Here is a 72,089-nt window from a genome sequence, read left to right on the forward strand (position 1 = left end):
CAAAAACAAAAACAAACTATTCTCTGTTACGCCCTTCTGGACACACAAAAGTTTATAGCTCTTATGTTTTCAAATGTAGTCATGTGACTATTTCCAGGCAAAGATATCTAAATGACATTTTTTGTCTCTAGGATGAACCAGCAAATACTCTTCTCCTACCATGAAACAACAACCATGGGGACCATATGTGGAGATAACAGAACATTCATTAATCTGGGTTTCTGGCTAACCACATAGAATGCGACCCTAAAATATAGTGTTTTAAGACTCAAGAAACATGTTTGGTCTGTAATGTGTAAAAAGATAAATTGAATGAATGAATGAATGAACCTAATTCTCCTCATCAGCTGAAACTCCAGATGTTATTAACTTTGAAAATTGATATTACAGGCCTCTATAAAACAAAGTAAGCACTTTTTAAGTTCCTCTTCTTCATGATTTACTATACAAAGTGCTTACCAATGGTAAAAACTTAGAAGGATTTTACTCTGGCTACAAGCTAATGACTTAGGCTGCCATAGTTTCATAAATGCTGGCAGGAGATATGAAACTCTCAGATCAGAGACAAAGAATTTGACTCATGAAATAGTAGGCAGCAGGCATTTCATGGTTGCATTCGTTCTCCTTACCCGTCAATTCTGACAGAGCAATGCAGAGGGATTCAGGTAAATACTGCACAAGCAGTGAGTCTGCATTATGGCAAGGAAACACGAGTTAAGAATACCCCACTCCCTTAAACTGCCAGTAAGTAGATTTGCTTGGATGTTATGCTGGTCAGCAAAAAAAAAAGTACACTTTCAGTTACTCATTGAACAATTTTTTATTGAAACACTTTTACAGAACAAGTACAGAGTTTGGCGTTTTGTATATGTTTACCTGTCCAAAGTACATATCTTGTTCATCAATGAGGTCTGCAGGAACATTTTTAAACAATCCAAATATGAATGATTGAGGATAGAGAAGGTTAAGCAAGATTGAGAAAATGATAAAAGCGACAACAAAAGCAGAAATGATACCTAACCCTTTTTTACACCTGTTGTAACTAGATAGTTTTAAATAAATAATGTCTTTTGCTAACAACAGCATAATGAGGGATGCATTCTTATGATTTCTAATTTATGTGTAGAGAGTTTAATGGTTTAACTTAGAGCTAGAATTAGGATAAGATGAATGAGGCAGTCACCAAGTATGATGCCTTATCTATATTAAATGAAATATGACAAACTCCTGTTCATATTGAATTTTTGTCATTAGCCCGACTCTGTCAGATATCAAATAATTCTAAATATATTTTGGTTGAGACTTATAACTGATTATTTCAATACTAATAGAGGAGATGTTTGGTGAACAATTTACTGATATTTATTCTTTTTAACCAAAGCTTGAGTTATGTATAATAATCTTTACATTTCGGGTTTGTGGATGACCCATGAAGCAGAATTGTATATATGGGAATGCTTACTGAATTTAAATTTTTAGTAAATAATAACTTTTCAATGACCTCTCTGTTAACATATAATTTTTATTGTTTTCTTCAAATCAGCCGAGGAGGCTCTCCTTTGCTATACAATGAACTACTGAAGAAAGAAGAAGCTAGGTGGTTAAGAAAGCTACTTGGCAGGCAATAGGTTCATGCTGGTGCTCTGGATTTATTGGACGTCTTATTATATTCTTTTATTTCTATGCAATGCTATAGAAAATTTTCTTAAATATTCTATAGGTTTAATAACCCAACAGCTTCCAGAATAGATCAAAGTGGATACTTCTGTAGATTTAAGGAGATACTTATTTCTACTGGCTACTGATTTCTAGTACGGAAAGTTAATTTTCAGATTTCTGCAACCTCTGAGGCTATGAGAAAAGAAAGCGAAAGAATCTTAGAGTAAGGCTCAAATCATTTTAAATAATCTCTTCTTTTCAAGTCTATTCATTATCCCAGCAAACATTTCTACTCTAATCCAGTTCTTGGTCACTCTATTAAAGACTGGTGGCAGAAGAAAAAAGACATTGTAATGGTTAATTTTATATGCCTATGTGTCAGGTCCGGATATTTGGGGAAATGTTATTCTAGGTGTGTCTCAAGAATGGTTCTAGATGAAATTAACATTTGAATTGATAGACCCAGTAAAGTAGATTGCTCCCTTCCAATGTAAGTAGGCCTCATCTAATCTGTTGTAGGCCTGAAAATAACAAACTGTTGAGTAAAATAAATTCCCTCTCTCTCTACCTGACCTCCATTTGTCAAACTGGTCTTTTCCTGCCTTCAGACTCAGACTAACCTACACTGTCATTGCTCTTTCCGGGTCTCCAGCTTGCCAACTGCAGATTTTTGGACCTCCCAGCACCCATAACTACGTGAGCCAATTTCTTATTGCATATATACATCTATCTAGATAGATTAGATAGATGAGAGAGAGGTGTATGTGTGTGTGTATGTGTACATGTATATATTAATATGCATACAAAATTACATATATGTAATTGACTCTGTTTCTCTCAAGAACCCTGGCCAAAACAGACATACATGAGTAAGAGAAAAGCAAAGCTGGACACTGGAGAGATACTGGAACACAAGCAAAGTTCAGTGCAGAGAAGGTATGAAGGCAAGCGCTAGGGAGCAGAAAGAAGTGTTCTAGGGAAAGTCTGCTATTCACATCCCAACCTGGAGCATTCCAACATGGAAAAAATGCTCATCTGAGAATCAGCCCAACTGGGCCCATCAACCTAGCAAAGGCTACTGTGGAACAACTGCAGCAATAGTGAACCCAAAACTTTGGAGACTATTTCAATTATTCAGTGAATGCTTATTTGGAGAATCATTCATTCTGAAAATCTGTTTTTGTCAAATTTGTTGTGAGTGAATTGATCATTTGCTGAAGAGTGATTCAATGCCTCATAATCTGGTGAATTTCTGCTAATAGGGCAGAACTGAAAGAAAATGAGGATGCTGTTCAGTCAGGTATTAGCTTTGGTGACCTCCGGAGAGAATAAGGTTGGCTCGGTCCATGAAGAAAAAATATGCAATTAGAAAGTCACTAAAATGTATGAGGAAGAAACAAAATTGAAATAAATAGCAAAGAGGTCACTCAAACAGCTACTGTATGACTTTCTTTAAAAGTCAGTTTAACTTTGAACAGAGTAGGTAGGAATAGGCCTGTGGAGAGCAACAGATTGTCTGTCTAAGCAGTCCATGAAGGAAAATTCTGTGCAAAATGTATATTTTTAAACCCACAGGATGATGAAAATAAGAAATGCATAGCTAAAGTTATTTAAATTACAGATCTAAAGATTTGGTTTGTATACTCTTCTGAATGAGAAAGCAGTACATCATTATCATATTTAGCTCCATAATCACTGTAATTCTAAGAAGCATCAAACTAAAATGCACATTGGAGTCATCTGAAATTGAACTGTTTACAAAAGGAAATTCTAAGTGCTCTACTTTTGTCTGTTTTTCTGTTGCTGATATTTTGTGTTTCTGTTTATTTTATTCTTAGCTTGCTGGAAACAAATACTATTCTTTTTAGTCAGATTTAGTTTTGTTCCTACATTTCTTAATGTTCCTTTATGTTTATAAAGACTTGGATTTAGTATGAGATAGATAAAATTCAAAACCTTTTATAATGAATGAAGAAATCTTATTGAGATTTTATTTGGTTGTATGTTTTGTTATAATATGCCTTGTTTTTAAATATGGGACATGGCATATATATTGATCACATAGATTTACTGATACAAAAACTCAGATCATCAAGAAATATGTGCAAATAGATAGCATTTATAAAAAGCCAATTCAGAATATAATTAAATAACATTTTGTCTCCTGTCCTGCCTTGTGTGACTGTAGTGTTTAATATTACTTTTTTTTTTACCCCTCGGTGAAGGTTTTTCACTCAAGTTAATCCCTCTTTTTTAATCAGCAGTTCTCATATGATTTAAAGGCTTTAGGTTGGCTTCACATTATTACTCAGTACCTAGGGACTGTGACACTCTCCCTAAGATAGTGTGCTGAAATTGCTTTACACAGTTTTTTTTTTTAGTATATAATATTAGGTATAAACTTTATTAAAGAAAGGATTTATTGGTCTCAAAACGCCAGCAAACTTACATTTTTTGTGACTCTAGTGTATCATACACCAGTGTCAAAAACTTCATTTTTTCTACCTCCATATCACGTGTTCACTTTCTCTAAATATTTTGTTGTCTTTGTTCCTTGAAAACAAAATGGCATAATCTTGAAGTCAAGAAAAGCTATGGATCCATGGGTGAACTTCAAAGGATGAGCCCATCTCTAAAATTGTACTCATGTTATTGTGTGAGCATATCTGATTGAGAACATTTATTTCTTGGCGAGGGAGGCCATAACTCTTATTAGTTTTCAAGAAGTACATAGTCAAAACACAGTTTTTATAACTCTACAGGTTTAACATTATTTAGGGAATATTTAAATTAATTATTTTTCACAAAATTAAATCACTAATAATTTACCATAGTCTAAAATATGGTGGAAAGTGGATTTTTTAATTGTTTCCCCATTTTGGGAGAATTTTCTTTCTTTAAGTTTTAAAATACATATAAATACCTTAATCCAAATAAATAATCACTAGTTGTATTTACATTCAAGCAAATGTAATTCATAGAAAAATATCAATGAAATCTTCTTGCATCTGGTTGTTCTTTTAGGTAAAATTTTGTTTTATATTATAATGAGCTATCTCTCTTGCCCAGCAGACAGAACTTTTTGTTTTGAATTTCATATGTTTTTGATAGAAGTGTGTAGTGAGTTCTTTTTTGTTTTGTTTTGTTTTGTTTTATACTCATGGCTATGATTTATTATAGTAAAAGAAAATGAGCAAAATTACAAAATTAGCAAAGGAGGCAGGTATAGGAACGAAGTCCAGAGGAAATCAGGGGCAAGCTTTCAGGAGTCTTCCTCCAGTGGAGTCACATAATATACACTTAATTTCCCCAGCAACGAGTTATGACAACACATGTGAAATGTCCACTAGGGAAGCTCATTAAAGACTTTACACCCAGGGTTTTTATTGGAGGCTGGTCACATAAGTAACCTCTCCCTATCATGTATCAAATTCTAGCTCCTGGAAGGAATGCAAATGTACGTCATAAATCACATTGTACAGTTGAGGTATGGTGAGTCACTCTTATCTGTTCTTAGAATGAAGGGAATCCTCCATAAATCCAAGCTCTCATAGACCAGCCTAGGGCTATTTTTGCAATCCGGCATTTCTGAGGGTTAGCCCACCATCTTAGGCCTGCTATATTAACTCTTCTCTGCACAACTAATGAATGTGTTGTTTATCTAAAAATAATTTCAGGCTTTGAAGCCAGAGTCAGTGATACTGGGTTTAAATCTGCCTCAGTCATTTATAAAGTAGGTGTTCTCTACCCAAGGCCTTCACTCCTGCAGAATGGTCTTTTCTGTACCTCTGTCTTCTCCAAGTAAGGGGGACAATCCTTTCTTCTTGCCTTGTCCAGGGTGTCGAGAAAGGATAGAAATTGCTATCCTCTCTGCATCATGGGAGAGGGTAAAGAAAGAATATAAGAAGAGGACACTACAGTTCCTTTTGGATTCCTTAAACCTGCCCTTGCTTTCCTAAATAGCTCTTTTTGTAAATGCTCTTTAATTATCATTTTGAGTGTTCTTAGATGCTTGTGTTGCTACAGCATTCATTTTGGGTACAAGTTTAACTTTCTCATACCGGACAAGAGTCCAATCACTCTTGACACACTTTCCAATTCTCCACCTGAGACGAATGACTCAAGCCAGTGTCCAGAGGTAAAAAGTTAGAACTGCCTCTCTTAGCTAGCAACAAGGATTCCTGCTTTTCCACCATGTCATCTAAAGTGTTATGCAGCACTATTCACAATAGCAAAGACATGAAACCCACCTAGGTATACTTGATGGTGAGCTGGATAAAGAAAAATTGGTACATATACATCATAGAATACAATGCAGCAATAAAAAAGAACAAAATCATGTCCTTTCAGCAATGTGGATGCAGCTGGAGGCCATTATCTTAAGTGAATTAACACAGAAACAAAAAACCAAATACAGTACCTGCATATTCTCACTTATAAGTAGGAGTTAAACACTGGGTACACATGGAAATAAGAATGGGAACAACAGACACCATGGACTTCTACAGTAGGAGAAGGATGGGGGAAAGATGAAAAAAACTACCTATTGAGTACCATGCACACCATTTGGGTGATGAACTCAATGGAAGCCCAGATCTCACTATCATACAATATACCCATGCAACAAATCCACACATGCAAACCCTTGGGCAACTTAGCGAGACCTCTTCTCTACAATAAATCAAAAAATTAGCCAGGTGTGGTCGTGCATGCCTATAGTTCTGGCTACTTGGAAGGCTGCAGTGGAAGGATTGCCTGAGCCCAGCAGGTCAGTGCTGGGGTGGCCGTGAGCGTGTCACTGCATTTTAGCCTAGGCGACAGAGTGAGACTCCAACTCAAAAAAAAAAGAAATCACATAAATTGTATGGTCGTTATTTTGGGCAAATTGTGGCTAAGATATGTAATATATAATATACATAAGATATATAATGTAGAAGCTTATCTATATATATTTATCTGTATAAAAACAGATAACTCAAAAGTCAGGTGCATCTTATTGTCTTTCTTATAAATAGAAACATTTATGTTTTCTTATTTGACTTAGTTAATAATAAAACTGATTAATTTCAAGCATACACTGGACCAGATCTCCCTGCTTCTGGGGAACAGTGGGCTTGCCGGTGAACACTGAATTCTTAATAGGTACTTTTGATATCCAAGTCATAAAAGTGTAATACAAAACTCCAAGTCTAAAGTATTTTCAGTTTTAAAAAACCTTTTTTTTTTTTTTAAAGTCTTGGTCTCATTATGAGGCCCAGGCTACAGTGCAGTGAATTACGGCTCACTGCAGCTTCTGCTTCCTGGGCTCAGGTGATCCTTCCACTGCAGCCTCCAGAGTAGATAGGACTACAGATGCACACCACCATTGCTGACTTTTTTGGGGGGGGGAAAGAGGGGAGTAAAGAGGACTCACTATGTGCCTAGGCTGGTTTCAAATTCCTGAGTTCAAGCTGCTCCCCTGCCTCAGTCTCCCAAAGTGCTGGGATTATAGACATGTGCCACCTCGCTGGACCTAAAAATTTTATGATAATCTGATAGAAGAAAAAGACATGATGCATGGCTATTTGTCTGTAATTTTTGACCACAGTTTAAAACTATTATAGGTCAACAAAGCTGTGACTAATGCACACTTTAATATCAAGTCGCCAATGTGCTTGATTTTACAAAATGACTAGGATCCTATCCTCAGTGAGCATCTTTGCCCAAAGTTAGTTTAGTCTATAAACACAAAGGCATAGCATACTTATAAGGAAAATAAATATTTGATGTTTTCTTTTGGAATGCTAATATCTACCCTGTATATGTTCTAAATTTTAGCAATTATTTGGTATAATATTTTTAAATAACTGTGAAAAAGGAGAAGGAATAGTCACATTCATTTATTCACCTTCGGTTTGCCTATCTCTACCGCGATTTTAAAGAATTTTAGGGACATGAGGAGGAGAGAATTTTCTGTGTGTGGGTTACAGGGGTGGATGTGAGAGGATGTGTCCTAACTGTCTTGAGTTCCATGAGCCAGAACTCACTTCTAGCTATTACAAGAGTCTCGAGAACATGCTGCATGCTGTCCTGAATTTCAGTGCACATACTCCTTATTTTTGGCTGATTATCTATCCCTTTTTGAACTTGCATTTGATTAATAACTCATATTGCCTCAGAACAGAATTAATTGACATAGGAGGCAAAACAGGAAGTTAAAAACAAAATTGTAATCCAAAATAACAAACGCTAAATAAAATAATTTCCTACTTATTAGATGTATGTGATCGATATCAAGACTGTCATATGGTATTACTTACATTAAATTTTTAATGGACATATTTACAGGAGTAAAATGCCTAATACTTGAAGAATTCTGAAGAAAATAACAAGGCATATTAGATTATTTAACTGTGACTATCTTATAAATATTTCTATTTTATGTATCAACTATAATGAATATAATAAAGACTGATGACTATATATAGTAGCTTCAAAAAATTAATTATTGTTTTGTTTTAATATTTGTTACTAAGTGGATAAAGTAATAAACTAATTAAAAGTACATATAAAAAGGTTTTTCAGGATATAACACTGGAATGCAAAAGATCTTGTTGGCAAAATAATAGTAAAAATAAATAATATCTAAGTATTTAAAAATGTGCAGAAATAGTATTCATTATAACCAAAACAATTAAATAAATATCCATGAGTCTATACTGATAACAATTATTAACTATATAAACAAATGGTAAAGAAGGAACAACTCTTTCTTATAGAAAAATTTAAATATATGAATGTATATGTAATGAGACAAATAGAAAAATAAATATTAGAAAATTGCAGTCATAATTACAATAGGCAAGATTCACTGATGACTGCTAAAATTATTTGTTAAAATTTCAAAGAGAAACAATATATTTACGTAACCTAAGGTATCTCTTTCCAAATATTTCTTAATTATACTGGTTCTTTTAACATTAATCCAACATTCTTAGATTATTCTCCTACAAGTGGTAGAGCAGTGGGGTACAATTTTAAAGATGTGGGGTACAATTCAGGGTTACAAACGTTGATTATGCAGGTACCCTTGTTGATGAGGTATGCTCCTCTCTCCCCTGGCAATTTCCCTCAACTGCCAATCCCACCCCCTCCCCTGGCAATTTCCCACTACTGTCACTTCCTTTCTTATAGTATTATGATAATTGTTCAAGATCCGCTTATGAATGAGAACATATAGTACTCTGTTCTTTGTTTCTGTGATAGATCACTGAGTATGATCGACTCAATCCATCCAAGTTGCTGCGAAGTCCATATGTTTGTCCTTTATGTCTGCCTAATATTCCATTGTGTATATGTACCACATTTTTTTAATCCAGTCCAACTTCGATAGGCAACACAGTTAGTTCTATGTTCTTGCTATTGTGAATAGGGCTGCAACAAACATATGTGTGCAGGTATCTTTTTTTGTAGAATAATTTGAGTTCCTTCAGGTATATTTCCAATAGGAGAATTGCTGTGTCATATGGAAGGTCAATTTCTAGTTCCTTCAGAAATTGTTGCATTGTCTTCCAAAGAGGTAGCACTGATTTACGTTCCCACCAACAGTGTAGAAGCGTAAAGCATGCCTATTTCTTCTTCTTGAGTGTGGGTTGGGCATAGGAAGTCACCTCTAGTGAACTGAGTATGAAAAGGGAAAAGAGTTAAATTTACACTGCAGAAGATTGGTACACAGTATCATAATCAAGTGAACAAGATCAGCATACCTGTATTAAGACCAAAAGTTTTCACGTATTCGCAGATATGATGTGAGAAGAAAGGCATATCCTCTCTCTGATATTTTTCCTCTAAATCCATAACTTCAGCACAGTAATGAGTAGTTCCATGAAACCTAGTTTGAGACACTATCTAAACAATATCTCATCAGTAATTGAAAGTGTTTCATCATGAGATGCAAAGACTGAGCAACTCTTACCCATTGAAGGAAACTGAGGATACACGACAACCTAATGCAATGTGGATCCTGGATTAAATCCTAGAAAAGCCTATGAGTGAAAAGCAGTAAAATCTGAATAAATTCTGTAGTCTAACTGTTGCAATATTAATTTCTTCACTTTGCATATTACAGTCTTATATAAGATTTTAACATTAGGAAAAACTGAGTGAAAAATATTTGAAACACTGTTACCATTCAAAACATAAAGAAATGTAGCCAGGCGCAGTGGCTCATGTCTATAATCTCAGCATTTGGGAGGCTGAGGTGAGAGGATTGCATGAGTCCATGGGTTCGAGACCAGCCTGGGTAACCTGGGGAGACCTCAACTCTACAATAAATCAAAAACATTAGCCAGGCATGGTGGTGCGTGCCTGTAGTTCCAGCTACTTGGAAGGCTGAGGCTGAAGGATCACCTGAGCCCAGCAGGTTGAGGCTGTAGTGAATGTGAGCATATCAGTGCATTATAGACTGGGTGACAGAGTGAGACTCCAACTCAAATAAATAAATAAATACAGAAATAAATTTAGAAAAGAATATTCAGAATTATTATTATATTAAATGTTTTCTAAAAGTAAAATTCTATAGTATCACAGACATTCTGATCTCACCTGACTACTAGAAAGATACCCCTACTCTATCTTTCTATGTCTTGCCTGGTATTCTCCATCATGGTGTTTGATGATTGCATTATATGTCCTCTTCATGGAGGTTTATAATGTCTTGTGCAATTCCTTATTCACAAAGGCACTCAATATTTATATTAGAAATATATATATATGCATATATACACATATATATGAGTGTCTGAAATTTATTTCTAAGTATTTACAAAAAGTTCATATTAGGTTTATCACATTTTATGATTTACTCAATATTAAGTTTGTTTTATTGGGTTCAGAGAAATAAGAAGAAAACCATATCAAAATCAAATGTGTTCATTAGTTTACTAAGTTGACTCAGATTAATTCCTTATACCGTATTTCACACAAAAAGTAATTTGAGAAAGAAGGTTTTTGTAATTTCATAAAGTAATATTTTTATTTTTTTACAATCTCAAGTAAATTTTTAAATATAATTTGCTATGCTATAAGCAATGCATTATGAACTTACTATTTCAACAGCATAATAAGCTTTTATACATGTACCATTTTTTCCCAGTTTAAAGAAAACTAATCAAGGTCTTTCAATATCAATCTCTAATCCTCTATGCACTTCTGACAACTCATTATACTGTAACATAAAAATAATACAGTCATTTTAATTATTTCAAAACCTACAGAGAACTATTACAATTAGTTTTTTAAAAGCCACATGACAGTGTACCAAGCGTTCTGAGAAATCCAGGTTCATTAGTTCGAGTGAATGAATTGTTTAACAGTGTACTCATTCTTGCCTCACAGGAAATAACAGAAAAGAGATATGAAAATTTCCACACAGACTTCTGTATTATTAATAAAATATACGTATGCCAAAGATTAAAGTTTATTTCTACAAAAATTAAGAAATAAACTCCAATATTATCTACACTCTGGAAATTTTATTTATGCACTTTAAGTACAAATAATACATAAGTTATTTCTTCTAGAGTTTTATATTTTTAAAAGACTATATCTCATGTATTTAATGTCAATTGGATATATTGTATATAATATGTAGTTATTTGTAATAGAAATAGACTTTCACACAATGTAAATAAGTGGTTTATGAAGTAAATGCAAAAGCCCAAATGTCTATGCCATAAGAGATAAAATAGACAAGTGAGACCTCATCAAATTGAAAAACTTCTGCAAAGCAAAATAAACCATCAAGAGAGCAGAGAGACAACCCACAGAATGGGACAAAAATATTTACCAACTGTGTGTTAGACACAGGACTAACATCTTGGATCCACAAGGAACTCAAACATGCCAAAAAGAAAAGGAAAAACAGCCCTTATTAAAAAGTGGGTAAAATATATAAATAGATCCTTCTCAAAATAAGACATATGAGCAGCCAACAGAAATATGAAAAAAAGCTCAGGCCTGGCTTGGTGGCTCAGCCTGTAATTCCGCGCCTTTGGAAGGCTGAGATGAGTGGATTGCCTGAGCCCGCGGGTTCGAGACCCACCTGGGCAACTTGGCGAGACCTCATCTCTACAATAAATCAAAATGAGCTGGGCATGGTAGTGCACGCCTGTAGTTCCAGCTACTTGGAAGGCTGAGGCGGAAGGATTGCTGGAGCCCAGCAGGTCGAGGCTGTGGTGGCCGGGTGCATGCCACTGCCCTCCAGTCTGGGTGACAGAGTGAGACTCCAAGTCAAAAAAAAAAAAAAAAAAAAAAACTCAGCCTCACTAATTATCAGACCTTGATTAGTTTTCTTTAAACTGGGAAAAAATGGTACATGTATAAAAGCTTATTATGCTGTTGAAATAGTAAGTTCATGATGCATTGCTTATAGCATAGCAAATTATATTTAAATTAAAACCACAGTGAGATACCACCAACTCTAGTCAGGATAGCCATCATCAATAACTCAAAAAACAACAGATACTGGAGAGGATGCAGGAAAAAGAGAACACTTCTCTGCTGTGGTGGGAGTGTGAACTAGTGCAACCTCTGTGGAAAACATTGTGGCAATTCCTAAAAGATCTAAAAATCAACCTTTCATATGACCCAGCAATTCTTCTTCTAGGACTATACCTGAAGGAACTCAAATCACTCTATGAAAAAGATACCTGCATATGCATGTTTATTGCAGAATTATTCACAATAGCAAACCAAGGAACCAACCGTACTGCCTATTAAAAGTGGACTCAGTAAAAGAAAATATGGTACATATGCATGATGGAATATTATGCAGCCATAAAGAAGGACAAAATTATGAAATTCTAAGCAACTTGGATGGATTTAGAGTCTATAGCACTTAGTAATCTATCACAGAAGCAAAGAACTGAGTACCACGTGTTCTCACTCATAGTGGACCCTGAACAATTATAATACTACGAGAAAGGGAGTGGCAGTAGAGGGAAATTGCCAGGGGGGCAGGGGGGACACTGCATCATTAAAGGTACCTGATCTCAAACCAGGTGAAGTGGACCAAAGTGAAGCCCAAACTTTACCTGTACAATGATCATTTGTATACTTCACCTTGAATCGTACCCCACATCTTTAAAATGAAAATTAAAAGACAGTTATACTTTTAAAAAAAAGAAGGAATGTTTCATGCTAATGATGATGATGATAGTTTGGAGGATAATAACAAAGCTAACATTTGACTTCTGCACTGTGAGCTTTATAAATTTATTTGAGCAGAGGGATTGCTTTTATCTCTATTTTGCATATGAGAGAAATAAAAATGCAGTCACTTTTCTGAGTTCAGAACACAGATTCAAGCCTATGTATGCTGAAATTTGATTTCAGAAAAGTTTGCCTTGTGGTTCTAGAATAGTTCCGGCATATGTATTTTGCATGACTGCCTATTTTTATCCTACATAATGCCAACGCATTCCTGCAGCATAGAATATGTATTCAATAAATATTTTCTGTTGAACCATTGATGTAGTGACTATCAGCCAAAGAAAAGCCTCCTTGGCTTTTGGAATTATTGGCTTTATGGCATTATTGATAGTGACAAGTTGAGCAAATCTTAGATGGGATTGTTCAAAGAGGAATTTTTGATGAGATACACAAGGCTCAGTGCTGGGATTTGTTGTTTACGTTGAAGAAAAGGAGTTTAGTTTATCATCTGTGGCAAAGACATCCATTCAGTAACATTTTAAGACTGAAAAATTATCTGTATAACAAATACTCTAAAGATGATAAGAACAAAAGAAAGTTGTAAACTTAAACTAAACCTTTTTATTACTAGTACTAATTACTATCTTATTATAGACATTTTATTTTTTCTGAATAAAAGAAAATGTTAATGAAGTATCTATTTTGTATGAAGAGTCAAATATATTATTTTGCATGTTTTATCAATTTGTAGGAAAAGATTTTACTTAAAGTATGTATGGCTTAGTAAAGTTGTAATGGTGGCACTGTATGAAACCCAAAATTAGCTGCCCTGGTATTTCCGAAAGATATCTAGGCTTTTTGTGCCTTGAAAGACAGACTACTGTCACATATCTTTTAAATGTATGCCCAGTATATGTTCCAGATACTATGATCATATGATCAGCTTATTGAATTTAACTTGCTGTTCCCTTATTCCTGTAATAAGTGTCCCCAGGGCATTTCCCCTTGGACATTCACATAATATATAATATAGCAGCTTACACACACACACACACACACACTCACACACACACACACACACACACAAGAAATAACTTGTGTAACTTTAAACATAAACATGCTAATAAAACAGATTTTAGTAAGTGTAATGAACAATCTCTGTATAGAAAAGGCCAAAGCTGTGAGTACAATAGCAGGAGCTGTTTGTTAGAAAGCAAACCTTAAAAAAAAAAAATTAGGTAGTAGTAAGATTGTAAGACCTAGATCATAAATTCTGACCCATCATTTGGTGTGCTGCATATTATGAACAATTTATCTGCTATAACAGTCTTCTATAATTCTGTTTTCATCTTCTCTTCTCAGGAGTAAAGCCTAGGAGAAGGGCAGAGGAGAAGAAAGTAAGTTCAATTCCCCTCTATCTGATTTCAAAGTGATGAGATAGCATGATTCAGTGGAAAGTGTAAGGCTTTGGAATCAGATATACCACTATCTGAATGCTCAGTGAAGGACTGTTTTGAATAAGATTCACGGTGGTAAGCTTCAGAACAACATTGCAAACCATTCTAATTGCATGAACATATATGCATACTTAAGTTGATGACAAATCTATGATGGGAATACTGGAGTTTTTCAAAGAAATGCAAATAAAAATCACGAAGTGGAGAAAAATGCAGATGAAATTTTATTACTCTCATTTATCTACCTAACATGGATCTAACTTAGTTTGTACTCAGGCTTTGTGTGACTCACACATAGCTGGAAGAGAATATGATTGGTTCCACTTGTATTTATCTATTTACCGGCAGTTAGATAAAATTTGAATTTACTTCATTTCTAATGTGTAAATAACTCCTGGGTTAAAACAGAATGCCTAGCGCATGTAAGCCTTCTAAAAGAAATCCCACTACATTTGATATATCAGCTGCTTAGCAAGTAGGTCTCTTCTTGTGTATACAAAAGTCCAAAGACGATTCCACTTGATATGATCCAACTACTTGAACCATTACATTATTTCTGTAATGACTACCAATGTTAATGCTTTTCTGTATCTATATCTTTTTTTTAATAGTTCATTCAGGCAGCTATAATAGAATATTTTAGACTGAGTGAATTGCAAACAAATGTATTCCTCACATTAATGATGTTTGAGAATTCCAAGATCAAGACACTGGCAGATTTGGAGTCTGATCTGGACAATTTTCTGGTTTACAGATGGCTACCCTTTCTCTGTATCTTCACAGAAAGAAGGGAAAAATGAATTTTCTGGGGTCACTTTCTTAAGGATACTAATCCCATTTATAAGGGCTGCCCTTGTGACCTAATCATCTCCCAAAGACCTCAACATCCTTTCCCATTCCTCTGGGATTAGAGTTCAAAATATGATTTTTGAGAGAACATATTCAGTCTGTAACATTCTTCCACCATATGATTTTGGCTCTTTTTTTTATTAAGGAAGAAATCTGCTTCTTCACAACTTGATTATGAAATTAACTTTTAACTTGATTTTGACAACTGCAGATAGCAAATATGATGCAGAGATTTAAAATGCTCTTTTTCACTAGGACTTGGCTTCTGTTGATGATGGAAACTTTTCTTTCTCCCATGTGAACATGACTGGACTAGAAGAATGGGAGCAATCTTAGACTTCTCAGACATTCCAGCTCAAAACCTCCATAGACACGTGACTAAAGTGTCTTAGAATTTCCAGCCTTAGTTGACCCAGACCGGTTCTAACCTCCCCATACAACAGATAGAATCATGAAGAAATACTAAATATTTGTGCTTTAACTTACTTGTGTTAGAGCATCTTATTATGTAGGATAAGTTAACTGATACTTAGAAGTGGCATGCTGCATAACAAAAATTCTAAAACATATGGCATTTGATTTGCAATGGTGGCTGGCAAAGGCTGAAAAAAATCTTATGGAAGACAAGAAAATGATGGGAACTCTATTAGATGATGTTGAAAAAGTAGTGAGAAAACAAATAAGCAAGCTAAAAGTATGGTGTCTCATATGTAATGGTGAAACACTTGAAAAAAGTGTCCCCTCTTGGTAACATGGAAGATGAAAAAACAATGTAATGGACATGTAGATCTGACTAAGTCTATTTCTAGGTATAATACTGAAAATTTCAGTTGTTTTCTTTCTGATGCATGTGATTAGCCATGGTAAGAGAGAGATGAGCAAAATAATACTGTTTACAAGTAGAATTCACAGGAAATATGGAGGATCTAATGTTTGACTGCTTGGAGAGTAAGGCTTCTTTTTAATCTCCTTTTTAAAAAAAAAACAATATTCTGTAAGTATGAAGTCATGAGATAATGTTCACATCAAGGGAGTGGCTATATGTTTTTAAAAATGTTTTTAAAGATTTATTGGGGTATCTTCTAGACTTTCTAAGCTAGACAGAAGAATTTTCAGGAATGTTAATGACTCTTCCATAGAAACCTGATACACATATCATACTAGAGCAAGGCATGACTTGAAAATAGCTGATCCACATGGTACTTAAGAATCATCTATATATATGCTATTTGGAGAAAAATAAAAGAAATGATAGAAAAGATAGATGATACATAGATGAGAGAGCTACAACATTTCAATTTTAAGAAGGAAATCAGTAAAAATGGATAAATGGTGATTAAATCTCAGGATAATTCTGGAGCAAATCATACCAAAGCAATGTTCCAGTTTGCTACATAACAAATTACGCAAGTTTAGAGGTTTCAAACAGCCATTTTAAATTTTTCATCATTTTTTGGGACAGGGATTTATTAGGTGTTTGACTGGAAGTTCTCCTTTAGAGTCTTTCATGCAATTAAAGTCAGACACTGGCTATGGTGAAAATTCAACAGGCTTGAACATCTAAGATGGCTCTCACACTTACCTGGCTGTTTTGGCTTTCAGCTGAGGGTTGAATTGGCACTATCGACTGAAGCACCTACAATTGGCCTCTCCATCATGACAGTTTCAGGGTCATCAGATTTGTCACGTGGAGATGCCTCATTTCAAATGAGAGTGCTCCAAGTGAACTATAGATGAGATGAATGGTTTTTTTCTGGTCTGTAATTGTAGCAGGAATCCTTACAGAGAGAGATGGGACACCCAGGCTACTTTGACAGGAAATAGCATTGATTCATGGCGACACTGGCTCAGCAGATTTGCATCCAAAGACTGAGCCCCAGGTAGAGGGGCATTGCTTTTTATACATTTCTAGCTTCCTTGTCCTCTTTTAAGGCTTGCTTATTAGTAACATACTGGTTAATTGGGTATTTCATAGTTCAAGTTTAAGCAGAGTTACACTTGCACATTACAGATTGGGGCCACAATTTTTTCTAATATGTATAATCTAAGAAAATTCTTACCTTAAGGTGCTAGAAGAACCGTTTCATTATTCTGGGAAGGCTTTTATCTTATAAGACTTGGGAGATGGGCTCCCTGCCGCATAGTCAGTATAATTTTTTTTTTTTAGCCATCACAGTGTGGGTTCTGGTATAGTGGATTGCTAATCATGGGGCGACAAAAAATAATTGTTCTGATCAGGGATGTGAGTCTTATAAATCCCATGGAAGAAACTGACCACATATTTCTGAGTCTATTTCTGGTCTCCCGATTCATTAGTCTAATCTTTACACAAATACCACTCTGTTTTGATTAACATGGTACTGAAACTAGTTTTTCTTAAAATTAGAAAGAATATGTAATTTAACTTTGTGCTTTGTTTTCTCAGTTGTTTTGATGCAAGAAGAAATCTCTAAGTTTTATATGAATAATTGAATCAGCTTGTGAATTTCTTCAACAAAACCTGCTGAAAATTTAGTTTAAGACTGTGTTTAATCTATTGATCAATTTTCAGATAACTAATTCTTTTTTTTATTAATCAATATTTTTTATTATGGTTTTGTGGGGTACAGTTAAGGGTTAGGTGTACAATTACGTTTCATTCAGGCACCCTGTTGATAAGAGGTGTTTTCCCATCCCCAGACAGATATTTGCTACTGTTAATCCCATCCCCCTCCCCCCCATAGTTTCCCAGTACCGTCAGTCATTTTCTTATAGTATTACATTGGATGTTCAAGGTCCATTATATGAGTGAGAACATGTGATACTCGGATCTTTGTTTCTGTGAGAGGTCACTCAGTATTATAGACTCTAGTTCCATCCAGGTGACTGCGAAATTCATGATTTTGTTCTTTTTTATGGCTGCGTAGTATTCCATCGTGTATATGTACCACATTTTTTAATCCAGTCCTCTTTTGATGGGCAGCATGGTTGTTTCCAGGTTCTTGCTATTGTGAACAATGCTGCAATAAACATACATGTGCAGGTAGAGATAACTAATTCTTAATATTATTGTGTCATCCAAACAATGAACATAGTATCTCTCTCCATTTATTAATATTTTTAAATATTTGTCTCAACACTATTCTGCAAGTTTCTGGGTAGAGATAGTACACATCTTTACTCAGATTTGTCCCCAGGTATTTTGATTCTTTATAATATCATAGTTAAAAAAAATTAGTTTCTGATTGTTTATGGCTAACATATAGAAATAAGTTGACTTTTATATTGATCTAGTTGACTACAACTTTACTAACAGCAAATAATAGTTTTAATAATATTTGATAGATTTCATAGGACTTTCCACATAGATGATAATGAGTATGCCTCTTACAATTTTGAGAACCACAGAAAAGTAGGACTATGTTAGTAAATATCTACATTTTAAAAGTTAATTTTGTTTTAACATCTCACATTTTCTGGTCTTTGACCATTTTTGCTTTTAACTATTTTTCTTTTTTTGATCTTTCCCTTGTTTTTTTGTTCCCTCTTTTAATTTTTATTTAAAATTGTGGGGTACAATTCAGGGCTAGGTATACAAATATTCACCATGCAGTTACCCTTATCGATGAGGTGTGTCCCTCTTTCCCCGGGTAGATATCGACTAGTGATCTCTCACAGAAACAAAGAACTGAGTACTGCATGTTCTCACCCATAAGTGGGCCTTGAACAACTACCATATTACCTCTTTTTAATTTTAAAGATGTGGGTACAATTCAGGGTTAGGTATACAAACATTCACTATGCAGGTACCCTTGTTGATGACATGTGCCCCCTCTCCCCAGGCAGATTCCCACTACTGCCAATCCCACACCCGCCCCCCACACTGGCAGTTTCCCACTACTACCAATCCTTTTCTTACAGTATTATGATAATTATTCAAGGTTCCCTTCTGAGTGAGAACATGTGATACTCAGTTATTTGTTTCTGTGAAAGATCACTCAGTATAATAGACTCTAAGTCCATCCAGGTTGCTGTGAATTTCATGATTTTGTTCTTTATGGCTGCATAATATTCCATTGTGTATATGTACCACATTTTTTAAATCCAATCCTCTTTTGATGTTCAGCACAGTTGGTTCCATGTTCTTGTTACTGTGAACAATTCTGTGATAAACATATGCGTGCAGAATCTTTTTTATAGAGGATTTAAGTACTTCTGGGTATATTCCTGGTAGGGGGATTGTGGGGTCATATGGAAGGTCAATTTTTAGATCTTGTAGGAATTGCCAAACTGTTTTCCACAGAGGCTATACTAGATTACAGTCCCACCAACAGTGTAAAAGTGTTCCATCTTTGCTGCATCCTCTCCAGCATTTGTTGCTTTTTTTAGGTTATTGATGATAGCCTCCTGAATGGAGTTAGATGGTATTTCAGTGTAGTTTTAATTTCCATTTCTTTGATGACTAGTGAGACTGAGCACTTTCTCAGTCCCATTACAAAGTGGGCAAAAGATATAAAAGCACACTTCTCAAAAGAAGACATACGAACAGTCAACAGATACATGAAAAAATGCTCAGCCCAGCTTTTTTTTTAAGCAGGAATTTTTTTTTTTTTTTTGAGTTGGAGTCTCACTCCATCACCCAGGTTGGAGTATAGTGGCACTCCTATGGTCACTCCAGTGTTGACCTGTTGGCTCCAGCCATCCTTACACCTCAGCTTTCCAAGTAGCCAGAACTACAGGTGCACGCTAACACACCTGACTAATTTTTTGACTTATTGTAGAGATGCGGTCTGGCAAAGTTGCCCAGACTGGTCTCGAACCCGTGGACTCATGCAATCCTCTCACCTCGGCCTCCCAAAGTGCTGGGTTTACAGGCTTGTGCCACCACGCCCAGCCTAGCAGGAACTTTTAACATGTGATGCAAGGAACCCAGTGAGTTCTCAAATCTAAATATCTTCATGAATAATTCCAAAATGTCTTTCTTTGTATCAATCCTCAATAGGGGTATAGTGCAGATTTTACTGGCTACATAATGTGTAATGTTGCAATGAATTGAATGCTTTATCAGGCATGAGAATCCAGCTTTCTACTACTGCCATACACTGAAGACATTTGAGAAAATGTAATACAATGACATTCTTTCCTCTAATTTTGTTTCTTTTCAAAATAGTGTTATTTTTCATAAAGTCTATAAAGGCAATGCTATTTATGTGAGATATTAAATTTATTGTTACTTTTAATTGAATTAATTTTGATTATTTTTAAAATTTATGTTATAATTTTTTTATGGCAAATATAGGCACAATCAGTGGTGTGCTGAAACTGGCTTGCATGGGTTTGTGAGAGGTAATTGTGCACATCTCTTTTCAATTATGTGTTCAGTGACATCACTTTGGTAGCTTGACACTGAAAGTGCTGCAAATTTTTAACAACACATGTATCAGCAAATGCAAGAAATCAGGTTTGGATCTCACATCCTATTTCCTGAGAGCCTGTTTTTAAGTATTTACCACATCACTGGGAATAAATCCCACAAAAGTTCATTGAATTCCCATAATCAAAAAGTTTGAAAATCAGGGTTCCATAACACATTTCAGTGCATTGCCGCCTAATATTAGTTTGAAAAATAGTAACTTTGACTAATGGGATCTTCCCCCTTCCAATTTTTAAGTCTCTAGCAAGTTTGTAGAAACATGGATCACAAGCTAACAATGTTCCTCCTTTTGCTTCAAATCTATACATATCAAACTGATCGGATACTGGGGAAATTCACCTACTAAGACTATGGCTCGTCCAATAAAAGTTTTAGATATTTAATTCTTGATAGAATAAAATTTAATGAAAAAATGTAAAAAAAAAAATTTGCTACCTCTCTAAAAAAAAATTGGTTTTATTGAATCTTTTCAGAGAATACAGAGACCATATTGTCTTTGTTCTAAGAAAATGGAATGCAATTGATGCATGCATTATATTAGAGTGGTGGAGTGCTTTTTGGAAAATAACTATACACTAGAAATTAAGAACTATAAACATTAGTTTTTGTTCCAACACCTAGAAAATATTTGAAATAATTGATTTTTAGTAGTTGAATGATCTTGGCCAAGTTATCTTTACTACTTGTAAAACCGGGATAATTGTACTGGTATTATTCAGATTCCAGGACTATTTTAAATATCAAGTTAAAAAATTAGTGTCGAAATACTTTGTACTCTGAAAACATATCATTAAAAAAAAGTATATGTACGGGAATTATTAAAAAAAAACAGAATTATTTTTTTGGAGGGAGGGTTCCTTGTAGTAGGAGCTTTCCCTGTCAAGTAAGTGTTCTAGGAACTCATCAGCATCAGAGTACCATCTAGCATTGTTGTAAGAGACTGCCTTCCACTTAAGTGATTTTTTGTTGTTGTTCTTGAAATTCTTTCAATGCATTTGCCTATTTCATGATGGGTGAGTCACACAAAAACCTGTGGTAGTCCTCAAAGGGAAAAGTTTTACTGATGTGAAAGAAGTGAAACAAAAAAGTGGCAGAAGCATTGCTATGAATTTTTAGTCTGACAGGTACAGCTCCTTAGTTCAGAGAGTACAGCTTTTTTAGTTCAGTGAGTATAGCTCTTTTAGTTTGGTGAGTTCTGTTAACAGTTTTTTAGTTTGATGAGTTCTGGGTTCTTGTGGGGGAGCCCCCCAAAAGTGTTAACAGCTCTTAATGTTACAGCTCTTTTAGTTCGGACAGCTCTTTTCGTTTGAACAGCTCTTTTAGTTCGACAGGTTCCAGAATCTTGTCTCACAACTGAGAGAGTAAGGAGTAGGGCACCTGAGAGCGAGTAAGTTCGAGTTTATTAGGCACCACGAAAGTTCTCAGCAGTGAAAGAGGACCTGAAAGTGGGTTGCTAACAATGTGGGTGAGTTCAGGGGTATTTATGGGCTTGTAATGGAGAAGTGTGTGTTGATTGGTTGGTGGGTGGGCTTGAAAATTCACCAATCAGAAAGAGGCATGAAAGTGCAAAGGACCAATCAGAAGAAGACAACATGAGGGCCAATTGGGAGAAAGAGCACCAAAAGAGTGAGGGAATTCTCACTCCAGCCTGTGGACTCCATCTGGAACCTGCAGCTTGGTCCTTCAGACACCAGACTATTCACAGATTGAGGAAGACCCACCTTAACTGTCTGCCGACGGCTTCTTTCTTCCTCTTCTCTCAGCCATAAAAGGCATCAAAAATTGACAAATTCAAAAACTGTTTTAAGCAGTGGAAAAAAGTGTCTTGATAGGTGTATTACATTAAATATACAGTATTTTGAAGGTGACTAAAGTTTAACGACGTAAAAATACACAATTTTTTAAAAATAAATTCTGTTTGTGGGGGTCTCCCTCATATAATATTGTTGCAAAAACATAGTAGAAAAATAGAAATTATGCAAATGTATATCTTTAAAAAACTCTGAAGGCAAAATTACTCAGTTGTTTAATATATAAAATTTCTTTTATTTATTATCTAATATATTCTGCCTAAAATAAAGAAAATAAATAATAAAACTGAAAAATAAATATTCTGAAATGTTTTATTTCTATTAAAAATACCAAAATATAGGATTTATGGCATTATATGTCTACTGCAATTAGTACAAAAATTAATTTATGAATTGTATTTATTTCTATACTTATATTAGTAGCATGGGATATGTTTTCATTACAATAATAGTCAAAGAGCTAAGATAAAATTGTAGTCAAAATGGTCTTGTGCATAGTAATAAATCGTTTTAAACATTTTGTGTTTAAATGAACATGTAGACATAAAGTCTAAAATATTCCTGGAAACTAACACAATGTTATTATCAGAAACTAGCACAGTGCTAGGAAATCATAGATTCATTAAATCTTAAATTCCAAGTTGTTGATCTTGGGAATGAATCTGGATATACTAATATATTATTATTTTTAAATGAATATTTTGAAGTATGAGGACTTTATATTTTGAGGATGCCAAATAAACATGCATTTTAAAATGGTAACCTAAGGTTTACTGCACTTTTCATAATAAAACTCATTTTTCATGGGATGACAGGAGAGGAAATTGAAATCTGCTGCTTATTTTATAGCTGAGCAAACTTCTAAGAGGTACATGTATTCATATATTGCATGTGATTCCCTTTGTAAATAGCTTGTTTAAGACTACTGAGATTTAGCAATGTATATCAGTGAATATACATCCTTTGAGAAGTGATATATTTTATTGTAACTCACTTAAATATTGTTTAATTTTAAACTTTGTTTTCACCTCCCTTACTATTACAGCTCGATCAATTGATTTTATTTTAGCTGTTGCTAAAAACCTGCACAAAATATAAAATGATGCCAAAGTTATAGTCCCAAATGTGTATTTTTGTGCCTCAGTCACATAAGACACTGAAATCCAATAATAAATATTTAGAACTACGAATGTCCTTAATTGTTTAGCAAATAAATCACATTTTGAGAAAGTATGTATTGACATTTTTGTACTCTACTCTTTTATTTTTTCCTTTCATTCTTCTGTAGAAGCTAATTTAATATGAAAAGGACTGAAGGCCAGGTTCTGTGGCTCAGCCTGTAATCCCAGTACTTTGGGAGGCCGAGCACGTGGATTGCCTGAGCTTGCAGGTTCAAGAGCAGCCTGGGCAACTTAGTGAGACCTTTTCTCTACAATAAATAAAAAATTAGCCAAGTGTGGTAGCGCATGCCTGCAGTTCTGGCTACTTGGAAGACTGAGATGGAAGGATCACCGGAGCCCAGCAGGTCAATGCTGGAGTGGCCATCAGTGTGCCATGGCACTCCAGTCTGGGTGACAGAGTGAGACTCCAACTCAAAAAACAAAAAAGAAAATCACTGAAATTAAAATAATATAGAATGTCCATTTACATAGGTCAAAGTTATTATTTAGGAACAATCTCAACCTTATATAACTGAAAATATATTTTATATGCCTATATTCATATACATATACGTATTTTAAATTTATACTGATACTATAAAAATAAGAGATTTAATTACTGATTTTCACTACAACTTTAAAAAACAATCTGTTTTTATAAATCTAGCTTCTAATGTAAAGTTTTAGCATTACGATGTTTTAGTCATGAGATTTCAATAAAGCATTGAAAGTCATTGTTGAGAGTGAATATTCACAAGCGTATCACAGTAATTCAATTCTTGTGAATGGTTTTCATTTTATGTGATAGAGCCAAATTTATTCTTCATTTTATTAATTGATTTGTACCCTCAGAAGCAAAACTAGTAACAGTCAAAAAGTTTACTTGTATGAAATTGCAGTAGCTCCTGTCTCCCCAGTACACTGTTATTTTTATTGCAGTTTTTACAGTCATCATTATTTCTATATTGCTTGCAGCCTTTGTCCTGCCACGTCATTGCTGCCAGTTTTACTCCTACACGTCAGCTTGCTAATTAGTGCACTCAATCCATTCATCTCTTCCTCACCCTCCTGTCCCATTGCTCTGTTGTGGAGTGCACATTAATGATCTGTACCCATTACAGATTACACATCATGACATTACGTTTTGTCCTTGTTAATGACGTTGTTGAGGAAGAGGATGTAAGCAAACTTGTTAAAAATTATTGATCATAGATTTATCTGATTCAAATAATACAAAAATGTTTTTAATTCCACAAAAGTACAGCCCTTATGGTTAATTTATTTTTTTAAATGTAGATTCATATCCAGACTTCTCCAATTCTGAGCATATGATCTTAAAGAAATGAACCTCTATAAATCACCCTATAATATAACCTTTAAAAGTACCCCTTTCTAATAATTAAAAGAATTATTAATTATTAATAAAAGTGACTCAATAATGTCACTTTTAAGTGAAACAATTTATTTTAATGTCTTTACCCTTCAAGATGGCAAATATCAAGTTCAAAATATGGTATTATTTATTTTTATTATGGTAAATGTAGTAAAACACACAGATATTTTTAGTCCACATCGTAAAATTTATTGCCTTTCACCAGTGTTCGGTGATTTTTAGTCATCTGATAAATCATCTAAGGAAGTCAGAGACTTTCTTTTCTAAATTAGAAAACCAAAAATAACCAAGGGAGCAATATGCCTAATCGCTAAACAATCATTACGTATTAATTTCAAAAATATACTCTGGGTTCCTACAATATGTCAAATGTTACACTTTATACTGTGGAAGGATTAAAAAATGGTTATTAACTGAAAATGTTCTGGACAATTTATGATATAGTAAGGGCAACATATTTTTTAAGAAAAACTTTTGTTTTCTATATTTATTAGAACCGATTATTTTTAGGGTATAAATAACAATATTTTTAGTGATAATAATAATAGTAACCTGATGTTTACTCTTATTTTTAATATCACCATTTTACATATGTAAAAGTCTATACACAAATATTTGGAATACATCACTATGTTATGATTGGGTTTAAATCAGAATAAACTCTGTCTTTAACTCTTTCCTATACATTATCACATAAAATATATTATTTTTGCTATTTATATTAACTAATAAATTCTGAACCAATATACTTTAAATACATTTATACTTAAAATACTTTATTCTTTTAAAAACAGCCTGAGTCATTTGTAAGTACTTCTCAACATAGAATTATACTTTTTATTACAAATGTGCATCTTGTTTTGCATTGCAGATGAAGAGTATCTCCTAAGTTTACATTTCAATTTGAAGATATCCATGATAAAAATTAATGGGATTTTTGTGACATAGATTGGTCTCTAAGTATGTCATAAAACACAAATAATTTGAAGTTCTTGAATTTTCTTAATGAAATTCTGTTTTTCAATAACAGTGTTCCAAACTGAAAACCTGAAAATGACATTTTGTCATTTAATCCTCTTGATCTAGCACAAAAAGTGCATTGAACATGAATACATATTATGCGTTATCTTAAGTAGAAGCTTGAATAAATTCATAGCAGTCACTAAAAGCTTATTTTGGAGGGGTATCTGAGGTAGAGTACAGTGTCAGTCATGTTAGAAATGGCTTTGGCTAATTAGTGTTGTCGGCCACAGTGATGGCCCTAACTCATAAAGTGTATATGCTTCATTTCCAGTCCTGGTACATGTCTTTCTGATCTCATTACTTTGCTACTACAAGACTTTAGTAACAAAGAAATAATGATACACTCTGCTTTATAATTTCCTATACTTTATATAAAACATGTCTTCAGATATAATCCCTTCTTCTCTAAGTGACATCTTTCTATCTAGATTTAATTGGCGAATCCAAAATAAACACCTTTTGGGAGAGTCTCAATACCCTTGGCTACTCTTACTGTGCTATGTTTGTTATAATTCTATTGCCACTTTTCAGTACATGCTTCTAAACTTTTAATTATTTTATTGTCAAAAATATACAAAATCAGTGAGCAGAGTATAATTAAGTCTCAAGCACCCTTCACCTAGTTTCAACACTTACCCACTCATAAACAGTCTGATACATTGATATCCCATCTCAATCTTGCCTCCGTTATTAGTTTGGAACATATCCTAGAAGTTATTTTATTCCATTTGAAACAATTTTAGCATGTATCTCTGGAAAATTTTTGGAAACCTAACTTTAATACTATTGTAACTTGTAAAAATGCACAGTTTTTAATTAGTATTATATCCTGTTCATGTTCAAATGTATAAATATCTCACAAATGAAAACTTTTAAGAGTTTATTTTTTAAAAAAATTACGACCCAAATAAGGTGTATATATTATCATGGGTTGAAAAGCATTTTAAAATTATATTAAATTTGTATATTCATCTCCCCTTTTTTTTGATTCTTTATCATTTATGTATTAAAGAAACTGAGTTACTCTTTCTATGGACTTTACCAAAGTCTGTATTTCAGAAATTGTACTCCATGGTGCAGTTCTCTTGTTCTCTTCTCTGTATTTCCTGGAATTTAGTAGTTCTGTAGGGAGAATGAATTAAATTCAGGTTCTATTTGGGAGCCAAGGGAGTAACACAACTTCCTAGGCATTGTTTTATTTCACTAGGTGGCACACAATAATTCTAACATCTCTATTGTGTTGTGAGCCATCCTGAAGTGCAATGCCTGGATCCATGAATCCATTAGTGGTTGAAAAGTAGAACCATTCTAATTTTATTATTTTTTCTTAATTTAGTAGTTAAGATTATCTTATGCAGTAAAACATCATTCCTGTACCATCGTACAGTACCATCCAATTCAATCTCAGATAACTTATCCAAAATAGTTGTTACAGAAGTCCACAACATAGAAGAATATAAGGATAATTTAACCTTAGTTTAAATTAAGGATAACCATCAAACATACTAGTCAACATTTTCCCACATTTTACTGTGGTTTTGTGAATTTGGGTATTCCTACAAATATATGTCAGCTATTTTAAAAATATTTTTTTCATTCATAGCATTTCTCATTATTCACTCATAAAACTACACACACACACACACACACACACACACACACACACACACACACACACACTTTCACAGATTCTTCTAACATTTCAGAGACTGTAAAACAATATTTCCCAGACTGCTTTGATGCTAAGGTTCTTAATAGCAATTAATTTCTGACAATTACTTGAACTTTTAAGAGATTGAGGGGCAAAAGTGAGACGCTTTGGCTTCCGACCCCACACCTGTCCTCCTACCTGACAACCACAATCTTGTCTTTATTTTTTCTGGAGAAGTATACTAGTGTCCCAATACCATCTCCATGGAGAACTAGTTGCTACTGTGGCAGTTTAGCAGCTTCCCAAATCCTAAATTTTCTTGAGGTCAGTAGTTCCCTGGGTAACCTTCTATTTTTCATCTTCTTCATTGTAGTATGATCGGGAGTCAAATGTAAGGCCCATCCTAGAGTCTACTCCTCCAGGCTTCAATTATAGTTTCTCTATCAAATCTCTCTTTTTTTTTTTTTGCTTTAAAAAAGCTAACTTTGTTTGTCACTTCTGCAGCTAAATGTTTACTAATGTACAAACTTTGTAAAATAGAAAAAAGAAAAAAACCCTTAACTTCCCTCTAAGAGAACAGCAGATAGTGAATTATAAGACACCGATTATATTAAAGCAAATCCACTTTAAAAAGTATAATCTTGAAAGACAAAATATAAACAAACACAGTCTATCAAGTTTTAAAATATCATTTAGTTTTCTAGTCTTGAGTTTTACCATCTATTTGAATGCATTCCCCTTCCACTTTATGTTTTAAATTTTTTTTTGTTAGTGATAGTTCAATTTTTAAAAATTTAATCTTAGAAAATGTTTGTGTTGAACCTGAAGTTCAAGGTTTGGAGGTATTAAGTCTGTTTTGCACCACCATAGTTTTACAAAAGCTATCAAAAGTATTAGATGGTACATTCAAATTAATATGTTAAATTAAGCATAAATGTATAAATATTATAGATGTAAAACCTCCTAGAAAATGTATATAGTATATTATAGAAAACTCCATGTGCCACCCACAATATTGTCTCTACTATATTCCACCTCAATAATATTACTCAGCTACCGAATCCTGTGAACTCATCTTACAAATGAATTAATTGAAGAGGTCTTCAATGGAGAAGAGAGGAAATAGAATGTGGATTCATAAGAAAGTTAAAATTCTCTTAATAAATACATCGAAATACATAAGGTAAAAAACAGAATGATAATGGTGTGTGAAATGTCCCAAGGAAGTTTGTGTGTGTGTGTCTTTTTTTTTTTTTTAACTGGGGTCTTACTCTGTTTCAAAGACTGAAGTGCAGTGGTAGGATCCTGGTTCAATTCAATCTCTCCGCCTCAGCCTTCCAAATAGCTGGTACTAAAGAAGTATATCACTATGCCGGGAGAATTTTTTATTTTTAATGGAGAGACTAGGTCTAGGCTGGTCAGACTTCGGGGCTCCAGCAATTCTCCTACCTTCCAAAAATACTGGGACTGCAGGCATAAGCCCCCACACCTGGCATAGATTTTTAAATCAATTTTGAGAATTTGAGTACTAAAAGATAAATAAAACAAATACTTTTTAATATAAGGTAAAGAAACTTTTTGAACTTCTGTCATGAAAAAACAGAATCCTTTGAAAAAGATACTGACAATTTAGCACAGAAAAGAGACACTGAAAACCTGTTAGAAACACAAGATAGATTTAAATGGGTTATATAGAATATTTATTAAAATATTTTGAAGTTGATAATAAAAACATTAAATCTTAATGTCAAAAGTTAAATCGCCTTCATCATTATGATTTGATGATAGTTCAAAGGGATGTGTTCATGGATTCTGTCCTGTCTTCTTTTTTCTTTGGGTGGGAATTTGCCCATTTATTTATTTTTTTCAAGATTTCAACACTTTATTTAGTACTAAGATGTCTTTTTACTTATTTTTCCCCAAGGCTTGCATTATCTTTCATCAGTACAAGATAACCTAACATAAATAATTTTTAAAAGATGAAAACACCACTATTTTTATCTCCTAAATGAATCAAAATTTAAGATTATACTGACTTCTGATTTTCTGACTTATATTTTTCTCTGTGCGTTTGTTTTTCCCATCTCTTAGAAACGTGGGGAAAAATAACAACGTAACATATTTCAAAAATAATTTTCAATATTTTAATATACTAATAAAGTTGCATTTACCATATGAAACAGGATGTTTTGAAATATATTTACATATATTTCACATATATATATGGTGGAATGACAAAAATCTAGCTAATGAGCATATACACCTCGCAGGGTTATCATTTTTATGGTAAAAACACTTGACATCTACTTTCTTAGCACTTTTCAAGAGGTTTTTAGGAGACTCCTCATCACATCACATTCTTCTAATTACATTTAGACGTACAAACCTGTAAAACATGAAATATTCTTCTTGCTAAACATATATATTGAGTTAAAATCTTTTCTATCCTGTGATAGAAAATACTCAAATGAAAGAAAAACTTCCATAAATTGACTGACATTTTTAAATGATTCAATACCTCACATACCACAGCATTAACTCTCATTTAAAAAATAGTATGGCTGCATAATATAAGAAATTAGTGCTTAATATCCCTATATTTATTATCTATCTAATATTAACTACACAGACGTCTCAGGATGCCTGACAAAGGAATGCCTTACATACATGGCTTGCTAAGTGGGGATGGAGGGGAATATATGCTTCTTACACATGAAGCCGTTTTCCTGCACGCCACATTTGCTGTGATTTTAATGTTTTTCAAAAAAATTATTTTTTATTTCAACAAATGGTCATCTTTTTGAAATCAGATTAGAGAATATTCAACTTTTTTGCAATCTTCAGTGGAATTTAGTATATAGCTTTATTTCTTGTTCTGAACTATGAACGTATAGACAGCCCTGGTTGTTATAGCCAGTGGGCAGGGAGTGAATGATATTTGCTAATGCAGCACACAACAAACTAAGTTCACTTACTTCTGATGAGATGGGTGCTTCTCCTTCACAAAGTGGCAGAGAGGTGTGTTAAACCCCTTTTCCCCAGAATACTTTTTCACATCACAGTCTTCTAATTACATTTGGATATGCAAACTACAAATCAGAGGCAGAAAGGGGAAATCCATCGAGTAACACAGGTGCAGCACAGGAGAGTAGAAGTCATTCTGGATAGAAAGGCATTTATGTCAGGCATAGCTACACAAAGGAGTGACAATACTTATACTCCAGATTTACACATATTTCTATGTGAGTAAATTGGAAACAAGATTTGCACACATTAAAACTTTTCTTCAATAGGTATAAAACAGCAGATTCAAAAAGCAGTCTAATTATTTTGTTGTAGGCTGCATAAAACATGGAAAAAGATGGAGCATTATAAATCAAATATAATGAAATAAATTCTGTCTAGAATCACTGTAGCTGCTCTTTAAAAATCTTTAGGCAAGGATTTCTGTAATTACCTAATAAAATCTGGAAAATAGCTGAATAAAATGTATAGTATTTGCAATTTTATACATATACACATGCTGACATACTGCATATAAAAAGAGGATATTTTATTTTTAAACTAATACTTTAATAGCACTTTACATTTCGTATTTATAGTTCATTTTGGAAAAAAGTGTGCTGAAACTTAATTCAAATATGATTCTGGCACACCTAAAAAGGACATTTCACGAAACAATGATCACTTAACAAGAGTATTACTATCTGAGGATTCTAGACTTATATTTTGATTAAAGGCATAACAGAACACATTAGTTCAATAGACAGTAAAAAAATGGTTAATGAGTCAACAAATGAATAAATAAAAAAACATAGTTTTGCCATAATAGAAACATCATTGCCTTCATTTCATGCATTCTTTAACAAATACTTGCTAAGCTCCACTTACATTTTTTTAAAAACCACCCTCAATGATTCTTTTCAAAGTAATGTTGACATTTTAATAATGAATGTAAAAGTAATAATTGCTCTAAGGAAAGTCTGGGTAAAGAAAAGGCTATGAAAAGTGGTACCTGGGCCACTTCTCATTTGTTAAATGATTTTGTAAAGAAACTGAATAATCTCCATAATCAAAAATACAATTGAAGGCATAAGTCTTTACCTCTTTAAAAAATACATCGAATTGATTTTTCGTGTGTGTTTTCGAATTATTTGTTAAAAATACAAGAATGCTGTGCCATCTGATTATTTTTCAAAAATACCTCATTTATTTTAAATAAGTGGAAATTTGCCTGTCAAATTACAACATCACTTTTCCATATTTGGTGGATATGATTGTAAAATATCTATTATAACATTTATAGTTAACAGAGAGTATTTTTAAAAATATGTCCTAGATATCCTTTTCAACCATAGCATCCATTAAAACTCTGTATAAACAGTATTATTTTAACTATAAAAATTTGCTACTATGAACAAAGATAGAATCTCAAATTATAAAAGAAAAGCATTTTGAAAATACACTTATGCATGCTGTACAATATGCATTATGTTTGGGTATATGTCTATGTTACGTAATTGAATACATAAATATATATTTGATTTGTATGATAGAAAATTAGTTTATTAGTAGAAATAACTATCCAAAACTTTAAAAACTATAGAGGTAATGTAAACCAAATCTTTTTAAGAGGCAAATTCACATAAATTTTATATTAACTCTTATGCAATGAAAAAACGATGTTTTACAACCAAATACTCTAAGAAATGGAAGAAAGAGGTCAAATAAAGTGCTTCAAGGAGACTCTCCCAGGCAGCCTAAGCAATGGGGTATCAGGGCAGACAGCTGGGAAACAATGGCAGCTGACAGCACCAACTGGTATATAACAACCAGGAAAAGAATGGTTGACACATTTTAAGACTGAACAAACTGAAAGTATGAACATGAAGAGCAAGTGAAAAGCATGCAAGTGGAGGCTGGCCTTTAATGGAATCTCACTGAGTAGTCAGCACAGACATACAACACAGAGGGAAATATTGCGAATGGCAGCTTCAGTTATCACCTTTTAAACTCAGTTTCAGTAAGAAAATTGGCCTAACCGACCTGCAGTTCTTGTTTTAAGTTAACTTGCAGTAGGGAAAGTGTTGTCAGTTGCTTCACAGAAATATTAGCGAATTGGTTGTAAAAATGTTTCCCGGTTAGGAGTGCAGTGGTGTGATTGTAGCTCACTGCAGCCTCCAACTCTTGGGCTCAAGAACTCTCTAATAGCTGAGGCCGCAGGCATGTGCTACCATGCCCAGCTATGTAGCTTACTTTTTGTAGAGATGGGTTGTCACTAAGTAATCCAGGTTCATCTTGAACTCCTGGCTTCCAGCAGTCTTCCCTCCCAGAGTTTTGGGATTACAGGCACGAGCCACAGCCTCTGGCAGTAAAAATATAACATCAAATACAACTTTATTTCCTTTTTGTACATATAGAAATTAATTTTCTATAGTGATAACATTCAGTACTATTTTGTAAAAATGCGTTTAGATTAAAAATCAGTAACCACAAAACCACATCAACAAATGCTTGCCATATTCTCTAACACAATTTTATTATAATCTTAACTAATGAAAATAATGTTAGATGCTGTACTCCATAGATTCCACAATTAAATATGCAAGAGTTCAATGTGGGTGTCCTAGTTGTATGGCTGTCTTTCAGGTGGTGTTACAGAAACCCAGGTTTCTGTCATCTGAGAATTTCCAGTCTTCAAAGTATGTCTCCAAATGTCACACTGGGAACGGGAATCCAAACTAAGTTAAGCAGAAGTAAAAGGAAAAAAAAACAAACAAACAAGAAAAGAAACGTGTTTGAGACTATCTCTGGGTCAAACTTGAAATGGAATTCATTCTTTCTAACTACAATACTTTAACTAGAAATCAATCATTTTGCCGCTCTTAAATGTAGGTAGTTGGGGAAAATTTGCATTTATTCATTAATTAAAAAATGATCTTGTAGTGAGCTAGCTGTCTTTTCTTCATATTTTTAACATTTCTTATTTAAAAGAGATTTATTTTCCTATAATTTACTGAATATTTTTCCCACTAAATAATTAAATATATAGTAATAACTGAAAATCTGTGATTTTCTTAAAGAAAGTTACAATTTATTTAATTTTTTTGAGCTAATATGCTTTTTTATTATAACTGTGAATTTCTCTTATTTGTTCCACTAAGTGAACTTTTCTGTATTTGCAAGTTTATCATAAAATATATTTAATCATCTTAAAATATGTCTTCTTCATAAAACTTGAGAAGTTCTTTTATTAGTCTGCTTGTTCTTCTATAACCACAGACTGGGTGGCTCAAATAGAGGAAATTTATTAGCTCATAGGTCTGGCAGCTCAAAATCCAAGATCAGGGCTCTGGTCAACTGAGTTTCTGGTGAGGGTGCTCTTCCTAGCTTGCAGGCAACCACCTTCTCTTTGTGTCCCTACATGGTTTTTCCTGGGTACCTGCAAATAGAGGAGATGGGGAAGCAGAAACTAGTGTCTCTTCAAACCACTAATCCTATTAGATTAGAGTTACAGTAATAATGAAATAATTACTTCCTTAGAGGCTTCATCTTCAAATACAGCCACACTAAGGATTAAGGTGTCAATATATGAATTTTGGGGACAAATATATTCAGTCCATAATAGTCCTGACTTCATGCAAAATGATCTTCTAGAATACCTATGAATATTCTTATACTTATTGTAAGTAACACTTAATGGAAAATACTTTTATATCTCATACTGTAACTTGCTAGATATTTTTAATTGAGCAAAGTACACTATTCTTTTGATATCTTCATAAAATATATTCTACATTTTGTAATTTTTTAATTACATTTTAGTAGTTTCCTATATAAAATGTGTAAGCAAGTCTTTATTTCCCTGGAGTCACCAATGGACTATTTTTAATAAAAAGAAAAAAAAACTATGTACAGGATATTATTATACCATGCGTTTATTTTTCTGTTCCTATAAAAGTAAAAGGGGTAAAAGTATAAATAGATATTGCACTTTTGTTACTAATAATGTGGCCACCAAACCTTATTTTATCTTCCAGGGTCTACATTTTCAGCTTCTAAAATTACATATTTTTTAATGCTTTCATATCTCTACACTATTGTTTAAGAGAAGTACTCTTTATACTTTAGTACTCTATGGAGACAATATTAAAATTAAAATTAAAATAAATAATTTGTCAGAAAAGTACTTTCATAAAAAGGAATGAATAAAGATGGAAAGAAAACTTTTTGAAATAATTCATTTTAATATTCAGCCTCTAATTAAGCTCCTGAAAGGTTAGAATCTGGCATTATTAATATGTTTAACAGCATTTTTTTTAAAACACGGCAGAGAATATGTGTCTCCCCAAAGAAGAAAGAGGCAGAGCTAATAAAAGTGTGTCCGCATGATATTCTCCAAGGAGTAGTTTGTTTCTCTTTTTTAAAATTCACCTAATATTCTCTCTCACCCCAAAATGGAAATTGAAGTATTTATTGACAAAAATTAAAAACAATGTCTGTACCTTGTTAACTTTTCTAAATAGTTGACAAACTCCAAGTAAAACAAGAAATATTAGAGTTTATAGGTAGAGAAATGTTAATGTAAAATATTATAGATGATTAATATGAGGCAATGAAACTATAAATAATTAGCAATAATTAATGTGCTATGAGCATATTAAGATTTTTTTCATCTGACTTAAAAGACAAAGCAAGAAAGTTTAAAACAATTGCTTTGTGAATTAATGTCTGGTTTATTTAAAATCATTTAATCAATGAATGTCTAGTTTACTTAAAATCATGTACTCACTAAAACCATACCTTTGATAAATAACAAGACTTTCCCCGTGAATTATATGGTCAGTGATCTCAACTCTTCAATTCATTTGGCCCTATTTAAAAACAAAACAAAAAAAAGGCATGCAGTAAATATTTTTAATTTTGATGGATATTTCTTGATGCCAAATTGGTTTCACGGAAACATAAATGGAAGCATGTTTTTTGGTAACTAGAATGGTTTTCTATGTTTAGATAATTTTAGATGCAGAATAAGATCTTAATCTGTGACCATAACCATATCAGCTTTCCAAAATGGGGAGCATTAGAGTTTTATTAACTGATCCTTGAAAGGTTTAGCAACTCTTTCTGTAGCTATCTTGATTATTATGAATGGTTATATAAAACATTATGAATTTTTAATGAATTATTAGCATATCGGGGTCCAAAGAATGGTATTTGTGCCTGTGAATTATGCCTTCAGAGATATTAAGTCACCAATGTTTGCTAACTGCATGGTTAAAGACATAAACTTAGATGACAATGTATTTTTAAATGCCAACATCCAGAATATATGTTACTATTTTCTGATCTTTAGAAAGAGAGAAAAAATACCTATAGTTAGTTTAAACATGATTCTTTCTAGTCTATAGGGTAGCCTACATCTCCTAAATATTTAATATATTTAAAAATACAAGGCTTTATTTTTGGTATGTCAATGGGCAAGTAAATGATCTGATAATTTCATGTACAGTAAACATGGATTCTGGTTTCTAAATCTCACTTTTGTCACCTGATTTCATTAGTCTTTCAATCTCCCCCATAGACAAAGTCTCATTTGCTTTCACACTCACCAACCTGCACATGTTACTCCTTTAAACATAATACCATGTGATTTTAAAAATCACTATTAACATAGGTTTAAAAGCCAGGGCCAATTTAAACCAATTAAAGGTTGCAAGTAGTCCCATTTTCGTGTTTTTTTGTTTTTTGTGTTTTTTTTTGAGTTGGAGTCTCACGCTGTCACCCAGACTGGAGTGCAGAGGCCGTTCCCGGCAACCTCAGCCTCGACCTGCTGGGCTCCGGCAATTCTTCCGCCTCAGCCTTCCAAGTAGCTGGAACTACAGGTGCGTGCTATCACACCCGGCTCATTTTGATTTATTGTAGAGATGAGGTCTCGCCAAGTTGCCCAGGCGGGTCTCGAACCCTCGGGCTCCCCGTTTTCCAAATACAAACAAGACTAAACCAGAGACAAATGGTCATTTTAATGATGTGTAAAAGTTGAAGTAGAAGTTAAAGCTTTAGCAGAGAAAAAATTTGTCAAGAAAAATGGAAATTAATTATCGGACCCAAACAGCAAAGAAAAGCAAAAAAACACAAAAGGATCATTCCAAGATGTACTCCTGAGTGGGGAAAAAACTGTCACAAGTCTCATAACTGCTGAGGATGTTAAAAAGTGAAACATACAGCTAATATTATGATAAAAAGAAAGCATCTCTTTATCAAGTGATAATGTTGGACATCACATAGTATCATAAAAGGTAAAAGGATAATTACTGTCATTTATTTTTACTTAAATTTGAGTTCAACTATTGATTTATTGAGAAAAAAAGGTAAGGTTTAATTATAAAATGCAAAGATTCACCTGAACTAAGAGAAGTATACTACCCTGCTTTTAATTCTGTTATCTATTTGTATTAACTGTTGTAATTGTCATCATTTTCATTGTCACCATCATCATGATCACTATCACCATTCAATATCTTTTTGTGAAGTAAACACTGAGACAACACTTTGTATACATCGGGTCATGGAATCTTCCCAATCACATGCAAGTGAGTATTATTTTTCACAAGATAATTTTAAAAAAAAGTGTAAAATGTAGAAAATTTGCTAATTCAGTGAAAGGCTTTGGATTTGTTTAGTTTAGTTTATTTATTTATTTATTTATTTATTATTTATTTTGAGTCGGAGTCTCACTCTGTCACCCAGGCTGGAGGGCATTGGCACGCTCCCGGCCACAGCATCCTCTACCTGCTGGGCTGTGGCCATCCTTCCACCTTGGCCTTCCAAGTAGCTGGAACTACAGGCGCGTGCTACCACGCCCAATTAATTTGTGATTTGTATTGTAGAGATGAGTTCTCGCTAAGTTGCCCAGGTGGGTCTCAAACCCACAGGCTCAGGCAATCCTCTCGCCTCAACCTCCCAAAGTGCTGGGATTACAGTCTGAGCCACCGAGCCCGGCCAAGACCGTGGATTTAAACTGAGTGTTTCTTAATTTAATATCAAATTGCTCTCTACTGAAATATGTTACAAGTAAAGGAGGATATTGATCTCCAAGACTACTTAAAATCTAAACATATGTAGCATGTTGAAAATTAAATTTAGGGTGTTTTTCTCCTTCAAATTATTACTCTGTCAAAACCATCAGCATTTCCCCCACCTTGTTTTTAACTTTCTTATTCCTTGCCACTGTGTACTTTATAATAATATTGCCCACGTGCCACCTGACTTGTTAGAGAAAAGTCTTAAGAAGATCTAGTTTTCGGTCTTTCACCGTTTCTGTTGTGAAATCTTGAGCTAATATTTTACATTTTTTGAGCTTTAGTTAGCTAATTATTTAATCCTGTATTCCTTAATCTTTTTTATTTTTTCCTACTGGAGTGGCTATATTGCTAGAGTGTGATAGAAGGAATTGTGAGAATATCTCTGCTTTCAGTCACACAAATATACCTTCTCAACAACTTTAATTTTTTCCTCATGCATTTAACTCTCCACCTCAACCTCCTTATCCATGTGTTAGCATGAATAAATAATTAAAATTCAGAGGCCACATTTATCAATTATTGACTAGATGCCTCATTGGAGATGCAACTGTGATTGCCTTTGGATGATACCAGTGAAGTTGTGAGTAGCAAATGGAATGGTATATATAAAAACAGTTTATCAGCAAAAGGATTAGTGAAAAATATAATATTATTTATTACAATATATAACATTTGCTTTGTTATATAATTTAATCAACAGTGTTACATCAATTCATTAATATTTAATCTAATTTATAATATGGTATATGTTGCCTATATTTTATTTAAGACATATAATATGTTGTCACATAGTATTTACCACAGACAGTTAATAGTGATAATTATAATGTATTAAATAACAAAACAGCAATTTTTACTGCATTAAACATTAAGGACTAAAAAAGCAAATAAATCTTCATAAAATTATACTGGAGCTTGGTAGATATATATTATTTAGCTAAGTTCAGATATGATACATTAGAGTTTTGGTCAGTTTGATTTGGTTTGGCTGTATACCCAGAGAGGTTATGATTCTCTCTATACATTATTTTTTTAACTGATAAGTATAAACCTCTTAAACCTACTTCTATGTTATTGTATATAATTAGCTAATTCCATAGTAGGACATTTATAAAAACTCCCCAGGTGAAGATATTTATTAACTCAGCAATTAAAAACTTACTTTCTTTTGTCTTCAAAGTCATTATCCAGATTTTGAGCTCAGATTCCTTATTGATATATTCTACGCTTGTACCACACTTGACTTGTTTTTTTCCCAGATTTTCTAAACATTTGAATGTTTTGCTCATATTTATGAAGTAATTTTAAAATGCTCATATTGATATTGATAGTAAAGCAATATATTAAGTGTATACAAAACAAAGAATAATAAAAAGATTTAAAACAACTTTTTCCACTCACCTGGCATATTATTAATGTGTTATTTTAAAATATTTTTGGTAGATTGAATATAACAAAACAATTATGTAATTTAAAGTCAAAAGTATTTGGTGATTATAAAAAATGACTGGAATTAAATGAAAAATTAAAATAAACTCATACTGTACATTTTGATGGTAATAAACTGAAATACTGGGGTGTCAAAAATGTATACATATTTTAAGTCTAACATTTGCTCAATAGATGGCGTTAAACAAATGAATGCTAGCGTCACCATGCAACAGGTAAGACAGGTCAAGGAAATGGTGGAAGCACAGCTGAGTGAACATCATACTATACATTATTGCTGTAATTTAGCTCAACTTCAAAAAGAAATACATAGATGACATTTATTAAAATGTGCATACTTTTTTTGGCACCTCCTGTATATTATTCCAGGATAAAAATGTGAAAGCATGAATATAGGCAAAAGTGAAAACATATTCTCTCAATCAAATCAATTTAAGTTTTTTTATTTGAATAGGAACACATTTTTTTCTTCAATGCACAAAAAAGTTCAGATATGCAAGCACTGTTTCCTAAATAAAGGATTGTTAGGATGAAAAATAATCCTCAGGAAACAAGATAACCTTTTAAGTTCTGTGGATATGAACTCAGTACTTGAACATATGATTTTAATATAAACATCAATAGATATGTAATCATAGTTCTTTACAAATTGGATACATTTTATGCTAAATTTAATTACTAAATGTAATAACAAGACAATTCATATTTTTAAAAATTGTCAAAAAAATAAAGAAAACTTAGAAGTGCATTAATTTAGAGAAAACTTTTCAGCTGGAAAATATCTGAACCAGAAGAAATGCTAAATTAAATTTAAACAAATATATATATTCTTTCTTTGCCAACTATTCTTTATTTTTAGTAGTTGCATGGTTCGTATGGTCAATTGAGAATGTTTGTTCCTTAAGGAAATAAACTCTGCTTTTTCTGAGCCATAACAGATATTTCATATCATCTTTCTATTCCATACTTATTCAATCAAAATGTACCCAAGTATCTCTCCCGTCATCCTGGAGCTGTAAAATCTGCTACCTATGAACTTTTAAACAATTGCATGCACATTAACCTAATATATTGAAATAACTCATTTATCTCAGTCTAGTGTAACTTGAGTCTCTGCATACATTGTTGACATATCCAAAATAGTGTATAAATTACTTCACATTGAGGGGGCACCCAAAGATAGAATGAGCAGAGTAGATATTTTCTCCAAATAATCTTATCCATTTTCTTGAGAAAAGACAAGATAATTCTTAAGAATTCATTTTCTTATGACTAGATAATTCTGTCTTCTAAATTGCACCATCTTTCTAAAGCCAGTTGATTTTGACTGATTAATACAACTGGTCTTCCACCTCTGTAATCTAACTGAATTTCAGATCTGAATCATAGCTGTGGCATTTCCAAATCAAAGCTCATTTTATTAGATTGCTGATATACCGACTAACTCTTCACAATCCTCCTTTTCACTGACTTCGGTCCTGCTCCACGTAAATAAACATTGTACAAACAATATATGGCAAGTTGTCAGAAGCAAAGGCCTGCCATTGTCTGAAAATTAGTTTTGGAAGATGCTATCTATTGAACATGAGAGTTCTGTTTGAAAATTGCCACTGGGTCTGATGTCAACCTCTTCTTAGTGTACACATGTAAGTTTCTTTTTTTAAAAAAAAAAATTTTAATGTTAAAGATGTGAGGTACAGTTCAGGGTTAAGTATACAAATGTTCATTATGCAGGTGCCCTTGTTGATGAGGTATGCTCCCCTCCCCCAGCAGAATCCCACTACTGCCAATCCTGGAACTCCACCGGCAATTTCCTACTACTAACAATCCTTTGCTTGTAGTATTACAATAATTCTTCAAGACCCACTCATTAGTGAGTACATCTGATACTCAGTTCTTTGTTTCTGTGATAGATCACTCATTATTCTAGACTCTAAGTCTATCCAAGTTGCTATGAAGTACATAATTTAGTTCCTATTTATGGCTATGAAATAGTTCATCATGTATAAGTACCACATTTTTATCCAGTCCTCTTTCAATGGGCAGCATGTTTGTTTCAATGTTTTTGCTATTGTGAACAATGCTACAGTAAACATGCATATGCAGGTATGTTTTTCCTAGAGTGATTTGAATTCCTCTGGGTATATTTTCAGTAGGGGGATTTCAGGGATGTATGGAAGGTTGATTTTTAGACGTTTTAGGAATTGCCAAACTGCTTTCCACAGAGGTTATACATTCCCACCAACAGTGTAGAAGTGTTCCCTTTTCCCCACATCCTCTCCAGCAAAGTTGTTTTTCGAGTTGTTAATGATGGCCATCCTGATTGGAGTTAGGTGGTATCTCGAAGTGATTTCAATTTGCATTTCCTCGATGACCAGTAAGACTAAGCATTTTTTTCATGTATTTATTGGCTGCTTGTATGTCTTCTTTTGAGAAGTGCCTGTTCATATCTTTTGTCCACTTTGTAATGAGGCTTTTTTTTTTCTTTTAGGCACATTTGAGTTCCTTGTAGATCCTAGATGTCAGGCCTTTATCAGATATACAGTTGGTAAATATTTTTTCCCATTCCGTGGGCTGTCTCCCTGCACTCTTGATTGCTGCCAGCAGCTTTTCACTCAGACCTGGAAACGACAATACAGGAATTCATATGGAAACATACATAACCACAAATAGCCAAAACAATCCTCAGCAAAAAAAAAAAAAAGTGGGAGGTAACAGGCTCCCAGATTTTAAACTTTATTTTAAAGCTACAGTAATCAAAACAGCCTGGTATTGGTACAATAACAGTCATATAGGCCAGTGGAACAGGATAGAGATTCCAGAAGCAAAATCTCAATTTCTCAACCAATTTGTCTTCAGCAGAACCTCCACCAGCAACCACTGTGGAGAAGAGAACCTATTCAGTAAATGGTGCTGGGAAAACTGGCTGACCACATGCAGAAGATTAAAACAAGACACCGCCTATCACCATACACAAAAGTCAACTCTAAATGGATCAAACACCTAAATATAAATCCTCAAACTATAAGAACCTTAGAAAATGTAGGCGACACCCTGATGGAAATTGGAACTGGCAACAATAAAAACCCCAAGTGCCCATGCCATAAGGGATAAGATAGACAAGTGAGAACTCATCAGACTGACAAGTTTCTGCAAAATCCCATGTTAAGTTTCAACATTTCTACAAACCAAGTGCCTCTACCACGTTTTTCTTTCCCATTCATGTGTTGCTGCATCCTGATTTGCTCTGTATCTGATCCTGAATACCCAGGAGCAATATGCATAAAATGAATATTTTTGATATTTAACTTTAATATTATGAATATAATCATTTTAATACTAAATAAATGTTTAAAATGTGTATAAGAGGAAAATTAATTTTCAACAAAAATTGTTAGGACTCAAATATTATTTTGATGATTATTGAATATATTTAGAAATTATGTAGTATAAATGTGCTATCCTCGGTATGTAATATTTTAAACATTTTACTTATTTAATTTATTATTATTATTATTTTTGAGTTGGAGTCTCACTCTGTCACCCAGACTGGAGTGCAGTGGCCGCTCCAGGCCACCACAGCCTCGACCTGCTGGGCTCTGGTGATCCTTCCGCCTCAACCTTCCAAGTAGCTGGAACTACAGGTGTGTGCTGCCACGCCTGGCTAATTTTTTGATTTATTGTAGAGATGAGGTCTCGCCAAGTTGCCCAGGCAGGTCTGGAAGCCGCAGGCTCAGGCAATCCACTCACCTCAGCCTCTCAAAGCGCAGGATTACAGGCTGAGCCACCGAGCCCGGCCTAAACATTTGTTTGTTTCTTTGTTTTGAGTTGGAGTCTCACTGTCGCCCAGCCTGGAGTGCAGTGGCCGCTCCCGGCCACCGCAGCCTCGACCTGCTGGGCTCTGGCGATCCTTCCGCCTCAGCCTTCCAACTACCTGGAACTACAGGTGTGCACTACTATGCCCGGCTGATTTTTTGATTTATTGTAGAGATGCGGTCTTCCTGCCCAGACAGGTCTCGAACCCGCGGGCTCAGGCAATCCACTCACCTTGGCCTCCCAAAGGCACGGGATTACAGGCTGAGCCACCGAGCCCGGCCTAAACATATTTTGAAATAAGTGATAAGGGCAAAAATTTTTGGAAAAAACCATATTCTACATGGGATGAAGAACATTTAACATCATTGCGATAAACCAACTCTTAAGATTAGGAAATAGTATTAATAATTTTGAAATGGCAATTTTACTTACCTGTCTTTACACACTTTAGCCATTACCATCATCACGTATTTATTGACAGCTGAACATAAGTTGTTACATAACAAATCCAATGGAATCCCTGTTGTATATGTTCACTCTATCAACAGTCCATTCATTTGGAAACGCCTCAACAAACACTACCAAGCTAAGCACCATTAGAGAGCAAAGGCAAGTAGGAATAAGCAAGTAACACCAGATATCATGAAGTATTAAGACATGCATAACACCACGCAAAGGTGTGAGTTCAAAACGGAAACACAGTTGTAGTGCATTGGGAAATCAGAGGAGAGCCCAGTTTCATCCCAGGGATCAAGAAAGATTGTAAAAGAGAGACAATGAAGACACCTGGAAAAGCAGACAGAGCTTGGATGTGCAGAGGTCATAAGAAAGCATGGACATTTTTCTCAGTAAGAGCAGATTGCCAAAGACAAACAGTAAAGGGTAGGGTAAATGTATAGAAAAATGTTTCATTTTGGAAGAAGCAGGAAATGAAAAGTAATGAGATACAAATTGGGTAAGAAGATTTGAGATCATTTCCTAGAGAAGTTTTTATTTGAGTCTCCATGGATTATTTTTTATTAGCAGTAATCACAGACATCAAAGATTCATAATTAATTCCATTACTTAGTCACAAAAGTGCAAAAGGTAGATTATTAAAATTCTTGGATATGCTGTTTCCTTTATCCTTTTTTATGTAATTTATCCTTTCAGTACTAACCCTTAACCCCACCTCGCTCTCGTTTTACCTTTTAATTTGTTCTTTTTTGGTTCCTGTGGCTGAACTAGGGGCTACCAAAGTTTGAGTGTGCTTCTACTGGTAGAAGTAAACACATCTTTGTCAGCTCTGGCTTTAGCAGAAAAAAAGTGAATAAAATAAGCATTTTCAAATCACCCATTTGTGTTTAGTTTGTTCCTGGGGTAAGTAGGTAACAGAGTGGATAATATTTTTAGTAGCATTTTGCCAGGAAAGCAGAGGTATATATTTGCATGAGTAATGTTTCAGGTGTATTGCTTCCTAATCCCTTGCTATGCAGAGAGGGAAAGTTTGAGTTACAACCTTAAGTTAGAGAGCAATCTTGCCATAGCCCAGGATACAGATGGAGAAATTTGAAGGTGCCAAGGAGGCAATGACCATGGCATAGAAAGCTTTAGGACACAGATGGGACCCAATGAAGGGAAGGACAATAAAGTCAGAAAAAAATTAGGGTGACATGATATGAGTGAGTTTAAAATAAGCAGCAGCAGCAGTCAGTATGGAGTTTTATGTGCATATAATAATATTGTTGAAGAGAAATGCACAAGTACAAAAAAATGCAAGACAAGCATGAGGGACCTTATAAAACTTTGTAAATAGGAAAGGATAATAACTAGTCATGCAGCATAATAACTAAATACTGGACGCACATGAAAATCTTCTAGACACTGTAGATGAAACATGATGACAGCTAATCAAAGAAGCAATTCTTGTTGTCCCTCCATTTTTTTTCTGAATAGAGAGATATTAAATTGAGGTCAAAGCTAAAATTAAATTTATGTGGTTAAAGCTTATCAGTTGCTATTTGCATTTAACTTGGTAAATGCAGCAGGATATAATGATTTTGTTGAAGGATGAAATTGAGAATGATGCCACCTTACGTTTCTATAGTCAACATCAATTTTATGATATTTATAGATCTTTAAATTCTATTAAAATATGGGCATCATATATTTATTTTAACAAGTATATAATATAAATTAAAGAGTTATAATCGTTCCCATTTTTCAGATGAAACTCAGAGGACAGAGCCAAGACATCAGCATTGACACTTGGGACACCTATATTGAATCTTCCTCCTATACCAATTCACTCTCTGTCCGTATCTTTATTATTTATGATTAGATTATTTTAGGTGTCACTCTCACATCCTCATGCAATTATTAGGAAACTTCAGTAGAAATTTGATTATGTTGAAGTTCAGAGTAGATCCTAGGAACCATGTTATCAGCAGCCTGTCAGAAGAAAATTTATGGTTATCTCCCCATACCTCTTTTGGAAGACCTTGGAAACAAAGAAAGGTTTTTGAAAGATCAATAAAGCAGGAGTTGCTTTATTTTACAGACAAGTTGTTATCAGTAAGTAGAAGTCACTAAAGCTTGACCTGGATCTTTTACCTGTCTTATGAAACAAATTAGAAAAGAAGGAGGGTGGAAATCTGATTAGTGAATTTAAGTCAATCAACTGTAATGACAAGGTTTACAGTTATGATTGAATTTAATATAAAACCATATGCCCCTTAACAAACTAGTTACCACGTGAATAAAAAATTTGTCAATATATTTTTCAATTTATGATTTTTTATTGATAGACTGCTTTTTAAAAATTTGGTGTTAAAATTATCTGAAAAATATTTTTCTTTGTACTTGGAAACATTAATTATTAAAAAAAAATAAGACCTTGCTCTTGGGCAAAATAGTCTCTTTGTTCCAAAAAATAAAAAAAAGTAATGTACCTTCTATTTCTTGTATTCCTTCTTAGTTCTCAAAAAATAAAATTCAAACAAACAAACAAGCTTACAAAAATCTATTTGGTTTTATTCCTTTTCTCTCTCTTTTTTTTTTTTTTTTTTTTTTTAGAAAACAGGATTTACTAAGAAGACAGAAAAGCTCCCATAGTGGGAGGGGACCTGAGGAGGTTGCCAATTTTGTTTTATTTAAGAATATATTCATCAGTATATTTTGGAATAATTTTCTTTTCTTCTTGACCACTGTTAAGTAACAAAGTTTTTATTTTATAAAGAATATTTTATACCAATTACAGGGAACTTTATTGGAATGAAAGGTGGGTATTTAAATTTACTTCAAAAAGTCACCTATTTCACTTATAAAAGACATTCAATTTCATACAGAATTATAAAAATTTAAAATCAAAATTATCAGAAATCCACTCATTCCTCTTCATTGCAAGTCACTACATGTAAAGTGCTTCACCTTTATATCTCATCTTGATGACTTCAGTAACACTCCTTAGTGATCTGCATCTAAAAAAAATTTAAGTTATTAAAATGTCCTCACTTAATTGATTCTTCCTACAACAGTCAATCTGCACATTTCAACATAAAAATCAATCATTCCATTACATTTATTAAGTTAGTCCGATGAATTCTTATTACATAATAAAAAACCCAAACTTTTAAAATTGTTGAATCAAAATTCACTTTCAGAAAAATGTGAAACATATAAATGTATAGTCAAATTAATCATTATATATTAATACCAGCCTGTCTTAGTTGTGGGGTTAATCAACTCATAGAAAAGCTTAAGACAAGCACTTTGATGTAGGTACTATGTTTGGAAAAAGATCTCAGGGACCAGGAACAAGGAGTAAGATGAGAAAGGAGAGAAGGCCAAAATGAGAATACTGTATTGACATTACTCCTGTAACAACTTTATGTTCCACTCCATTGGGGCCTCAGAGAAGTATAAAGAATAGTTCCTGTAGTTCCCGTTTAAAGGTTAGAACTGGAGTTGTCATCCACCAGCTTTCATCCAAATTATTTGAAGATTGCCCCAGAAAGAATCAGCTTTTCCACACAGAAAAGACTGCTCTTGCCTTCAAGCTTAGTGAACTCCCACTGCTTCATAAAAAGTCCGGTAGCAGAAATCCCAAATCTGTGAAGAACAATTGAGGTGAGATACTACCAGCTTCAGTTCAGGTTAACACAAAACGTTTTATTGCCTTAAAAGTCAAAGTTCCTGGTGGTCAAGACAACGTGATATGGGGCAGCCAGAAATATCATCCACAATCCATTCCACTCATTACCCAGATTTTCTGGTGCTACAAATCAAATATGCTCTGTAGAAAATGTCAAATAGTGGTCAGGAACAATCTCTAAAAAATATTTATAAAATCTCCCTCCTTTACTATCCTTGCTGGCTTTCTTCTTCATCCTCAGTTAATACCTAAGCCAATCTAGAATTCGAATCTTGTGGAGTGATCCTGACTGTCAAATCTGAACTTTGGTTTCATTGTCCTCACAGCCAGGTTTTACCGAAAATTTACAATCAAGGTTATCACAGATCAAAAAGCAAAAGGAACCACCATGAATCCTCTAAGGTTCAGACATATGTATGCTGTTCTTGTAGTCCATTTTTTTTTTTTTTGCAGAAACCCTATCTCTTCAAAATAATTAGGATCAAATGCTCTCTCCACTATGACATTTACTGGTTTATTCGATTGCTGGTCTACTGAAAGAGAAAACTCAAAGTAACCAGATGGCAGTGATAATGGTTATGAGGATTATCCTCAGTGTCTTAGCATTGGAAGTTCATCTTTAATGTTGTATCAGGCATATACTTCCAAGGGCATTCTGCTTACAAATCTACTTCTTGCTCTTCAGGATTGAGTAGCATGATATCAATAATATAAGACCCCTGTGAGAATCTAAGGAGTAACAACATAATAAAGGTCCCCAGGACAATATTTCAAAGAACAGCGGAGTCACCATAGTCATAAAAGAACGATGGTGACTGTGTACTATGGTTCTTTCTATATAAAAGTGAATTGGTTTTTGATCCTCTTTAATGGTAGGAATTGAAAAGAACATGTTTTCCAGTTCAGCTGCTACATATTAAGTGCAGAAAATTTGTTCAACCATTTCACTAAACACAGGCCCAAGTTTAAGGAAGCTTTTGGTGGATGGAGTGTACCACACCCACCATAATTAATAGGATTTGTGCAAGGAGTACACATGCATCTTAATTGTGAAAATGTTGGGACCATATCTCCTGTGTCCTTGAAGACAATGTTGGCCTATGGAATTTCAGCAGTAATGTAGTACTGCTTCTGATTTACGGTATTGGATAGAGACAGAGGAGTAGTTTCAAGAACGTCCTCTTTGTCCTTTCTACATAAGACAAACAATCTGTATGTGAAATAGTCATCATGTGAGCTCTCATTCCAGTAAAGGTTCAAGGAAATAAGGAGCAGCAGAAGCCCAGATCCACAGGATGCTGTGCAAAAATTTGGGCCCGGATTTAACCTTCCTAAATTTACCTTTAACAAAGGGGTCCTGTGGAAATATTGAGTCAGCATAAATACTACATGTAACAACTTTCAGAATGTCTGGCGATTGCCTTTCTTCAGTATACAGTTACTCTGCTAAATGTCAGTAATAATATTTTAACAATTGTAGAAATATCTATTGTATGTATTTGAAATGCTGTTGCAACAGCCTCCACAAGGAAAACCGACTAAATTGTCATGGCGATGTAGTGTAATTTTGGATTGCAGAAACTGACCTAAGACTTCTATTCCTATTTGGCTACTCCACCTATTGTATAATTACACACACACAGTGTTCTTGAAATATAATTGATACGGTTGGCATAAAATTCATCCTTTTAATACATATCATTCACTAGTTTTTGGTATTTTTACAAAGTTGTATAATTTCAGAACATTTTCAGCACTCTAAAGGAAACACTGTACCATTTGCAGTCATGCCCTTTTTCTCCCAACACTTATTCCATCATAATCACTAATCTATTTTCTGCTTCTATGGAATTGCTTACTCTGTGCATTCCTTATAAATGAAATCATATAAAATGAGGTCTTTTGTGACTGCCTTCTTTCACTTAACATAATGTTTTCAAGGTTTGTCCAAGTTGCAGCACACATCCATACTTAATCCTTTTTAATGTCAAATAATTTTCCTTTGTATGGGAATGTCATCATATAAACTATAATACAGGAAGAGATCTTAGATTCAGGAAAATTTTAGATCAATAAAGAAAAAGTATGATTTAAAAAAGCCAGTGCATAAAAACCAGAAAATCTATATATAAAAAAATTCACTTTTATCCAGATCAGAAGCAATCTATTCTCAAAAAAACACAGGAAGCAATGTCATAGTATGGCATTTCTCAAGTACACACATACTAAAAAATATAACTTTGAGATAAAGAACACATTTATAAGCATAATTTATTAAATAAAACAAAAGATATTTTTTATGCCAGAAAGTCAAGGATAAAAATTATTTTTATTTGAAAAGAAAAAGAAATAGCATGAGGGGGGTAAGATAAAAACTGATTTTGTCTTTATGATATTGTCTTGCAAGTATGTTAAATTTTAATTTATATATCTTGTTTATATTATAAAAATTTTATCTTTAATAATTTGATTTTATAAAAAATATTTATCAACTGATATTATTACATTAGGTTTATATTTAATCACCACCATTTGTACTAGCTTTTATTTCCTCTCCCCCTATTTCATAGTGTTTGAGATATTTCTCTTGTAAATTGCATGTAGTTGTTCAATAATGGAAAATGTAGTGCAAACATTTATTTCGAATGCAACATTCCAAAATATTCTGTGCTTGAAGTTTTTTATTTTCTCTTTGACAGAAAGTTAGGGAAAAAAAAACCAAATATTAAAGTTAAATAATAAATTTATGATAAAATACGAGGGAGGAGCATCCAACAAATGAAATTGATTTATTAAAAAGTGTATTTATTCCTGTTTAAACATCAGCCACTTTCAAAGTACTCTCCATTTGTTGCACTATACCTTTTGAAACACTCTTTCCACTGCTCAAAACAGTTTTTTAATTCATCAATTTTGATGCCTTTGAATACTTCTGCCGTTTTTTGTTTCATCTCTTCCACATCAACAAAATGTTTCTCTTTGAGGACTTTTTTCATCCCGGGGGAAAAAAAGTTGCTCAGACTGAAGCTGAGTGAATAGGGAGCGTGGGACATGGGAGTAATGCTGCTTTTGATAAAAAATCTCCTGAACACTCAGCAAGGTGTGGGCAGGTATCCTGTGTGACACAATTTTGGATGTTTCTTCCACAAATCATGATGCAGCTTTCTCAAAACTTCCAAATAAAAACTTTGGTTGACCATTTGATGTGGAGGAAAAAATTCTGAATATACTACAAGGGGTCTGACCTCCAGAAGATAATTTAGCTTTCTGGGAGATCCCCCTTTGTATAAAGATACTAGAATTGGTAAATCTAACAACCTCATACTTTAAAAAAAGATAATTTATTGTTCATGTTTTCAATAGGGTTACAAAAAAACATATACGTTTTTCAAATTGGAGCTGGAAAAAAGTAAACTTCTATATCAGAAAATAAGAATTTTAAAAGAACACTGTATAACAAAATGCTTCCTGAGGGATCTGAAAATTTTCTTGTAATGAATTATTTTGTTTCTTTATATTCCCTATCACCTAAGACCATTTGTAATAAAAGACTTTTCAAGTCTAAGTAGAAAAGTATTGATTTTTTTATTTTGTTAAACCTTTCTAGCATTATTGCTTTATAACCAGACAACATTGTGATATTTCTACTTTATTAAATGTGTGTGTGTGTGTCTGTGTGTGTGTGTGTGGCCAATTTTTAAACCATAGTATGCACACTTGAGTAGATATATTACCCATCATTGCAACGCTAAAATTTGGTAGGTATGATTGTAGGTGTAGCTGCTTTTGATTATAGTTTTCAATCTTCAATATCTTCTTGCATGTTTGTTTATTTAGTTGATCTTTCAAGGCTGAAGAGTGGTGTAATTAATCTCTCATTTTTTTTATTTTTGAATTCGTTCTATTTCTCCTTATGTCTATAAGAAGATGGTTGCTATGTAATTAAGTACAGAGGTGCTAGAAAAGTTATATTTCTCTTATGAACTGTGACCTTTAGGAATAGGAGATATTTTCTGTTAATGCGTATTGCTTTGACATCTGAATTTTTACTCCTCTGACATTAGGCTTATGATCCTTTTGGAGTCCAATTCTCCATGGATCTTTTTTGTTTCCATAAGTCTTGCAAGCGAAGTTATTACTCAGATGTCTTTTTTTTTTTTTAACTATCTTTCCAAGGTTATATGATGTAAAGCCAAAAATTAATGTACAATACTATGTGCTGCTTTGACACCTGGAAAAAACAATGGGGGCCTTAAATGGCCTAACTATCCATTTTCCTCCCTACTCTACACCCACAAATAAGGTTCTTGGCCTCACAATCTTCCTTATGACAACCTGGCACAGTTCCTGCTTATCTCTGAGCAGCAAGTTCTGTTCCCTTCCAGCACACAGAATTTTTTCACCAAGCCAAAGTCTTCTTCCGTAAGAACCAGGGGTCACTCCACTCTCTTGATACTACAGACTCTGCCTTCCACAGCCTCCACGTTTTCACTCGATTCCTGACTGCAACCCTTGTGTGGCCCTACACGTCACACTGCACCTTTCTGCCCTACGCTGTGAGCAAATAAACTGCTGCTGACCTCATCGCCTATGTCTGTTGACCATCCTTGTGTCCCCAGAGTTGGAGTTTCTTCCTCAACAGTGGAGTAAATAGGAGGTAATTAAAATAATATGCTTGTATATTAAACAGTTTTGACTAACAGGAAATATGTCTGTTTTGGGAGAAGAGGGCTTGCGTGTTTGCTGTCTAGTACGACAAATATATGTTCTATTCCAAGACAAAGATCAGGCATGTTTGTGTGCAGCTCATTATGAAAGTCTCAGTTTTCTAAATTCAGGGTTCCTAAGCTATAACACACATATACTACATGAGTGGTGTCCACCTGGTTATTCTACCATACTCTTTTGGGGTTTGAGAGGCAAGGGAAACCAGTGTACCCATCCAGCTCTTGCTGCCAGCGGACTCATGAGTAATAATGTCCTCTTGTACCTGCTTCAGAAGTATCTTCTTTCAGGATTAAAATGGTGGAAAGGTAATGTGTTAATTTTCAAGTAGGATAAAGTCTCAGACCCTTCACAGTTCTTGACAGCTTTGCTTCTTAATTTGTATTTGCTGGTATACTTTTGCCCATCATTTTCATTTTAGCCTTGAGTTGGATTTTGTTTGTAACATTTAATAAGCATTGTAATAGATGATTACATTTATTTAGACTTATTGAGGTGACTACTATATTTGGGCTCATACTTTTATATTTAATATGAATGGTTATTGGTTTGTCTCTATGCTTTGTTAACTTAAAAAAAAAAAACTTTTGTATTGCTCGCTTTCATTATTTTCCATTATATTTTTAGTGATTTTCTTATTATGCTTCTTATTATTTTTGTAGTGATCAATTTTTTAAAAATTCAGTTTACCTTTGTTAGCATTCAATGCTAACAATTTATTCTTTCTTTTGTGTGTGTCCTTAGAATGTATCAATAAGCTTTTTGTACTTCACTATTTTGCCCTTCTCCAATTTATTTGGTTATGATACTTCTACTTGATCAGAACATATAATACTGACATATAATTATTTCATTCATTTTCACATTTTCTTTGTCTAGCTCTATGATTAAATATGTTCAATATACTCATCAGAAATTTCACAAAGATATTTTCAGTCATAGCTTATTTGGGTGAAGCTTTATTTTTTTTCTAGAAGGAGAGGGAAGGTCTCTGGAAGGTCTTGTGCATATGATTATCCTCGAATTCTTGTGTGTTTACTATCCTGGTACGATAGATTTGATATTTGTTTTTTTGTTTGTTTGTTTGTTTGTTTTGTTTTGTTTTGTTTGAGTTGGAATCTCACTCTGTTGCCCAGGCTTGAGTACAGTGGCACGCTCATGGCCACCATAGCCTTGACCTGCTGGGTTCAGGTGATCCTTCCACTTCAGCCTTCAAAGTAGCTAGAACCATAGGCATGTACCACCATGCCCGGGTAATTTTTCTTGATTTATTGTAGAGATGAGGTCTTGCCATGTTGCCCAGGCTGGTCTCGAATCCATGAGCTCAGACAATCCTCTCACCTAGGCCTCCCAAAGTGCTGGGATTACAGATTTAGTCACCATTTCCTGCCAGGTCTGATATTTGAAGGATAGCTTAGCTCCATGTAAAACTCTTGGATCATAATTTATTTCCTTGAAATTAAAAAAGTATCAATCTACTGCTGTCTAATACATATGCTGTTGTTAAGTATTCTAACCACTCGGGTTGTCTTTTTATTTCAATTGTTTTATTTTTGATTCAATTCAAAGTAATGTCTTATAGTTTGTCATTGCAGTCAGGATTTTCAGTTAAATGATGAGCCTGTTTTATTGACAGGTTCAGGTGTCATTTTTTTTCTTCCAGGAAATTTCTTTCATGCTATACTTCAAATACCATTTTTGTCCTATTGTTTTGTCTTTTCCCCAAAGATGTTAACTATATTTATTTTGAAATGTCTTTGTGTATTACATAAAAATACCTCTTTTCTAACTCCCTTTGCTTTTTAATTCCACCATTTTAAAAATGTTTTTGGTTGTTCTGTTTTATCCTTAATACCTCTTATTATATTTTTAGTGAAAATTATTCTTTCTTGTGTTTTTGAATTTAGTGTTATTTATGGAATGAGTTTCTATCCCCACCTGCTTCAATTTCATTCCTGAACTTGGTCAACTTTTGTTTTACATCTTGCAATTTTATACTCATGTCTAATCTAAATTTTGACTGTTTCATTTTTATGATGCAAATGAAGTGTTTTATTACATTATTCTTCTTTATGATTTTTCTTTTATTTTTATCAGCAAATGTATTTTTGCCATTTGCTCATTTAGCAACTTTTTATAGATATTGCCTATAATTTTCCCTTTATTGTGACATGCCATATATTTTCCTTGACCGGAAAAGTGATCATATATAGTGATCATATAGAGTGATGTATATTTCAATTAGTAAATTGATGATCTTTTGGAAGGGAGGAATTTGTCTTTTTTTGACTCTCTGATTCACTTTGATTTCTTTAAGATCTTTAATTTTTGCTTCTTTCTTCCTTCTCTTTCTTCACCAATAGACCTGCAGAGGATACTTTCCCTTCTCAGTTATCTCTTATATTCTTAGAAGTAATTTTTTTTAATTGGTTTTTCATTTCTACACTAGCCATTGTGTTTTCTCATTCTCAACATTTTTCCACTTCGAGGAATTTTGAAGTAATTTTTATGTATGTTCTGTTATTGATTGTCCCATTGCCCTCTCCTTTTTTCTAAGAAAATCTCTGCACAGCTTCCTGAAGGTGATGGAAAATACCTCCATGTATTTCACAATGTTGACCTAATACTGAAATTCATAGATAAAAGTGGGCCTAAAAATTTTACAAATCAACAGCATACACAAAATCTATTCATTACAATGCAAGGAAATAAACTTCAGAAAAATTGTAATAAGTCATAAAAAAGTAAAGTTTAATTCCACAATCCAGAAATATGATAAAACTAAGAAATGACATAAATATGTCAAACAAAAATCACTATGAACATTTTAGTATATGTTTAAGGGATAGTAGACATACAAAATATACATATATATATCTGTCCTTAGGTTCAAAAATATTTTTAAAAACCTCTCAACAAATTGTATATGAAATATTTTCTTCAAGTCAAAAGTGATATCTATCAGGAGATAAGACTCAACATTGTATTAAATAATAGATTCTTATTTCAAAAAAGGTCATCCTGTTCTGAAAATTCAGCTCTACAAGGAGTGTCAAAATATTATTCTGATTTTTCTTACTAACAAAATTCACAGTAGCATAATTAAAATGACAGAGTATAAATTTATAATTTTATAAGAAATGCTGTTGAAAATTAATACATGTACAATGGTGAAGATATAGCTTGCTTGTATCACGATAACTTTGAAATATAAAATAATTCACAAGGATTGAGTATAGATGCTAAGATAAAATTAAAGAATATTTCTTTTAACTCTAGGTCACAAGCTATCTTTCAAAAATTATAAAACTAGAAATTATTCAATAGAGTACCTCATAGAAAAAAATCATATTTGTTTCCAAAGTGTGGGCGGTAAACTCAGACACTATCTACACAGACCTCTTCTCTGATTCCTACTTCACTCCTCATTCCATGACAGGCTAAATCTCCCTCTTCGTTCTGTCAAAGAACACAGATAGGGGTTTTGCTATGGTTTCAGTGTTCCACAAAAAGCATATGGTGGAAATCTAGTCCCCTGTGCAACAGTGTTGGGAGGTGTTGTTCAATGAAAGGTAATTAGACCATGAAGACTCTGCTGTCATTAGTGGTTTATTGTTGTTATCACAGGAGTGGGTTCTTTATAAAAGGATGAGTTTGGTGTCCTTTTGCCTCTCTCTCCCTTTCTCCCTCACTCTCTCACCTTCTGCCATGGCATGACACAGCAAGAAGGAATTCCTCAGATGCTGGCCCCTTAATGATTGACTTCCCAGCATCCAGACTATGAGAAATAAATGTTATTTAATTGTAAATTGCCCGTTTCCAGGTATTCTGTCATAGCAGCACGAATGGAACTAAGACGGGAATTTTTTTTTTAAAGATTGCATTCTAAAAGGATGATACCCAGGTACTTGCCAAAGATAATCCTGGATTGTAAAACTGGCAAGAAAATGGAAGAAGATCTCCATCTCAAAGAGGCAGAGGAAAAAACATTTGGCGGGGGATGGGGTGTTGGAGTCTCACTGTAGTGCCCAGGTTGGAGTGCAGTGGCATGTTCACGGCCACCACAACCTCGACCTACTGGACTCAGGCTATCCTTCTGTCTCAGTCTTCCAAATAGCTGGAACCACAGGTGTGCACTACCACGCTTGACTTCTTTTTAAAATTTATTATAGAGACCAGGTCTCACCAAATTGTCCAGGCTAGTCTTGAACCCCTGAGCTCAGGCAATCCTCTCGTCTCAGCCTCCCAAAGTGCTGGGATTATAGGGTTGTGCCACTGTGCATGGTGAGGAAATATTTATAATTGAGTGTTTTTACAGTAAATGCTCAATAGAGAGATTGGGAGCCTGTAATCAGAAATAAATCTTTCTTCAGTTTAGTCCAGTTAAAGGTGGTGTTAAGGTCATCTTGGTCACTTAGAATACTTGTAATTTCATCCAACTTTAAAAAATATATTTGTGCCTCTTTTTCCTCCACTAAATTTTGCACTTCCCAAAAATAGGTATTTTATTAAATTATATGTTATAGCATTTTGGGGTATATTATTCTCTCAAACTGATGTTGGGCTGGCTTCATTGCTTGCTTCATCTAACAGAACATTAGTAATATGCAACTATTCTCTTCATTAGGGCTTTTTCTCTTGCCACTTTTTGTAACCTCGATGTCCCCAAGAGGGAGAGCATGGGTTAGCTTGCTGGTGGAAGAGACAACTAAATGGGAAAAGACAAATTGCTCTACACCTTATCTTACCCTAACAACCGAGAAGCATTAAAAACAAACTGTTCTAATATAAGATTCCCTAGATCAAATATCCTGTCAAATGCCAAATAGGAAAATGAAGTCACCCAAGAAAAATTAGTCTCAGCTGAGCACCAGCATGACACAGACTTTAGCTAGACTGACTCACAACAAAATAACCGCTCAACCTCAGAATTGAAAGAAATAATACATATTTTCTTGCTAAGACACTAGTTTGTTAATCATCACAGTCTAATTGCTACATGATCTCTGGCCATTACCATAATATATCATGCACATATTGAGCGTCTAATTACTCTGTTCAATAAAAAGAGTAAGTTTAATTATATAAATTTGGTAAAGTTACAACTGAAATCTGAATGAGGTATAAAAGCTAAATTATGAAAAAATGTCATTCATATAAAGCATTTAACATAGAATCAAGGTCATGTCAAGAACCCATAGAAATATGATATTCTCATCTAAGTTTCTGGTAAGGTTAGAGTTGATAATATTTTACCAAATTTCAAAAATATATAAGGTGTTTACCCAAATCAAGTTATAGAGTTGGGTATAACATGTCAGCCTGACCATAAAGATAAGTAAGTGGAAACATTACATTCTCCTTTATGGGCCATGCACAAAAGCTAGCCAGCCTCCCTCCCCTTCATAGATGTGGGCATTACATAAGTGTGGTCTACTTTTATGTAATTTAGGAGAATCCAAACAATAAAGTAGGCATGCTTGCACCTGTACACACTCCAACACAGGTGTACACACACACAAGATTTACTATTTATTACTCTAAAATTCATGCATCCTCATACTAAATAGTCTGTGACTAATATCTACACTCAAATAGAAGGTTTTTCTCTTATTCTCTGTCACATATTCAAATCAAATGAGTTCTCCTCTGCCTTAATAAATAACTTTCTGAAAACTCAACCAGAACACTTTATTCTAATTTCTCTTATAGTTTATTATTTTCAAACATTTTAGTTCCATTATACTTCATATATCTGATATGTGATGTTTTCAACTTTTCACATGGGATTTTATAGATAATCTAATGTTGATTTTGTAGTTGATAAGCACCAAAAATGTTGGATCTATAATATTTTATGTGATAAATAATATTTTATAAATGAAAATGTCCATTATTAATATAGCATAGATAATAAATAATTATGCAAAATAAAAACCTGTCCGGGTACGGTGGGTCAGCCTGTAATCCCAGCACCTTGGGAGGCTGAGGTGAGAGGATTGCCTGAGCCTGGGGGTTCGAGACCAGTCTGAACAACTTGGTGAGACCTCGTCTCTACAATAAATCAAAAAATAAGCCGAGCATGGTAGTATGCACCTGTAGTTCCATCCTTGGAAAGTGGAGGTGGAACGATCGCCTAAACCCAGCAGGTCGAGGCTGCAAGTGCACTCCAGCCTGGGTGACAGAGTGAGATTCCAACTCAAAGGTTCAACAATAAATAAATAAAAAAAAACCTACTATCATTAGCAATAGAGAGATATAGATCAGAAAAAAATTAATGTTCTCAAAAAGTTAATAGGGCCAATCTCTTATAACATTTATTCAGATGTTTTAATTTCTCTGCCTTTATTATCTATAATTTATAATTCTTATGAAATAAGCACGTTTGTTTTATTATGAGAAAAAAATGTTATTCTGTTATTTTAATAATCCATGTGTCTTCGTAGTTTTTTGAATATTGAAACTTTTCTCTCTTTTTTTTAGAAGGGAAATTATAGTTTATTTAGAAAGTAGATTGGAGAGAAAGAGAAAAGGGGGATCCAGTTCCCTCAGTTTTGCAAGGGGTTCAGAGCTTAAAGAGAAGTAAGGCCCTGCCATAGCTCAATGGAAGTATGACTGGGCCAGAGCTTAACAAAAAAAATGGATACGTATTGAAACTGTCATGCAACATAGTTTTTAAAACATATTTAACACATTAAAATTATTGTGGGTAGGAATTACTTACATTCATATTTTAAAATGCCTGTATGCTTTAAAAAAAATAACATTTATTTCAGATGCAGTCATTATTGTACCTATAGGTCTAAACACTTCCCTGCATGTCAGCCTGACCTCAGCGAGCCCCCATCTGTGCTTTTGCCCTTGACCTGCCTCAGGATGTCAGAGTGTTTGGCAGTTAATGTCCACCTTGCTGAAAAGCTTTAACCACTGACCACCCAGGGAATGAATACAAATACACCAGCTTCTTAACCCAGCGTCCAATAGTTCAGAGCCTTGTGTTTTTGCAATTTTCAGAATTTCTCCTTGGATTTTTCTTTAGAGTCTGCTATTTAGCTAGCTTAAGAACCTGCCTGCTATTGCTGCCGTTCCTTTTCCGAACCACGATTCCTTATCTATGCCTTATCCTGTCACCTCTCATAGAACTGAATCCCTAAATTAGAATCTGATTCTGACACCCCAAAATTTCATCAGTGTAAGTAGCTTCCTTTGGCCCTCACACTGCTATCAGTACCAATAAATCAAATAATTTTGTTGTTTACTTAACATATAATTTTATATATTTGTTTTATCTACATAAAATTGTCAACTGAAAAATTAATAACTAAAATAATCACATTTAAGGAAGTTTCTTTTGTCAGGGCTAAAGAAAACCTCTATGTATTGTTTTTATTGGAATGCAAATTACAGACTGGAAGTCAAACAGCTGCTTCTTGAATAAGTTGTAAATATAGAAAAGGAAGGAAAACTGACAGTTATTGAGTAGAGATTGTCAGAAACACAGTTATTTGACTTAATATTTAAAACTATAATAAGATAGAGGTAAAGATAGAGACTTAGCAATGGATAAAGAATTCGATCTCAGACTAGAAAATTCACACTGTGATATGCTGTTCTTCTATATAAACTGAAGCCAAAATGAAATCGGGTTTAAAACATTTTACTGTATCATTATAAAATTCAGATTCCGACTGTCTGAAGGTATATCTATATGGAAATCTGTAGAACTGCAGCATCAAACTCTCTCGATTTTATGCGAGGCTATATTTCTCATTCATTACTACTTATATGTTCTTCGAACAGTAATGCTTAAATTTTTTTCTTCAAATAAGGCATTCTAAGACATATGATATTTTAATTATTTTTTCATACCATAAGTTGTAAATTTAAAATCACTACTTCTTTTCATGGCAGTGATATTTAGAAGTAAAGTTATTATCCAGTTAACATTTTAGGTGGCTTTACTGCAAGACAGAGTTTATTTCAGTTATAAAATAAGGAGAACAGGTGCTATCAAAACATTTATAACTTTGCATGACATGAACTCCCTATTCCATGAATAAAACTTTAGTTTTTCTTCAAACATTAAAGTGTTGGAGAATTTTTATAATGATATTTTAAAGGCTTATAGAGATGACATTTTTCTACAAAAATCAAGGTAAAAGTTACTATCAGTTCCTAAATGGGAAAAAGAAATGCAGTTTTCCTTATTCTATCAACTTAAAGACCAATAACATCAGTAAGTTAACTTACTTAAAATGGCAACACATATTTTTAATTTATTTCAAAGGTGGCATCCGCATAATTACCACATTGGATTTGAGAGCTACACTTAAAATATTATTCTGATATTTAACATTTGGATTAGAAAAAAAGTGTCACATGTATCATATATATTGTGCAATTTGAATTACATTTTGAAGTTTTCTTTCCATGACCATGACTATTATTTCCTGATCTAATAGAGAATTTTTAAGTTGTGATGATTCACCTAAAATGAATTGAAACTACCTAACATGCTTCTTTTAAATTTTTCCTGAGTTGCAGGAAAACTGTCTTTCACCTTCCATCAAACTGATATTTGCCTATATGTTTTTATGAATTATGAACTCAGTTTTGTCTTGGGCTTTTATTTAACTTAATTGGCTGGCTGTTTTCTTACTTAAAATGAATTTTCTTCTAGATTCTTTAAAGTTCCCTTATTTAACAAAAGGAAAATTGAAGATTTCCAGAGCCAAGATTGCTAAGTTATGTTAGTATTTTTAGGTTATTCAATATTTAATTAATCGACAATAGTGCGCTATATAGAAATACGTTTCCTGGTAAGTGCAAGAGTGAAATCTTAGAATTCAGGTTCTCTATACTTCTCAAAGGTTTAGTGTATTTTAGATTGTTCATGTTGAGCATAGGTTAGACTGGTGTTTCTCAACATTTCTTTTTCATTTTAACTGCCTTAAGGAGAGAATTTATTTTCCTAATTTTCTCCCAATTTCTCCCCACAGAAAATTTACATAGCACACATATATCGTATATCTCTTCAGATGCTGCATGTGTATTTCTGTGTTATACATAAGACAGTAAGTTTTTGTTTTCCTCTCCCCTCATAATTTTTTGTAGACAATATCACACCCCACTAAGCAAGCAAGTGCTAGGAAAACAAATTCTCCTTTTGCCAATGCACCTCATGATATAAATTCTACACTTTTCTAGCTCCATTCCCAGTTACAAACTCAAAGAACAAGAAAGGAAGGCCGTAAAATGTTCCCCCTCCTACCATATCTAGAACAACTTTTCAAAGCACAATGTGGTAAAGACCATCCAGCTGCAGATCCATGAAGTACATTAATGTAAATATTTGTCTGATTTATTTCAGAAGAAGATTTGAGAATATGTAAATAAACTCCATAGACTTCTCAGCAGGCTTCTAAAATGTATTAGCAAGAGTAAGTTCAATATTGTACTAATAAATTATTAGTGTGCAGATAGATATTCTACATGACAGTAGGATGCAGAGATTTCCTGTACTATGATGAAGGGTTAGGATTGGAGGGTTTTTTGCTTTCCTCATGCAAAATTCGAGAGTGTAACAATGTTCCCATAGAAAACTCAGTATCCTTGTCCGCACTTTCTTGAATCTTAAGTTATGAAACATCTAAAAGTAAAATTCCTACTAAAGGCATTTATTTATAGCACAGTGAATATATCCTTCAGTTGAAATTGTGGAGGAATCCATTTTATATTCTCCAATATCTTATACAAGTCCTAAAATAAAGGAAACACACATGTGTACCCACACACAAAGTATGTGGTTTTTGACATTTTATATTTCTCTGCTTAGTTTTATGCATTACATTTAAATAGAGAAATTCAATTTTTTCCAAAATTAATTTGGTATCTTAGACTCCCATCTTTAAGGAGTTTATATTTTACTCCTTTTTTCTGTGAATGCAGTCTAATCCAGATAAAGTTAGCCTTCGCCTATTGCTCTTGATGGACCTGAAGTAGAGGGTAGATGGCCATTTTGTTCTTCTAAATTCTCCCGCAAATTTTGAATGTATGAAGTGAGCCAGAAACTCAATTCAGAGAAGGTATCAGAAAAGTAAACTGACATGCACAGTAAAATGTTTTAAACATTAGTAAGTCTTTGAGTAATTGCATTTCCCCCACAAGGTGAGGGAAAATAAGTTAGAGAAAAAGAAAGGTTCAACAAAATTTAAAGATGGGGAAAAGTCAACTTCTAGTTCTTTTAGAAATCACCACACTGTCTTCCAAAGAGGATGCACTAGTTTTCATTCCCCAGCAATTCCCCTATTGGGAATATTCCCAGAGGAACTCAAATCATTCTACAAAAAAGATACATGTATGTTTTTTGCAGCTCTATTCACAATAGCAAAAATATGGAACCAATCATGTTGTCCATCAAAGCTGAACTGGATGAAAAAATGGGGTGCCTATACACGATGGAATATTATGCAGCCATAAACAAGGACAAATATATGGACTTCGCAGCAACTTGGATGGATTTAAAGTCAATCATACTCAGTGATCTGTCACAGAAACAAAGAACAGAGTACCATCTGTTCTCACTCACAAGTGGACCTTGAATAATTATAATACTATAAGAAAGGGATAGGCAGTAATGGGAAACTGTCAGGGGGAGGGGGGTGGGATTGGCAGTTGAGGGAAACTGCTAGGGGAGGGAGGGGCATACCTCATCAACAAGGGTACCTGCATAATCAAAGTTTGTAGACCTAACCCTGAATAGTACCCCACATCTTTATAATAAACAAAAGACAAAAATTTTTTTTAAAAAATTAAAAATAAAGATGGAGAAAGGTATTGTAGGATTTGATTTAATCTAAAAAAAAAATCTCTGGCAGTTTAAAGGTCAACATAAATTTAAAGTTGTTAGTAAATTTTAATCTGTTTGGATTTATTTAAATAAATTATATTTACTCCTGTAATTTAATAGATTCTACCAGATAGTCCAAAGTATTCAGTAAAAAATTAGTTTTAATGGACTTTTAAAATACATTTAGTTTCAAGCCAAACATGATTTATAAACTAAAATAATTTAATAAAAATTGATGCTTTAAGTCAGAGATAGGCAGGGTTACTTCTGCTTAATATTAATTCTCACATTATTTTTCAAATCTTAGACAAGAAGATTGTATTTACTTTAAAAGTATCTCATAAGTAGTAAAGTGAGATATCAGTTAACATATAGAATAACTGTATGTAAAGTGTCATATATTTACAAAATACATCGACAGTTTTTATTCGTGTTACTTCAAAATATTTCAAATGCATTCCCCTTTATCTATGTTTTTACTCCAGAGCATCATAAATTCTCACTGAATTACTTGCTATAACCATCTTTCAACTTAAAGTTTTTTTTTTAATCTGAAAAACATTATATCAAATTTACAGGGAAACATTTTATAGTTTTTCACTGAATTTGGAAAAAATGTAAAGTCACAAGGACCCTACATATGAGGACACTTTCCTGTCTCTCCACCCCCATCGCTCATGCTCATGAGCTCTTTTCCTCTTCACTGTGCCCTCACTACACCGTTGTTCAAACTTGTCAAGCTTCATTTTTTCGTCGCGTTTGCATTTTCAACCACGGCAAATAATATGCTTCCTTAAAAGCATTTTGTCTTTTCTCATCTTTTAGATCCCTGCCCAAATCTACGTTATCTAAAATACTTACTGCCTATCAGTTACTTGTTATCTACAATCCTTTAAATTTAATGTTTCTCACACTGTTTGCCTTATATATTTCTAAATATGTTTGTAGTCATTCTTCTCCTTTAGAGGTGTCCATGTCTTGACTGTCTGATTCATCATTGTATCCTATAACACAGGAATCCCTTGACAGATAAAGGTAGTAATCAATTGTTCAGCTAATAAGAATAAATATTATTTAATATCTTGATAATATAGACATCCAAATTCTATGTAAGAATATTTTTATCCTGGCTTTCTTACATCAAACCAAATTATGCTTAAAAAGAATCTAAATTTAAGTATAATATTGGTTCTTTATGGAGACCCATTTTTAATTGTTTAAAAGGTAAATTTACCTAAGGTTCTCTAGAAGAATTTACAAGAAAGCTGAATGTGATATTAGTTGTCATGGAAATTTGACTTTCCTCATAGCTGTAACCTTAACAAAAATGGTAACATTTAGTATCTCATGTTTTATCCCAAATTTTCATTTCTTTTTACACTTAGAAGTTAGGCTATTTAATTTCATAAGTTATTTCTCAAACTTTTTAAGGATTCAAGCTTCCCCTATCCACGTTAATCATATCTTGATATGCATCTTCCATATTTAAGATTGACTTCTCTCAGGTTGTGATAATTCAATCAATAGTGAGAAAGAAGATTTGCTTTCTTTGGTTGACCCTCCAAACTTGGCAAACCCAGAGACCACAGTTGGAAACAACTGAATTTAAACATCTGAAGGAGCCGTCCTACACTTCAATTCTCCCATCTAAGTTCTAATTTAAGGGACAATTGCTTAGAGACAGGAGTACCTAGATGAATTTTTCAAACCTAAACAGCACATAGAGCTCATGTTTTACACATTGACAGAATTATTTGTTTTGCTTTAGTAAAATTGTGAAAGCAGATAATATCGTTATGGATCTTACCTGAATAAAAATATAAACATGGTGAATGCTGTGTTCAGCATATTAGTCAAAATAATGGAAACTAGTCTGAGACAAGTTACGAATATCTTCATATGTTATATAAGGGTCAGAAAGCTCATGTTTTATAACTGAATTGATATGTTTGACCGATATAAATGCCTCTCAGTAAATGTCTCATATATTTTTCAAGGACCAATAGGTTTGACTTCTTTAGAAAATGTAAGATGAAGTATTACATGTTGAAGTGATATCAATTTAATCTCATCCTATCAGCACACCATCCATCTCTCAGTAGACTATGAGCTTGAATAAAACATTTTTTAAAAATCTATATATCAGAAGCAAGTTGTCTCAACTTACAACTGTATATATCAGAGTCTAACAAATACATTCTTCCTATAATTTGATAAATACTGAGAAGGCAAGAATAATTATTTTAAAATATTAAAATCAAGACTCTAAGAATATTATATTGAGTATTTTATATTACATGAAAAACTAGGTAAGGGTATAAAATATATGTATATTTTAATTAATCAATTATGTTTTAAATGGAACTTTCCAGCCACATTGATTTATTTTTAATTGGCAAATAGTAATTGTGTATATTTACGGAGTAAAATATAACACTTTGGTCTCTGTATGTATTGTTGAAAGATTCAGTCAAGCCAATTCACATGTTTGTCCTCTCATTCATTTTTTTTTATGGTGATGACAGTAAAAATCTATTTTTAGCAATTTAAATGTATACAAGAGATAATTATTAACTGTGATCACCATGCAGTGCAATACATGTGTATTTTAAATTTGTCTTTGATTTGCAAAACCTGAAAACAATAAGCTGTTATCATTGCTTGTTGTTGTTTCTGTGTATGCCTGGATTCACTAATCAACATAAAGTTCAATTATATTTTTTGACACAATTCTAAGCCACAAAAGTTTTAGAACATCACTAACAAAGTATTTTATTGTAGATTTGTAATAATCTTTATTAAATTGGGTTGTACATCTAAACAGTCAAGGTCATCATGACTTTGAAAACAGAGTTTTGAAGTTAACTTTCTGAGACTTGGTTTTTTGGATGAGTATCCATAGTCCACTTCAATTAACACATGAAGAAAGCTACTTAATGACAATTATCCATAAGATTTAAGCCATAATGTCCCTAATATCAGGTAAATAATCTCTCATGAACTCATTTTTTATTTCAAATCGTCACCATGGATTTTGTTTCTTGACATAGTAACTGCACTATCAATGGCCAATTTGATTGTACATTATAGGTACTCTTGAATTGGATACATGATGCCATAGTTTATCTTCAAACATATTGAAAGTGCTTAGAAATCAAATATTAACATAGCTATCTTTATGTTCACTGCCACATATATCAAGGAAAAAAACATTTCAATGACACTGTTTAGATTTCAAATCAGTAAATTTGGAAAGAAACTAGACATATGTATACAGGTATTGTTTTATTTTTGTTTTGTTTTTATAATCACTAGGAACTATATTTTGCTTACCTGGAATAAAGAAAGTAGACTGCAGGCCAAATGTTTCCTTTGATAATAAAAAATTCAATTATTTTTTGAAGACTAAAACAACTATCACTGAACACACTAGCCAATTTACCTGCTCTAGCAACTGAAAAAGTTAGCTTAACTGAAAACAGAAAGTGGACACTGGGGACTATCAGGAAATAACTGAGTTGCATTATGTTTGCTCTTTTCCCCATAGAGAAAAACACAATATTTTTAATAGATTGGAATTAAAGATTTTGTTACTTTAACAGTGTGGGGAATGCTATGAGAAGTCTGAGGTTACAACAGATCCACTCTCATTACTCCCATTACTACACAGGGGATAATTAGAGTGGTTTTTCTACCAGGTGTACTGCAAGTTAGCCACAGATTCTCTTTCAATATGCCTGAGCCTGGCTTCAGTTTCTCCTGGGTAATAATATGAAAATATGACAAGGTTGGTATGAATTCACTGAAGCAATTCTATGTGAATGCTTAACCTTCTTTTCACATATTCATAGTCGGGAATATGAATGTTGTAGGCAATGAATTAAATATTACTTAGCTCAATTGAATCTTGCTTTATGAAGGAAATCAGAGTCATATACAATGTTTACATCCACTAAGAAATTCTAAACATTCTACTTAAGAATATTGCATATTTTGGTATATGGAGAGGAGAAGCAAGGTTATAAATGATGACATAAGTGAATAGAACAGGAAAAAGGAGAAAAGTTGAAAGTTAGAAACAGAAATCCAAAGCAGATTCTAAAGATATTTTCTTCCTCCAAATAGTATTGACCAGTATGAAAACTATTAAATAAAAATTCAGTGTACTCAATTGATTCTCTGAACAATGCACCAAATTTTACTTCCCTTAACAATACCTTCATATATTAATTAATCATTTAATTATTTACCTCTTTCATTCCTAGTTAATCATTAGCAATCAGATTCCTGAGATTTTTATTTGGTAATTTGTTAGGATCAACAAGGAAGTTTGGTATGATAGAGAATTGGAGAAATGAGAGAAAAATTATAATAATGTAGTGAAGTCATTAGTAAGAAATTAATACCTTACAATATGAAAGAGAAAAAAGAAAAAGTACATAGTATTCTAAGGATTTAGAACTATTAAAGTCAGAGAGAAGCGTAAAGACAAATGGTGTCATCTAAAAAATGTATTAGTTTTAATTCACAATTTTATATCAATCACCAGACCTGTTTCTTGTGCAAATCAAAACCTATTGACAGAAAAAATTAAATTTTATTAAGTACAAGCATAATCAATTCTTTGGACAGTCAATAAGAGCACCAGAACTGACTTTGAGAGAAAAAACTTGTGTCCAGATTTTGTAGACTCCGATATTCTATTGTTCACCTGGTGTTGATGGTATTGGTTAATAACATGGCTACAGCTATAACGTGCTGGTCAATGTGACCGGTTACTCTTAAAATCTTTTATAGGGGGCCTAAAATTTATTATTGTTATTTGAATATTTTTTTCTATTAGTTTTGTTCTTATACTCAATGTGTGAAAAATACAAGAGAAATTCTTTAACAATCAGTAGGAACAACACAGAGAAACACATCACAGGAATCATGTAAAATAAAGTTATTCAAAGTCTTTTACAAAGATTCAGAGAATCAAATATGAGATTAAAGTCAAAATGGTTTTAATCTCAACTGAAAACCCACTCCAATTCAACTTTAAATGAACCTTTAAAAAAAAGAGAGATGAGCCGGACTCGGTGGCTCAGCCTGTAATCCCGTGCCTTTGGGAGGCTGAGGTGAGTGGATTGCCTGAGCCCGCGGGTTCGAGACCCGCCTGGGCAGCGAGACCTCATCTCTACAATAAATCAAAAAATCAGCCGGGCGTGGTAGCGCATGCCTGTAATTCCGGCTACTAGGAAGGCTGAGGCGGAAGGATCGCTGGAGCCCAGCAGCTCGAGCTCCCGTGGCCAGGAGCGGCCACTGCACTCCAGTCTGGGCAACAGAGTGAGACTCCAACTCAAAAAACAACAAACAAACAAACAAACAACAAAAAAATAGAGAGGGAGTCTTGCTATGTTGCCCAAGTTGACCTTGAACTCTTGGACTTGATCAATTCTCCATCCTCAACCTCCAAAACTATCGTGATTACAGGTGTTGACCATTATGCCTGATCTAAAAGAACCTTTGAATATTAATATATTTTATTTGTATTTATAAACTCATTTATATAATGAAACTAAATAAAATAAATCTTATCAGTTTTGCAACTTTAAGATTTGTTTCCAAAAATCAGATAAGTTTATGCTTTGTTTGATATCTTTGTTGTTGACAATATGACTAAGCAAATTTAAAACATATCCAAAGGACATATTTTAATCTCAATATATCAATTAAGATACATTCAATAGAAGACCACCTAATAAAAAATTGCTTTGTAGTGGGTAAAAAGGAATGCTTTGGCTATGCCCTCCTTGGAAACTGTTGACAGGGACAGTTTATAGGCATGCTGACTAGTGGTGTGATATCCTACGTGATTGGTTTTCTGTGGTTAGTCCTAAATTTTAATCTTCCCTAAATTAGGGAAGACTAAAAGTATAAATCAAGTTCTGGCTATTCTGAGTTGATTATAAAGGAGTTATTTTTTATTTGTCATCCTAGACTTGTTTGAGATAATAGTCTGACTTCCTGGACTAGTTTCTATAAACAATAGGTTGGCTTTTGAGAAGAGTTAGTGGAGATAAAAGTTGGCTTCCTGGGCTAATTGCTGCAGTTTTAGGGTATGGATTCTATTTTTATATATAGCCTTGTCATTGTCCAGTTACATATCTAGCCAGATATTAAATATGTATCTGAACCTAATTTTTATTGCAATACATTTTTCTAGAGGAAAATTCAAAAATAGATATGTGAAATTTATATATTTAGAAAAATATTTCAATATTCCATTGTTGTCAATAGCAATACTCAAAGGAATCTGAGAAAAGAGATAGTCAGAATCTGGTTAGGCAGACAGAGAGGGAGGGTCTCAAGGAGACTTAACACATGAGGGAACGCCCCCTGCACCTCCCTCATTATATAATTGTTGGCTAAGAACATCCCCTCTCTTTTTTTTTTCTTTTAATCAATTTATTTATTATAAAGACGTGGGGTACAGTTAAGGGTTAGGAATATAAACATTGATCATACGGGTACCCTTGTTGATTAGGTATGCCCCTCCCTCCCCTAACAGTTCCCCTCAACTGCCAGTTCCACCCCCACTCCTCTGACAGTTTTCCACTATTGCCAATCACTTTCTTATAGCATTATAATTATTCAAGGTTACCTTATGAGTGAGAACATATGGAACTTAGTTCTTTGTTTCTGTGATAATTCACTGAGTATGATCGACTCCAAATCCATCCAAGTTGCTGCAAAGTCCATATATTTGTCCTTCTTTATGGCTGCATAATATTCCATTGAAGAAGACTCATCTTAAATGTTCTTCTGATGTCACACTTTTTTTTTTTCAAGAAAAATGTGGCAAATACTGTTGACCCTGAGACAAGGCAGGAGTTAGAAGCATCAATCCCTCACACAGTGGGAAATCTGCATATAACTTTTTACTCTCCCCAAACTTAAAAGCCTACTGTTGCCTGGAAGCTTTACCAATAACATAAACAGTCAATTATCGCATATTTTGTACATGTACTATATGCTGCATGCCTACAAAAATAGACAATGTGACTGGCTACCCAGAACTTCAGGAGTTTAACCCTAAAGATTTCAAAGTGGTCTGTTTCCCCTAAAACAATATCTCTAATTCAACCTTTAGTCAGGGGGTCATAAAGATTTTTAAGGTTCATTATACTCAGTACTTTATGGAAAAAATTTTCAATAATATGAAAGAGAACTATGATAGAGAGAATGACATGAAAATCTAAAAGGATTACACCATGGAGATGCCATCTTTGATACTAAAAAAGCTCTGAAAACCATCAAGTCCCAAACAGTAAATTCCTGCTGCAAAAAAAGAACATCCTCTCAACCCAGGATGTACTACTAAAAGGGACTTTTTGCTGCTTAAACGCAAGTGCATCAACCTAACTAAATATCCTAATTTGACTGTGCCTTATTATAAAATCATTAATATAGCATTTGCATTTCAATTTTATACCCCCTTCCCCCCACACCCAGTGGACTTTTCTGTGGTACTTATGGGTAAATTCAAGATGGAGTAACCTTAGTCAAGGACCCACACGTGCAACAAGAATTGGGTCTCAGGAAGGGTAGATGAGATGTAAATGAGAGAAATGTCTCCAGAAAAGATCAAATAAAACCACAAACAAGCCGGGCTCGGTGGCTCAGCCTGTAATCCCGCGCCTTTGGGAGGCTGAGGTGAGTGGATTGCCTGAGCCCGCGGGTTCGAGACCCGCCTGGGCAGCGAGACCTCATCTCTACAATAAATAAGAAAATCAGCCGGGCGTGGTAGTGCATGCCTGTAACTCCGGCTACTTGGAAGGCTGAGGTGGAAGGATCCCCGGAGCCCAGCAGGTCAAGGCTGCGGTGGCCGGGAGCAGCCACTGCACTCCAGTGTGGGCGACAGAGTGAGACTCCAACTCAAAAAAAAAAAAAAAAAAACCCACAAACTCCTTACCCCAGTAACCCATTTCAGACACCCTCTCTTCTCTGGAGAGCTTTGGTGCTTAAAAAACTCCTTGCACTCATCCTTTTGGTGTTTGCATTCCTTAATCTTGGTCATGGGACAAGAAGGTTGCTGGTTTAAGCTAACAATGGAGTTCAAAATTCCTGCAGCATAATTACAAATTTAATTTCGACAGAGTTTATACAGGCTTTAAGAGAATTGAGAGCTGTCTCCATGCTTAATAATCACTTTAAAAACAGAGTTATATATACATTGAAAAGCTAGGCATATAAAACAAGTACTTGGTAGTAGTTTTAAGCATTGTGAAAAGCATCTGATTAACTTAAATAATTTCAAAGTCTGTATGAATAATTTCAGACACCAAAAATTTATTTCTATTTCCTCAATTATTTTCTCAGTCACTTCAGCATATAATAATAAGCAGATACATTCTGAGCAATTACAAAGTGTGGACATTTAACTGAAAGTCACCATAAATATAGTGAGAGATAGTATACATAATGGATAAGGGTTCAGATCCTGGAACTAGATTGGTATAATTTAAGTAGACTGGGCAAGATTTTAAAAAATAATTTACTTCTCAGTTTTGTCATTTGTAATATGAGGACACCTCATTTTGTTGCTTTGTTACTTAAAACTTTCTTCTAGGTGATATTATTACATCTAATCTGTATACAAATCTTATGAGAAAGGTATTTTTATTATCTCTTTTTTTTTTTTTTTTGAGTTGGAGTCTCACTCTGTCGCCCAGGCTGGAGTGCAGTGGCACACTCACAGTCACCTCAGCCTTGACCTGCTGGGCTACAGCGATCCTTCTGTCTCAGTCTTCCAAGAAGCTGGAACTACAGGTGTGCACTACCACGCCCAGCTAATTTTTTTTTTTTAATTTTATTGAAGAGATGCGGTCTCGCCAAGTTGCCCAGGCTGGTCTTGAAGTCATGGGCTCAGGCAATCCTCTAGCCTTGGCCTCCCAAAGTGCTGGGATTGCAGGCTAGGCCACTGCACCGGGCCTATTATCTCTAGTAAGAGTTGAAATAACTGTGTAATAAATGAAGCTTTTTTTCTAAGACTACAAAGTCACACTGTTAAGAAGTAATAAAGTCAGTATTAAGTATATTTTGTCAGAACATGAGTAAATTACAAAATATTGCACCATTGAAGTGTGATTCAGGACTCATAAAAGGTACAGAAGTTTAATTAGAAACAAGTTTGGCAAGATAATTGACACACTATTAAGGATACTGTTTGAAGCTAGAACACAATAAACCTCAACAATATCCATAGTTAAGGTTCAAGTATTCTTTCCGAAGCATAGTAAATCAGTGAATGATTTCAAGCAATGAAAATAGAAAATAAAAAGATGATTGATAAAGTATGGAGAATATTTCTCTTGGTAAACTAGTTGTTGAAAGAGCCTAATAAAAGTGAGTCTGTTTTGTTCCAGATAATACAGTTGAAGTG

This window comes from Carlito syrichta, unplaced genomic scaffold, assembly GCF_000164805.1.
Source record: "Carlito syrichta isolate Samal-C Ts95f unplaced genomic scaffold, Tarsius_syrichta-2.0.1 Scaffold315555, whole genome shotgun sequence".
Lineage (NCBI taxonomy): Eukaryota > Metazoa > Chordata > Mammalia > Primates > Tarsiidae > Carlito > Carlito syrichta.